Source organism: Rhinatrema bivittatum, chromosome 16 (genome assembly GCF_901001135.1).
Source record: "Rhinatrema bivittatum chromosome 16, aRhiBiv1.1, whole genome shotgun sequence".
Classification (NCBI taxonomy): Eukaryota; Metazoa; Chordata; class Amphibia; order Gymnophiona; family Rhinatrematidae; genus Rhinatrema; species Rhinatrema bivittatum.
The window spans coordinates 8,384,190-8,456,278 of NC_042630.1; the positions used below are offsets into that span (position 1 = coordinate 8,384,190).

At 38.8% G+C, this 72,089-nt stretch overlaps 4 protein-coding genes, 1 long non-coding RNA gene and 1 pseudogene across 6 annotated transcripts; all 6 read right to left on the reverse strand.

Moving 5' to 3' along the window:
* Nucleotides 1–4,219: 4,219 nt before the first annotated feature.
* On the reverse strand, nucleotides 4,220–5,176 carry LOC115078536 (annotated as a pseudogene).
* Nucleotides 5,177–12,199: 7,023 nt separating this feature from the next.
* On the reverse strand, nucleotides 12,200–13,129 carry LOC115078060 (olfactory receptor 4S2-like). Its single transcript, XM_029580661.1, has one exon. The coding sequence runs from the start codon at nucleotides 13,127–13,129 to the stop codon at nucleotides 12,200–12,202; it is 930 nt and encodes a 309-aa protein (XP_029436521.1).
* Nucleotides 13,130–19,104: 5,975 nt separating this feature from the next.
* Nucleotides 19,105–20,046, reverse strand: LOC115078537 (olfactory receptor 1509-like). The gene has a single exon (XM_029581458.1). It carries the CDS (start codon nucleotides 20,044–20,046, stop codon nucleotides 19,105–19,107), a length of 942 nt encoding a protein of 313 aa, XP_029437318.1.
* Nucleotides 20,047–35,251: 15,205 nt separating this feature from the next.
* LOC115078086 (olfactory receptor 1509-like) lies at nucleotides 35,252–37,082 on the reverse strand. 2 transcript variants are annotated; one of them, XM_029580720.1, is made up of 2 exons: nucleotides 37,064–37,082; nucleotides 35,252–36,159 (listed from the first exon to the last, which is right to left on the reverse strand). In XM_029580720.1, the coding sequence occupies exons 1-2, from the start codon at nucleotides 37,080–37,082 to the stop codon at nucleotides 35,252–35,254; spliced, it is 927 nt and encodes a 308-aa protein (XP_029436580.1). The 2 variants fall into 2 exon arrangements, with proteins under 2 accessions (XP_029436580.1, XP_029436579.1); XM_029580719.1 differs by lacking the exon at nucleotides 37,064–37,082 and having other exon boundaries at nucleotides 35,252–36,184.
* Nucleotides 37,083–41,292: 4,210 nt separating this feature from the next.
* LOC115078762 lies at nucleotides 41,293–48,635 on the reverse strand. The gene is made up of 2 exons (XR_003853143.1): nucleotides 48,567–48,635; nucleotides 41,293–41,612 (listed from the first exon to the last, which is right to left on the reverse strand). It is a non-coding gene; the product is annotated as an uncharacterized LOC115078762 (long non-coding RNA).
* A 3,717-nt stretch (nucleotides 48,636–52,352) lies between these two features.
* Nucleotides 52,353–53,285, reverse strand: LOC115078761 (olfactory receptor 1509-like). The gene has a single exon (XM_029581779.1). It carries the CDS (start codon nucleotides 53,283–53,285, stop codon nucleotides 52,353–52,355), a length of 933 nt encoding a protein of 310 aa, XP_029437639.1.
* Nucleotides 53,286–72,089: the final 18,804 nt, after the last annotated feature.

A 72,089-nucleotide genomic window follows, 5' to 3' on the forward strand; every position in this document is an offset into this window, starting at 1 on the left:
ATATAAATGTTACAAATTTTGAAATATTATACAATTATTAATAAAGAAAATAAATATGTGAAAGGGATGGGAAAACCTAGGGACTAAAGTATTTACATAAAAAAGGAAACACGGACCTTGGGTTGCCAGGTTCTGAAAGGTACAGGCAGCTGGTGGCACCAGTGGTGGCCTCATGGCCAACAGCTCAAGAGCAGCTGTATAGTCTTCTTAAGCCTCAAGCAGCCTTCTAGCCTGCAGTAGGTGCTCCAGCCACTGAGGCTGCATCTGTAGCTAAGGGGTGCTGTGCACATTCTGCCGGAGATGTTGAAATGGCTCATTGGCTCCCTCACCCAGCAATGGCTGGGCATCCTCAAGAACATAGGTGCCAGTTCTGTGGATATAATGATTGCAAATATTAATTGAACTACTTTACTGTGTTCAGGGAGAAGTAACTTGTGTTTAGTTTAGCACCCCAATCATTTCCAACCGTTAGTAGTTTCTATGTTAGTGGTCATTAAGAGGAAGGCAAATAAAGCACTAAGGAACTTAAGGTAGCTATGGTTCCCAAGCTTTATAAAACTCCATACTACTACCATAAAGTCTTGGAAAGAATCATTGACTTTTTTAAAAACTCATCAACACAGGTTATATCTTTAAATCTGCAGAGACTCTTAATGGTCAACATCAACATTTGGTGAGCCAGTACCTTTCTTCAGTATTTCTTTAACACATATGCAGTATATTCCAAGCCAAGGCACTGAAATACTTTTTATAGGGAAGTATGCAGAAAACCCTTTTGATCCATGTCTTTAATAATGCAAGTCAGCATCCTTATTCTTCAAGTCAGGGTGCACTACAGGACTCCCAGCATCTCCAGCTCTAACTCAAATATTACCAATTCATAATATTTTCAATTTACCAAGCTGTAACCAGGCAGTTCAAATACTTATTTATTTAAAAAGATTTGTTCTCACTCTATTCAATGTTCAGAGTGGGAAAAATAAAAAACATACATAATATGAAAAACATAAAAACTACAATCATTATCAACATACACTCAGCTTGTACATCAATAACAAAGAAAATGAGAATCATGATATATGAGTCTAGTGGTTTTCCCTCTTAGGTTTCAGAACATTGAACTGTGTCGTTCTAGTTATCAATACAACAGATGCATAACTGAAAAAGTAAGATGTTCTTGTTATATTGACCCATCCTCCTCATAACCCCATCTTTCTTATTTATTTATTTATTTATTTAGAGCTTTTTTATACCGACATTCATAAACATATCATATCGGTTTACAGATGAATGGGGATAAACCAAAAGATGAGAAATTGATTTATAAAGTTACAATTAACAAGGGGTCAAACGGAACAAGTAGGGAGTATTAGAAGATCGAGTGGACCTAGGTAATGAAGATAGCAGATAGTATAACCAATATATAGAGGTAGATCGTTTAACTAATCTTTTCCCTAATACACTGGTCTATCCAGTAAAGTGCGGCCTCGTTTACCCCGCTCCTATCCTGCGTTCTGCTCACTTTCCGGCCACGTTAGCCCTTCCTGCGATCCACAACCCCCTTTAACCTACCCTTACCGCATCCTAAAATCCCCGGGCAACCCCTTCCGCATGCGGCATGTACATTGCATGTAAACAGCGAATTAGCTATTCCCTAGCATCCCGTAACCCGCACCCCGACTATCGCTATTTTACCCTGCCGTTTTGCCGCGCGTTTAACCTGCTAACTTACCGCCTTACCCTTACCCCTGCGTTAGAGGCAGGGGTAAGGGTAGGCGGCAAGCTTTCCCCCAGCCCCCGCTCACCTGCCCTGGCCGCATCCATGGATGCCGGTCTCCGGGGCAGCCCCAGTCCTCTCCCCTCCTCCCGAAGCAAAAAAAAAGCGAAAAAAAAAGTTGCAATAGAGAGAGGGGAGAGGGCGGGCAATCCTATGCTCAGCGACTTACTTTTGAAGCCCCCCTCCAGACATCGTGGCTTCCCCTGTACCAGTCCCCTCTCCCCTCCTCCTGAAGCAGGGCGTGAAAAGCAGCCTTGCTCCGGGAGGAGGGAAGAAGGGACTGGCAGTGTAAAGCGGCGAAGCGACTTACTTTTTGCACCCCCCTCAGGACATCGGATGACCTCTCCTGCCTCCAGCTGCTCGCGAAGATGGACGCCTGCACGGCCGCTGAAGACGTGACATCACATGCCGTGACGCCAAATGTCGTGACATCACGTCTTCAGTGGCCGTGCAGGCGTCCATCTTCGCGAGCAGCTGGAGGCAGGAGAGGTCATCCGATGTCCGGAGGGGGCTGCAAAAAGTAAGTCGCTTCGCCGCTTCGTTGCTTTACACTGCCAGTCCCTTCTTCCCTCCTCCCAGAGCAAGGCTGCTTTTCGAGCCCTGCTTTGGGAGGAGGGAAGAAGGGACTGGCAGTGTAAAGTGACCTCTCCTGCCTCCAGCTGCTTGCGAAGATGGACGCCTGCATGGCCGCTGAAGACGTGGCGTCATGACGTTTGGCGTCACAGCATGTGACGTCACGTCTTCAGCGGCCGTGCAGGCGTCCATCTTCGCGAGCAGCTGGAGGCAGGAGAGGTCGTCCGATGTCCGGAGGGGGGTGCAAAAAGTAAGTCGCTTCGCCGTTTTGTACTGCCAGTCCCTTCTTCCCTCCTCCCGGAGCAAGGCTGCTTTTTGCGCCCTGCTTCGGGAGGAGGGGAGGGGGGACTGGCAGTCCCGACTTCCTGGTATCTGTCATTTCAAATGACATTTGAAATGACAGATACCAGCGTGACCGTGAAGCGTTAGGCCCGCGCACCCAGGATACTGTATAGGCGCTCTATCCAGTAAAATGGGTTGCGCGGGCCTAACGCTTCACGGACGCTTCTTAGACGCAGCTTGCATTTGCAAGATATTTACATACAGGATCGAGCGGTAGGTCAGCTGCACTGTGCATGCGGCAACCGCGGGTGAGCCGGGCACTAACGCAGCTCTTCCTACCGCTCATTACTGGATAGACCTGACAGTGCCTGGAAAAATGTCTTTCTGCTTATGAGATCGGGGAGCCTGCCTTTTAGGGAATCAGGTGTTTAGGGATTACTTTTAGCTGAAAGTAAAGAATGGAGATAATGTTTCAAATTAAAACTGTAATTTAGTCTGTATTCAACATATCTGAATTTTTTTTTTAATTTTTCAAGATTTTCACAGATGCATAGGTTTGAGAGACGTGATGCTTATATCCTACAAAAGGTTATTTTCTCTGATCTGATGATACCTGTCATATTATCATTTATAATCACCTTTAGAAAGTTCCTGTAAAATGAAAAGCTCATCATTCACAATTTCGAAGAAAGCACAAACACAGAAAGAAACAAATTCAAATCTTCACAGAGAAAAAAAAAAGATTTATTTATTGAGATAAAATTAGCAGTCATTTGCCAAGCACAAGTCTGTGCTATTAGGTATTCTTTACAGATCACTGAGCATACTGAATGACACTAAAACAGAATATTCTAGTTTATAGGTAGGACGCAATCAAGAAATATTTCTATGTTGATAATACAATCGGGTTCAAAGGATCATATTAAGGATCAAACACAAGCAACAAACACAATAAGTCAACTTTAGAAAGACATGAATAGGAGGCAATAAGGCCGATTTCACGAAGCTATCAAAGAAGTGAGAAAGTGGTAGGAGGAGGATTCACATAAGGTTGGGGAGTAATCATGGTACAGTCATAGTAAAGGTCAATTCTCACATCCAGAGAATGCAATTAAAGGCATCTTTGTTTAAGTGTTAGTAATCTGCGATGACCATGCCGTATTTATACTGTAAGCCATCACATAACCGCACACTACTTAAATACTGGAAAACGACAAAAGTGAACATGTAATTACAAAAGCTTATTTGCTCTATAGATATTTAATTTATCTTAGGATAAAACCTGCTCCTCAATCTCAAAAACTGATTTTAAGGAATCAAAAAAAGAAACATTATAACAATCGTAAGCAATACGAGGATAATAAGCACATATTTGCATAAATCAGATTTCGTGCATTTTGTGGTGCATGTGGCAGGACATATTGCTCTCACTCAAGTAAAATATATCATTCAGTGGATATCCTATTTAAAAAAAATAATCGGAGGAAAAATCATCAGAACTTTACAAAGTTGATTCAAGAAGGAACATTAATCAACCAGTCAAAGAAGATGGGTTACAAGATTTATTTTTATTTGCAAAACAACAAATTACTTTATGCATACCCCTGGAACTGAGACTTTTTTACCTCTCAGTTTCCTCATGGCTTTCTTCACCTCCTCGTTTCTCAGAGTGTATATGATGGGATTTAACAAAGGGGTGAGCAGTGTGTAAAACACAGAGACCGTTTTGTCAGCGGAAAATGTAACCGAAGGTCTCATGTAAATGAAGATACAAGGTCCATAAAATAAAGTGACTACCATTAGGTGGGAGGCACAGGTAGAGAAAGCTTTCTGCCTTCCCTCTGCCGAACGAATTTTTAAGATAGTGGAAATGATATATATGTAAGATATGACTACCACCAAGAAACAAAACAGGACAATCGATCCGTTGTTGGCCACAGCCACGGTTTCATTGATAAGGAAACTGGAGCAAGCCAACAGAGATAATGGGTGGACATCGCAAAAGAAATTATCTATCTCATTGGGACCACAGAAGGGTAACTGAATTGTAAGTAATACCTGCGTGAGGGAATGAATGAAACCACCTACCCATGTACAGACTACCAAATGGAGACAGGTTCTTCTGTTCATTATGGTGGTATAACGCAGAGGATTGCAGATGGCAACGTAGCGGTCATAAGCCATTAAGGTCAAGTGAAAGCATTCTGCTCCCCCAAAGAAATGCAGGAAGAACAACTGAGCAATGCAATCCTGGAAAGAGATGGTTTTAGTCTGTGAAAGAAAGTTAATAATGGCTTTGGGGACAGTGACTGTTGAATGGCATAAGTCTAAAAAAGACAGATGGCTGAGGAAGAAATACATTGGAGAGTGCAGATTTGAGTTCACATGTATGGTGACCATGATGAGAGCGTTCCCAGCTATGGTGAACAGGTAGACAATTAGAAACCCCACAAAGAATACTATCTGTAACTCTGGAGTGTTGGAAAGTCCTCTAAGGATGAATTGCGTGACTCCACTTTCATTCCTGACTTCCATTTATTTCATTTAATCAAATTATATCTAAAGAGAAACAGGAGTCAGAAGAATACATGAAATAAGGTCAATGCAAACAGAAGAGCAATAACATTAATATTCTGTAGTCGGGACTATGGCTTCAGATAAGCTCGTCTGTCATTCTCAGCCTTCTTCTGTGTGAGCAAGACACATTCATTGGCCAATCTGTTGCTCGTTGAATGGATTCTGTTGCCCATAGTCTTACAAACTCACAGTCCTACCTCAGTAACCTCTAAGAGACCATCTTGCATGAGGTGAATTACTGTGTCATAAGGTACTTTCTTTAATTTTAAATTTACATTTATAACATAGTTTGCTTGATAAATGAGATCTATCTATTCCATTTTAATAAATTATTCCCTTATCGACTCCGACTCCAGGGCAAATTGTTCATAATGATCTTGAGATTTGTGAATAAAGATCTTTCCATCTATAGCCAAATAAAAAATAATAATCCTTCCGTTTTCATATATTCAAATTTCCACACTTTGATTATTCCACATAAAATCTATTCATGTTTTACTAGAATCCGATCCACTTTCTCTTTATTAAAATAAAGTTTTCAGTTTCCTTTGGATGCTAATTAATATTTCGTTGTATGACCATAACCATCTGTAAAATCTTTTATAATCTCACCTCACTTCCAACGAAGAATTTTTTTCTTCTGAAGATAATGAAGTATTTCACCTCTTCCTAGGTCTAAAAGTAAAGAAGCAAATGAGTTATTTAATAATCAGGGCACGGAGGTCAAGGTACTAAATCTGGATCCGGCACTTAGGAAAATGTAGGCATCCATTTTATACTGATACTTTGTACACAAAATGAGGGGAAAACACTCAGGGAATGATAAAGACAACAGAGGAATGTATTTAGAACTAGCGACTTAGAACACTCTCATACTGCAGTTTAGTATATATTTCCTTTATTGTTTCCCAGGAATTCCCTATAAGTCATTTATGTTTACAAAATGACACTGACACTAATATTAAATAATTGGAAATTGCAAGATAGGTAAACAATAGGCATATAGATAGATACAACATATTTGAAGAGACTAGTCTGAATGGTTTATTTTTGCTTTCCTCATTCCTGAAAATTACCAAAATGTATAATTATTAGATACAGTACATTCAGAAATTCTGGAGACTAGGTAGTATCTTCCTCACTAGATCTGTCAAAAGCTATAGGCTGAGGTTTGAAAGACTGAAGATCTTTCTTCGCTTTCTCTGGTAGGCAGCAATGCGAAACACTTAAACTGTTTGGGACTCTTGGGATACAAATCCTTGGAGGATCTTAAAAAAATATGCAGGTTAATAAATGTCATTTACTCTTTTCCTCAGTAGCCAGGATGAGTTTCTTTCTAAGAAATGGCTTATTGCCTGTGGAGACAAGCAAATTGTATTCTTTTATTTTGTGCCAGTATTTAAAGCCAAAATCTATTCTTTATCACATGCTGGTGATATTAATTTATTACATGTTGTATATTGCTCCTTACTATATTGTTCCTTTGGAGAAACTCTTTTGCTTTTCAAGCATCATAAATGAAGTGCCAGTTCATTCACCCTAGAGTTGGCTGCATGAATATTTCTACCATATTCCTTTGCTCTAAATCTACTACATATCCTTTGTCAGGCCAGTAAACCAGAGCTGAGAGCAATTTACGTTTGCCCTGACTCTTAGTCTCTAAACAAAGATTGATGACCCACCTCCAGCAAAGATATTCAGAGCAGTCCATAGAAAGGGGATGAATAGGGGTGACACTCTAGTAATCTTAGCATTCCAGGGCCTCCGCACTCCTAAAGTCAGCCCTGCAGATATGTATGAAATCGTGTAGAGGAGTGTAACCCAAGGCTTCCAGCATACCTGCCAAATTCAAGCCAGATCAGTGCAAGGCAATGATTACCCTTATCAGTTCAACCAGAAGGTAACAGGAAAACTAAAACTCATCTGCTGTTTGTTTCTAGAAGTATACACTTCTTCCACTTCAAGTCTGAAAAGTATCGAGCAATTATAAATTATTGTTATAGCCTATGTTAGGTAATTATATAATATAATATTTTACCATTGTTTTAAAACAAAAAGTTTTTCCTGGTAAAAAAAAAAAGCAGTACAATCTTCCTTTAGACAATCCTCCTCAGCAATCAACTACAGAGAAAGGGTCATTTCAAGGTGTGCTGTGTTCAAATTGTATGCTTTCCAAATTTCACTCTGCTGTTTGTATAGGGTTCTACAGGGATATGGGCATCAATATGAGCCTTGGAGCTCAGTAATACACAGCAGCATCCTGAAGAGAAGCAGAAGAAATCCTCAGGGGAAGAGTTTTATTCTCGAAATGTAAAACGGTAGAAACTGATCTTCAAAATATTTGACCTTGTCAGGCATGAGCTTGAGAATGTAGAGAATGAACTGTGGAGACTGGTTCAAATCTTTCATATATCTAAAAAGGTAGGGGTTGCTACCAGTTGTGCTAAAATAAAATTACAGTTTGTTTTTTTTTGCTTTCACCTTCTGTAATTATCTCAAACTCCTGACACCTTCATAAACTTTTCCCTTGGGCCACACAAGTAGCTAAAATATAAAAATGGTGGATAAGTCTCCATAGTATAAAGACATTTTCAATTGTAACTTCATCTTTAAAAGTAATTTTACACACTTATGTACAAAGCATTTTTCCTATAAAGACCAAATGGGAAAAACTATCTTGCACATTAGCCCAGAATATAGTTCTTATGAAATGAGACATCGGTGTGAGTTCAACCCGCTTTAAAACACCCTGTACATGTATTTGTAGTTATCCGTTTCAGAGAGAGGCAAACACACTATACAACTTAGGGTCATTCATCAAAATGCATTATGGCATTAACGTATGCGATAATGCATGTGATAAGGCAATAACGCATGCGATAATCATGTTACTGCATGGTGTGAAAGCAAATTTTTTGAAGGGGTGGGATTGGGGAGGGGTTTAGGTGGGATTAATTAAAATGAGGGGCAATATCACACTGTGCAATAGCATAAGGCATGCTATCGCATGTTTTTAACACTGGAAATAACTACACTTTTATTTTCCTGGTGTTAAGCTGAGGGATATGCCTGAAACGGCCATAAGGCAATTTTTGATAAATATTGTAAATAGCATTTCAGTTGAGATGCTAAGGTGAGATAATATTGTAGAAACCTTATCTTTGTGAGACTTTTCTCACTCCATATGATGTCAAATCTTCACCATGGTGTACTGTGCTGTTTGTACATCTCACTCTGCATGTAAAACTGGCCCCCAAACCCTAAACCACCACCAAGACCTCACCTCAATCTATTAGCTGACCCTCCTATACAGAAGTATCATGGGGTGTGAAAACTTTTCTGTGCCCCCTTTTTCTTACTGTGGGTGTTATCCATGTAATATTATAGCATTTTGATGAATCTAGGTGCAAGGTAGATATAATTTCCAAGTTTTTTTTTAATCCTTCTTGAAACCAAAAAAAGCTTTGGCATAAACCACTGAACTTTAAGACTCAGTGACTGACAAACATTTATTATATATTTAAATCTTCTTATACCCTTAATGGTCAACACCAATATTACGTGTCAATAGTTTTATGCATATATTTTTTTTTCAGCCTACCAAACTGTAACTACACAACATATAGGCACAAATAATATGATGTGTATGCCCAACCTTTCCCCCTCTTGAGTATCAGTTAGTTGAGTATCTTGCTAGTTATCCATGCAACAAAAACATTGTATTCTGCACAAGTAGGATGTGCTTATCTTTCTGAAACTTTCTGCTAATGCAACCTGAGGAGACATTTCTTGCTGGTCATGAGAAGGGCAGGACCATGCTTTAGAGAAGAGATTGAGAAATGCACTGAGAAAACCAAACATTAGTTATATAGTAGTAATCATAAGATAATGCAAGGCACGTGAGGATCCTTCAAGTTCAGATAAAGGATTCAGTCGATACGATAGGTGCCAAGCAATGCCATCTTTGAAACTCATCTAGGGTATTAAATAAGTCATAAATACTTTAAATACATATTTAATGCATATTTATTTTAAAGCATTTACAGCCATTGATCTGAATGGCTTGTTTTTGGAGGGGTAGTATTTTGCAAATATAAATACAAATTATTTTAATATGCTATTATGTTAGATAATTATGCTATAAATAATTATATTATACCAGTGTTCCAGCCCCAGATTTGCAAGCTCCTCTTACATACACCACATGAGTATGCCACTACTCCAAGGGAGGGGTGCATCTCTAGGTAAACATGCAACCTGTTTAATGTGCATGCCGTCTGAATTTCAATAATTTTTTTAAATCATGTACCATGGAATTGTATCTTAATGGGGGATTCAGGGCACAGTAATACATAGCAGAGGTCTAAAGAGAAGCAGCTGAAATTCACAGAGTAGGTGCATTGTTCTGGACCTGTAAATACGGAACCTTGTCAAGAATATAAAGGGAGTGCATAAAGAGTGTAGTGAGCTGAGGTTTCAATCAGCTGTACTAAAATTACAGTCCATTTCTGTGATTTCTTCTTCTGTAGAGCCATGAGACCAGAGCCATAGCTGGCCCAGTGGCTGAAACCTCATCCCCGGATGCCCCCAATTTGTGTCTACGGATTCCCGCAGAGTTCCAACATCAGCTGTTTGATCATACGGAGCTGTTGTTTGAATTGCTTGGGGCAATTTAGCAATTGGGTAGGTAGGAGTGGAGGTGCATTAGATAGGCTGGGGAAGGTCTGAGTAAGGGTATATCTGACTTGGGGCACGAGAGTGTAAGAAGCAGTGGGCAGGGAGCCGGATATTGTGAAATTGAGAGAAGGTGGAATGGTGCTTGAGAGGTAGGGGGGAAGAGACAGAAGAAAGGGACTAGGCAGGAAATGAGCGGCAAGGAAAGAAGAAGATTGGAGAGAGTTTGAGTACAGAGGGTGGAAATGGGGGACTAGGGAGCTATTGAAAAACAGAGGAGGAATAGGAGGCTGAGGAAGCATGAAATAAAGGGAAGGTGTGAAAGTTGGGGATAAGAAACTGGTAGGTAGGTGCGAGGTGGAAAGAGTAAGACTGAGGATGGTTATGGTCATAGTTATTTTATTTATATACTACCTATGCAACAGCCCTAAAAGGCTTACAAAAAACATTCACAGTGAAACAATAAAAAAAACCTCTACATTTAACAATACCAAAACAAAGAAAATAATAATAAAGCAGCAAGTTAAAACAGAGAAAAGTACAACTCATTTACATTCAGACAACATCCAACAAAGCATGGATCTGTGCAGTCTGGGCAAACAAGCATGGGGGTAACTTGCTGGATGCTGCGATTACTACCCTTAATCATAAGCCTTATGCTAACCTTTGATGCAACTCCAACATTGCTCTCTGCATCAATGAAAGGGGATGGCAGGAAATTTGAATCAAACAGTTACCAACAAGTTTGATGAAACAGATAAGTATGGGAAAATAAGTGTGGAAGCTTGCTGGGCAGACTAGATGGGCCGATTGGTCTTTTTCTGCCGTCATTTTCTATGTTTCTATTTTAATTCAGAATTAACAATATAGAACAAAAAAATTGTTAGGGTGGGAGGTATCTAAGCTCGTTCAAAAAGAATGGTCTTTAATTGTTTCTTGAATGTCTTAATACAATGTATTAATGTAAAGAGCACATTTCAGATGGAAGGCTGTTCCACAAATCCCACTGAAAAGGAATGCTGGTGAGCTGAGTTACAGACAATTTTGCTTGGCACACTGAAGGCACCTCCAGCAGTGCTTTTTGAGATGATCCTTGTTGGAATATAAGGCTTAAAAAGGGTGTTAATCCATGCAGTGACCGGTGGAGCAAGCAGTTTGTGTACCAGAAAGATGGCTTTCTATCTGATCCTTGACTGGACAGGGAGCCAGTGACGATCAGATAGCTCTAGTGTTACTTGCTTGCGAATTGAAAGCCCTGATATTAGGCAAGCCTCAGCATTTTGTAGGAGCTGCATCAACCTAAGAATGGCAAGAGGTAACTCTATATACAGCACATTGCAATAGTCAGAAGCGGCAGTATCAATAACGGGACAGTCATTCAAAAATCATATGATTGTAATGGGATTTTGAGAGGATGTAAGAAACGTACTTTATTAAAAAAAACCCAAAAAAAAAAACAACCCAGCTCTAATCACAGCCCTGATTTGTGGAATAAATATTAAATTAGCGTCAGTGATGATACCAGGACTTCTAGCCCGGGAAACTATTTTTACCTCATTTCTATTAATGATTACATGAGTTTGGGACCAAAATTGACTCACAATGTCAAAGAAAAACAATTTCAGTTTTTGTTAAATTAGGTGCAAGTCTATTCATAGTTAACCAAGATGAAATGATTGTCATACAAATAGAATTGTTTGCATAAGTTTCAGGCCAGCATTTTTCCACAAGCTAATAAAAGACGTTATCCATCTAACTCCAGGTTATATAAATTATAAATCTAAGTCCAATTTATCAGTCTATCTCCTCCATTTCAAAGTTCAGTTTGATTATTGACCACACTATATTTATACTGTAAGGCATCACATAACTGGAGGTTTTTAAAAGACTGGAAAATAACAAAAGTTAATATAGAATAACAATACTGCTTACTATTCTCATATGGGTTATGACTTAACTTTTCTTTACTTATTCCTTAAAATCAAATTTTGAGATTGAGGAGCAGATTTTTAAAACTTAAGCGACATTAAATATCTACTGAGCAAATAAGCATATTTGCATAAATCAAAATTTGTGGATTCCGTGACGCATATAGAAAGAGATATAGTTCCTACTGGGGGCCAAAAGTGACCTAATTAATTCAGGTCTACTATATCTTTCAATGGAAATCCTATTTAAAAAATAGTAATAGAGGGGGAAAATTATTAGCGCTTTACCCAGTGGATTCAAGAATGGACATCAATCAATCAGTGACATAAGATGGTTTACACAATGATGTTTTTATTTCTAAGACAAGAAATTAGTTTATGTGCATCTTTAGAAAAAAGATTTTCCTACTCTTAGTTTCGTCATGGCTTTTTTCACCTCCTCATTTCTCAGGGTGTATATGAGGGGATTTAACAAAGGGGTGACAAGCGTGTAAAACATAGAGACTGATTTGTCAGCTGAAAACGTCACCGAGGGTCTCATGTAAATGAAGACACAGGGAACAAAAAATAGAGTGACTACTAGAAGGTGGGAGGCACAGGTAGAGAAAGCTTTGCGTCTTCCCTCTGCTGAGCGAATTTGTAAGATAGTGGAGATGATATATATGTAAGATATGAGTAACACCAAGAAACAACCCAGGGTTATCGATCCGTTGTTGGCCACAGCTACGGTTTCATTGATGAGGAAACTGGAGCAAGCCAACAGAGATAATGGGTGGACATCGCAAAAGAAATGATCTATCTCATTGGGACCACAGAAGGGTAACTGAATTGTAAGCAATACCTGCGTGAAGGAATGAATGAAACCACCTACCCATGTGAAGACTACCAGTTGGAGACAGGTTCTTCTGCTCATAATGGTGGTATAACGCAGAGGATTGCAGATGGCAACGTAGCGGTCATAAGCCATTAAGGTCAGGTGAAGACATTCTGCTCCCCCAAAGAAATGCAGGAAGAACAACTGAGCCATGCAATTGTTGAAAGAGATGGTTTTGGTTTGCGAGAGGGAGTTAGCAAGGGATTTGGGGACAGTGACTGTTGAATAGCATAAGTCTAAAAAGGACAGGTTGCTGAGGAAGAAGTACATTGGAGAGTGCAGATTAGAGCTCACGTGTATGGTTACTATGATGAGAACATTCCCAGCTATGGTGAAAAGGTAGACAATTAGAAATATCACAAAACATACTATTTCTAATTCTGGAGTCTTGGAAAGTCCTAAAAGGATGAATTGTGTGACTCCACTTTCATTCTTGATTGCCATTTATTCGACTTCATCAAATTATACCTAAACAGAAACACAAGAGGCAGGAGAATAAATGAGATGAGGTAGATGCAAACAGAACAGCAATAACATTTGTATTCATTACTAGGTACAATATACCAGATAACCTCGGACTGTCGTGTTCAGTCATCTTCTGTGTTAGCAAGATACATCATTAGCCCATCTGAACTCGCTGAAAGGATTTTGTTGCCCTGCGAATAATCTTACAGTCAACTCACAGTCCTGCCTCAGTAACCTCTGAGAGCCCATCCTCCACAAGTTGGATTATTGTCTCTTAAGATACTTTCTTTAATTTTAAAGATTTATCCAGTCTATTATATAACTGATCCTTCTACTCCCCAGGACAAAGTGGTCCTGAGAATTATGAATAAATATCTCCTTCTCTGTAGCCAAATACAACAAAACATCCTTCCCACATGAAGTCTCTTCACATTGGGCTACCCACCGATCCATGTTCTCCTTATTAAAACAATGTCTTCAATTTCCTTTGGATGCTAATTAGTTTTTAGTTTTATGGCCATAACCATCTGTAAAATGTTTTCTAATTTCACCTCACTTCTAATGAAGAATTTCTTCTGAAGGCGATGGAATCCATGTGTACAATGTAGCAGAATAAAATGAGGAGTCAAACAATTTTCTACATCTAGCTGGAGTGTTGCATTGTCCTTTTATTTGAGGAATCGCCTGTTAGTTGTTGCTGACCTTGACGTTATTGCTTATGATTTCAGATGATTAATGTTGATCAGCTCCTTTGTACAGGTTTATTTATAAAGATTCGTTTTTGTATGGGGGATCTTCAATTACTTATTAACACTGCCATTGTAAAAAGCAGATACTTCACTAAACTACTCTAAAGCACTAGGTATCATCAAAAAAACAAAGGTTTCCAATAAGGAGGCATCTTTCATCCAACATATTCAAGATTTTGAAATATAGATATAGATTATTTAATTGTGCTTAGTTTTTGGATGTCATTTTATGCAGATAATATATGAACATGGATTACATCTTCCTTAAAACTAGACATTTATTCACAGAATATACATGCCTCACAATGTGTAGAAAATGCACATAAAATATGGACAAATGTTAGGATATGGATAATATATGTTTACAAGGCAAATGACCAAGCCTAATGGAAGTATTTTGTTTTATTTTTAAAAATCCTTTTTTGAGAGAGAAAATCTCTTTATTCTTTCCCTTTGACTCCCACTATTTTCTTCTATTTCTATCGCGTTTTCTGACCACTTTCTTTTTTTCTGACACCCATTTGCTTCATTCCTCACCTTAGGGAAACTACATCTACCATTCCTGATTTCAGTTAATATAGTTCTTTATTCCATCCATTCAGATTGCAAATGTAATTACAGTAGACATCCGCCTTCTAACCTTTCTCCAAGTTTAGTCAACTATGATTTCTCATTGGCATATATATTAAAGATGGAGCTGGGGAGAGACACTAAGAGAGACAGCAAGTGAGGTGGGACAAGGAGGCAGGAATAGACAGAAAAGAAATGCAAATTTATTTATTTATTTATAACTTTTATATACCAAGGTTCAATTAACAAGATTAATTATCACTAATTTATAGCAGGAAGGGCAGCTTCTCTCTTATCCTGCAGCTGTTTCCCAGTATTTCTTTGCACCTGAAGTATGTTTACAAAATGACACTGACACTAATGTTTAATTATTGGAAATTACCAGATAGGTAAACAGTAGGCATATAGATAAATACTTACAACCTATTTGAAGAGATTATCTCTCGAATGGTGATTCTTTTACTTCTTCCCTGAGGGCGATGGCAAGGCTCTTCACTTCCAAATTATAACTGCATTCCGGAAAATTACCAAGATGTATAATTTTCAGATACAGTACATTCAGAAATTCTGGAGAATAGATAGTATCTACCTGCTTGGATCTGCTAAAAGCTACAGGCTGAACATTTGAAACTCTGATGCTTTCTTCACTTTCTCCCGTAGGCAGCAAAGTTAAATACTTAAACAGTTTGTACTCTTGGGATAAAAATCCTTGGAGGATCTTAAAAGAAAGTGTGGATGAAATAACTGTCATTTCCACTTTTCACTTGGAGCCTGGCTGAGTTTTTAATCTGTGGAAAAACAAAAAGTTTGGACTCTATATAGTCTGACTGGATACATTTAAATGCATTATAATGCAAGTCGCTTATCCAGTGAATTAGTCATACCATCAAAATTCAAAACATATCTTTTTGTTCAAAATAAGAAATGGTTTAATTCTTATGGAGACAAGTGGTGTGTGTTATTTCATAGTGTGCAGGCATAAGAACATAAGAACCTAAGAAATTGCCATACTGGGTCAGACCAAGGGTCCTTAAAGCCCAGCATTCTGTTTCCAACAGTGGCCAATCCAGACCATAAGTACCTGGCAAGTACCCAAAAACCATAATCAATTCTTCATCAACCCATAATATCAATTTAGCATATGCTGTAAAAAATATTTTTTTGAACAAGTCACCTATCTATTAATTTAATTAAGTTTTACATCAATTTGTTTATTTTGGTATATTTTGGTTTATTTTGCGCAAAATGGCGCCAGCCGTATGGCAACACGATTCGACTGCAGGAGGTCGTTCCGGTCCCCCGCTGGACTTTTGGCAAGTCTTGTGGGGGTCAGGAGGCCCCCCCAAACTGGCCAAAAGTCCCTGGGGGTCCAGCGGGGGTCCGGGAGCAATCTCCTGCCGCGAATCGTTTTTCCGTACGCACCGGAGGTCCGAGAGTAAAAGATCACACCGGGATCCTTCCTCTGGACCCCAGGTAATTTAAGGCATTTTGGGGGAGGGGGTTCGGGAGGGTGGGGGATTTATTTTAAAGGGTCGGGGTGGGTTTTAGGGATGTTTTAGTGTGCCGGTTTTCGATTTACACGATTTACACGATATTTACACGATATTTACACGATATTTAAAAAACCCAAACTGCGACGATCCGATTCCCTCCCCCTCCCAGCCGAAATCGATCGTTAAGACGATCGATCACACGATTCACATCTCTAGACTGTAGAGGTTTTGTGTGTAATAGAGTGTATATGTTAATTATTTATTTATTTATTTTTTATTTATTATTTTTATTATACCGAGTTTCATGATATGAATCACATCAACCCGGTTTACAATTAACAATGTGAATAACTGCAGAGAGTAACATGGTAGAAACATTTCCCAATTCGACATCAAATATAATAAGAAACTTAACAAATAAAAACATTGTAACAATATTTAGGATGTGAGGAAGTTACAAAAAACAAGGAAAAATAACTAGGATCTGAAAGGGGAGGAAATTAAAGAAAGAATATTAACATTTTAGCCAACTGTATCAATTAATAAATATGTATAAAATTATAAAATATAGATGGGTAGGAAAGATTGACCAAATATGAATTGTAGTGAAGTATAATATGTTGTTGTCACTGCGTGTGAAGTTAGTGGGTTTTTGTTACAGTTCACTAACTTTTGTGTTTATGCTGATGGGTGGAGAATTTAATCCAGATCTGGGAATGCTTTTTTAAAAAGCCAAGTTTTTAGTCTTTTCCTAAAAGTTAGAGCGCATGGTTCTTGTCTTAAGTCCGGGGGGATGGAGTTCCAAAGGATTGGACCTGCAGATGAGAGAGCTCTTGAACTGTAGGATTTGTGGTGGTAGGTTTTGGCATGTGGAACCTGTAGTGATTCTTTGTAGTGTTCCCTGATGGGTCTGGCAGATGTGTGTTTTTTAAAAGGGATTTGTAGGTCGAGTTGAGTGTGTTGATGGATGTTTTTGTAGATAATCATGATGGTTTTGTACATAATTCTGAAGTGGATCGGTAACCAATGAAGGTCTTTGAGGATGGGGGAGATGTGGTCAATTCTCCTGGAGTTTGTGAGGATTCTGGCTGCAGTGTTCTGTACCATTTGTAGAGGTTTGGTGTAGGAAGCTGGGAGGCCTAGTAGTAAAGAATTGCAATAATCTAGTTTGGAGAAGATTATTGCTTGTAGGATTGATCTAAAGTCATGCGCGTGGAAAAGTGGCTTTATTCTTTTCAGAATATGTAATTTGTGGAAGCAGTCTTTGGTAGTTTTGTTAATGAATGGTTTGAGGCTAAGACGGTTGTCTAAGATGGCTCCTAGATCTCTTACATGTGTGGTTTGTAGAATGGTTGGAGGCTTTGAAAGTGTGTTGTTGTTTTCAGGTGCTATAAGGAGATATTCCGTTTTCGACGCATTAAGGATTAGGTTAAGGCTGTTAAGGAGGTGTTTGATTTCTAATAGGCAATTAGTCGATGACAATCTTTGTCAGTGTCCCATCACTTAAAAATGATGATTATGTTGTTGAGTCTGTCTTAAGTTTCATTTTTTTGTTCTATTATGTATATGATTATGTATATTGCTTAGGACCTAGGCATAAGCAATTCAAATTTAATAAAATACAAAAATACAAATATGTGACATGGAAGGACCTGATGTTGGACTTGGAGTTGTGTTGTATTGTAAACCAGAGTGAGTATTGGAGTCCCTCAGTGTGAGGCAGGGGTTTATAGAAGGCACATAAGAATAGGATGAAGACATATCTAATGAAATGCTGATAAGTGTTTCGCTGGCATATTCTGGATATAGTGTGAGAAGCTTGGGTTGTGTGTGTGGCTGTAGAGGTGGAGCTGGTATATGCAGGTTATAGATATGCATGAATGAGTTGCACTGTATAAGTGAGTTTAGAAGAGTTCATGTAAATGTGGGTAGCTGGGAGAGCATGAACTATGCATGTGTGTGTTCAGCATTTGAGGTTGATGTTGCTGAAGCTGTGAGTTGTGCAAAGGTCAGGTAGGCACATAGCAGATATGAGAGTGATGATATGTGTGCTAAGTTTCTGAAAGGTCACTGGTAATGGGAAGTTCAGGGTATCACTGAAATTGTTGCATATAAATAGTGCATTATGTGTCAGTGTGAATGGGAGAGGTGAAGGGTAAAAGCTAGTGTACCTGCATTAAGTACACTTAATGTGGGTAAAACCTATTGACAATTCAATAGCATACACTATAGCAATTTTTAAAAGAGATAAAAATCATAAAGGAATAAGTATAAGATGCACATAACAGTGGAAATCTGTCAATGGAATGGAGAGTCAGGCATCAAGAGACATCACATAAAGACAGGGTAAGACTGATTCTTTCTGGTACAGTAGTACTGTGGTACACAGATTGCATCACTTACCATATTTAGAAAAATTCTTCAGTACAATAGTTTTTATCATGTAGTGTTATATTACAAGGCTTCTGTACAATTGTTTTAAATAGTCCATGAGGAAAACCTTGCAAATAAAGTTGAGGGAGATAACAAAATTAGCAAACTGGAGCTGAACTTCATTAAACTAATAAGCAACTTAACCCAGATGCAAACTGCTTGTTTGGATTATTGTAGGATCTTGTGGTGGGAAATTGGAGGGGAGGGAGGGGTGCTGGGTGTAAAGTAGGTGCATGTTCAGCTACCCAGGAAGCTGAAAACACTGGAGGAAGATAATAAAAACTGTATTGGCTAAGGCTTGGTATCTTACAGGTGGTCAAGCACTATGGCAGGCATCTGTGACATATCCTTGGAAGTGTGGACAGAAATAACTGGGCAAACTGGATGGATCAGTTGGTCTTTTTCTGTTGTCATCTACTATGTTACTATGCTACTCATTGACAATTAATTGTGAGATACAATAATAAATAAAATTGAATACTGAATGTACTAAGAATATATTTGAAAATATGAAAGCTCGGGATTCATTAATGCTCATGACAAAAACTGTGACATCAGCTCTGAAAAATAATCAGCAAAATTGATTCACATTTACTGTCTCATTAAAAGGCAATTTTAAGTAAAAATAATACACAAAATATACATCCAGAATCCAATTAAACAGTTACATTCAAACTCAGTTTTGCACTTGTTTCTTCTGAAATCAGGGCTAATGCATCCCCTGAGAAAATACTTTCCTACTGTTCAGTCTCCTCATGGCCGTTTTCACTTCCTGGTTTCTCAGAGTGTATATGATGGGATTTAACAAGGGGGTGAGAACGGTGTAAAAAATGGAGACCATCTTGTCAGCTGAAAATGTCACTGAGGGTCTCAAGTAGATGAAGACACAGGGGCCAAAGAATAATGTGACCACCATGAGGTGGGAGGCACAAGTAGAGAAAGCTTTGTGCCTTCCCTCAGCTGATGGAATCTTTAAGATGGTGGAGATAATGCCTACATAAGATACAAGGAGCACAAGGAAGCAACTCAGGGAAATCATTCCACTGTTGGCAACAATCACTGTTTCAATGGTAAAGATACTAGAGCAAGCCAACACTGATAATGGGTGGACATCACAAAAGAAATGGTTTATTTCATTGGGACCACAGAAAGGCAGTTGGTATGTTAAAAATGCCTGAGTGAATGAATGTACAAAGCCAGCCACCCATGTAGAGGCTACCAACTGGAAACATGCAGTCCTGTTCATTATGGTGGTGTAACGCAGAGGATTACAAATGGCAACATAGCGGTCATAGGCCATCAGTGTCAACAGAAAACACTCTGTGCCCCCAAAGAAGTGCAGAAAAAATAATTGAGCAATGCATTCATTGAAAGAGATGGCTTTGTTCTCTGAGATGAGGTTGATTAGAGTTTTGGGAATAGTAACTGTTGAATAGCATAAATCTAAGAAGGACAAGTTGCTGAGGAAGAAGTACATGGGGGAATGCAGTCGAGGGTCCACCTGAATGGTTATCATGATGAGAAGATTCCCGACAATAGTGAGCAGGTAAAGAGACAGGAACACCAGAAAGAAGATGATCTGCAACTCTGGGGTATCAGAAAGCCCCAGAAGGGTGAATTCCATGACCTTAGTTTCATTCCCATCTGCCATTTATTCCACTTTATTGAATTCTGACTGGAAAGAAGCAGTTGGAAAGATGAGAATCAGAACAGCATAAATATTAACATTCTGCAGTAGTAATATAAACTGATATTATTAAGCTGCATACTGTTCTGTCATCCCTTTGGCCATCTGAACCTATTGAATTTATTCTGCTGCCTATATGCCCATATTCTTATAGACATCTGTTGCCCATGCTTCAGTAGCACCTATTTTTATTTTATTAAAATATTAAAAGTTCACTCTTCAGAGGATTTCTGTACAGAGTGGATTACAGTATAAAAAATTACATAATAAAATTATAAATAAATCATCCATACTTCAGCATATCAAAATGTCAGTAAACACGTTTTAAAAAAACATATACAGTCTTATTTAAACAAGCGCCATCTTTTTCTTTACATACCCAGAACTAATCAATATACCTCATTCATGCTATCTCCCCAGTTCACTTGCACAACCTACCTACACAACTGTTAAAAATTCAGCCCTCCCAATGATCCTACTGGGGTTCTCCAACCCCTAAGAAGTCGACAGGCAGAAAAGAGATTGTCTGCTTGTGCAGTCCAAGATTTCTTTTTTTTGTATGCTCTTGGGTACTTCAACAAAGATCAGGAAAGATCCACATTTTTTGGTCTATGAAATAGTAACTGACAATTCTAAAATAAATAAACTCAGGCCAATACAGTAAACTGCGCGGGAGAGCCAGCTCTCTGAGCCAAGCGCCCACTCTCCCAACCTGCGCCCAGGCCCCACTCCTGGGCACATGATTCAGTATTTAAATTAGGGCCCACGCTAATAATTAGCACGTCCCTAGCACCTCCTTATTGGCGGAAGTTTTTTTTTCTGCTTTTCTGTTCACATGCATTTGCATGTGATGAGCGCTATTAGTTTCAGGGGGGTTGGCCACACATTTTCCACGTGCTATTACCCCTTACTGTATAAGGGGTAAAGCTAGTGCATCAAAAACGCGTGGCCACACCCGGGCTAACAGTGCGCTTTGTAGTGTATCGGCCGATAGATAGATAGCTGTTCTAATCTTTGTATTTATCTATCTAAGAGATCAACTACCCTATTTGTTAAGAACACATCCTTTAATTGTACATATTTTTAGCAGTGTGGAAAGAAATAACTGGGCAGACTGGATGAACCAACTGGGCTTTTCCTGCCATCATCTACTATATTACATTAAAAAGGCTTGATGGAGGAAGTCTAATCAGTCTCATAGATCTGAGATTGCTTTAGGGCAAATCTCTACATGATGGTGCAGAGGAGGGCAAATACAAGTTGCTGGTCTGTAGTGATTTCAATAGCTCAGTTTGATAGATAGATAGATAGATAGATAGACACAAAAAGCATAAAACATCCTTGTCACTTAAAAAACGGGGTGAAAAAAAAGCAGCTCATACCCTCATGGTAGCATTATGATAGCATTACAATCACAATATATCCCACCGGGGGTAACCTTTTGGATTTTAAGCATATAACTGCTTAAACTGGCTCCAAAGTTATACACACAGGTTCAACAAGCCCCATTTTCACTACCTCCCAGCGGCTGATCTGCAGCTGCCATCTATGTATGTAGCTATGGTATTTATCCCCCAGTACCCAGGCTCCTCTTTCCCTCTGAAGGACTGCTCCACTCTGAAGCTGACACTATGCACTGCAATGCTCCTATCTGCAAAATGTCTGAGAACCTCTTCCCACTTACAGTAAAGAATTCCTTCAGGGAAGCTACCGCAATATTTTGGACTTTATGTTTCTAGGTTTCTGTGCTGAGGGAGTGAATGAGTACCTAGTTGTGGACAGACAGACAAGATAGGCCATGAGGTCTCTTTTTCTGCCATCCTGTTTTTATCTTTCCATTCACTGGATGCTAATGGAAAAGGCGAATTGAGCAAAACTGGTGGTCTCGGGGTTATTAGATTTTACACCCGAGAGAAACAACTTAGGACCTCTTGCAAAGGTTGAAAAAAAAAGGGTAGGAAGTCATTTAGTCAAAGGACTGGTCCTCAATTGCTGCATCTCCCTCTGCTTCTCAGGACTGGCGCAATGAATATGCTCTGCCTCCCTTGGAAGCAGAGCGATCCCCTGCATATTCAGCGTGGAGATTCCCAAATCCTGACGTCTTAAAGGTTTGTGCCAGTTTCCCTCGCTGCATTACTTGCACCAGATTTATAGCCATCATCCCAATATTCTCACTGGTTTAAAACTGCTGCAAGCTTTTGTTCTGTACCTTTAAGTGCACTGATTTATGAGTTTATGGTTTCTACCACATTTTTATAATTTTCTGTGGGTTGTTTTTTTTTTGTCAGGAAATTAATCAACTCCGTGTCTCCTTTATGAAGTAGACGTCAGCTGCTGCTAAAAGACCAATCTCTAAATGATTTCTCACTTTTCCCCTTTCCAACTGATTGTAATGTTTTCCTAGTCTTAAAAAAATATTTTTATTAATTTATAACACTAATGCCGTTGATTTCTTTCTGCGTATTGCATGGTTACTGTTTTCTCACATTTATTTATTTTTAGCATAAAATAAAAAAATCGAGTTAGCCTTTTATTAAAACTATTTTGTTAAATATTTTTCATATTTTTTATTTCTTCACATTTTCAAGATTGAGGCTTATATGCTAGAAAAGTATCATTTTCTCTGATCCTACGATGCCAAACTCACCCTCTGTCAAGTTATGTTTTAATCATCTGCTGTTTCCAGCAACCGTCCAACAAATTAATTACAGCTGTAATCTGCGTTCCTATTCTTTCCTCACTCTTCTTTCCTCAGTCCACTAGTCCCGATTGGAATAAACCCAACTCTTTACACTATTCAACAGAGCGGAGCTCACTCCTGGCTTTTTTACAAATTCCCAAAGCGGTGCCAGTAGATATCTTCATTTCCAACTACATTTGCTCAGGTAAGACTCTCTCTTCCGGTTAGAATGAAAAGGAAACGGTAGCAAATTAAGCTAAAAATAAAAAAAGACAAAAGAAAGGGAGAAGAGAGCAGAGCGGAAGGAAGATAGAGAACGAACTGGATTGGAAATGTGAGTTTCACTCTCTCAGCACCAGAGCACAAATTCTTTCAGTTTTCTTCCCATTTCCCTGTAAGTGAAACATAACATGCACAATTACTTCATGGCATGAATATTATTTTATTTATTTTATTTATTTATTAATTTCTATACCGGCTTTCACGACCAAAGGTTGCATCAAGTCGGTTTACATTTAACAAGTCGTTTAATAAACATAGAACTAGGGTAATTGAACTGGTGCAGAAAATAATAGTTACAATGAACAAGGAAATTACCAACTGGGATAGGAGGAGAAAAGAGAAAAGGGACAGGAATATTTACATAGTAAAACGCATTTACAGTGAATATTTACATAGTATGCAATAAAGGATCTGTGTCAAGAGGATGTCAAGAGCTAAGTGGCTATTATTATTATAAGTAATTAAACGCTAAGCAGACAGAAGCACAGATAAAAGACAGAAACCTTTTTGAGAGCCCGACCTTTGAATAAATGATGTTTGCTCATCCTCCCTCTCTCTGCTCTGTACAGGGGATGCAATTATTCTTCACATCCACAAACTATAGGCCGACCTGAAACGAAGCGTAAAATGTGCACCGTTCAGATATTCTGAAGAAAATGTAATCTGCTGCTCTCTACTTTTGCCAGGATCTAGCGCCTAACTTCTGCCAAGCTGATCTTCTTTCTTCACTGATCTCATAAACTAGCAAAGAGAATTATTTAAACTCTCTCCCTTGCGCCGTTGGGAATAAACTCCCGATGGATCTCAGATCAAAGAACAGAATAAACAGCCTTAGAAGAATAACCGCCCTTGCTATCTCCTCTTTTGTCTGGTAGAAGGAAAAAAAACACCTCGCCTCTGGAGAGAATGATGAAAACCAAAGGGTTTGAAATCGGTGTATTCTGGGTTGGAATTCGGGATGGGTAAATTGGCCCAAATAATCTACTGGCTGTGCCCGGAATTTTAAAAGCCGACCTGCGCGGAAGCCAGGAGATGTGCGCAGACGTCGGGCCTATGATAAAAGGCGCCCTTGTACACTCCCTATCTCCTGGTACAGCCTCGCATCTTTCTTTCTGAGAAAGAGGCCGGGTGTGCTCTGCCTGGGGCATTTCAGGATTTGTGAATGAAATCGGTCCATAAATACTTATGCGCATAAGCACATGAGGGGGGGGAGGGGGGTCCCCTACCCGGAAACTTTACTTCTGCTATGAATGGCATGTAAGTCCTAAAACAAAACCTGGGCTAGTCAGTGGGGTTTTAAGGATAGGGGCTAACAGGGTAAAAGCGATGTTATTTATTTATTTATTTATTTAGCCGTTGTAATGAACATGTTTCCAAATGAAGATCACAATGGTTTACAGCATGATATACATATTATAACTTGACAAGGGCATAGGCTTGATGTGGTCTAGGAAGTTCCATTCTTTACCTGGGTGAACTGGGAACAAACTGGGGAAATGGGTAATTGCCTTGGCATACATGTCTGCTACAATCCCCCAACTGACACTGTAGAGGCCGCATTTGCCTTCACATGTGGGTGTCCATATAACACTGTTTGCAAATGTACATGCATACAGTCTATTTTATACAATGTGCATGTTCTAATACGGTCCTGTCCTTTGCCATGAGCCGGGATATGTGCATAGGTGTGCTCTGAGTGGCTGTTTCGAAATTACATTCCCTGTGTATTATCACAGTTGAAAACGTGTTTTTAAACAAGCAAGAAATGTTGCAAACTGCATGTTGAATAAAGTTTTTAATCAATTTTCACAGTATCAGCCTTAGATGCCAAAGGCTGCTACTTATGTACACTGCTCTCAATCTTCTGTCTTTCCCTATTGATCATTTCACCTCTCTGTGCCGAAATTCAGAGTGTAAAGTTTGAGGTGATTAACCCTATAACCACTGGGATTTGTCTTGTGTATCATTATTGAACCTGAGGTTGCTAAAAAAAAAAAAACAACCAAAAAAACAAAATCCATGCTATTAGTATTAACATTTTCATTGGTAAAGGCAATCAACCTAAAATGAGAACATAATAGGATCTTTTTCAAAAGAAAAACAAAATTTATAAACCTAAAAAACAAGCAGTAGGAAGAAATCGGAAAATAGTTGTGAATCTTCTAATAATGTATAGGTGAAGACCAGGAAATTATGATTGTGTAGTGGCAGAATAACTTCATGTACTGAGTATTTATCGGTTTTGTCTCAGCGTGGGCCTCAGAGCAGAGTAATACACAGCAGCGTCGGGAGAGACATTGTGGAAACCCTCAGGGGAACAGTTTTATTGTTGAAATGTAAAATTGCTGAAAATCTGTAACAATTCATATTATACTGTTAAGACAGCTAGTTAAAATCATGTTGTACTGTTAAGATAAGTAGTTACCTGTTCTACAATGTTTCAATGTAAAAGGATAAGATGACCTGTTGTCAAATTATCCCTCAAGTTACCATGTAAACCGATGTGATACTCGTTTCCAATGTCGGTATATAAAAACAAATAAATAAATAAATAATACTCCCAGAATATGTGTCCTTGTCAGACATGAACCGGTGTGCATGAAGAATGGACTGTGGAGGCTGATTCGGGTTCTGTCGGTACCAAAAGAGATCCGGGTTGCTACTAGTTTGTATTAAACTTGCAATCCAGGTTTGTGCTTTCTCCTTCTGCAACTCTCAAAGCAGTCGGGGCTTGAATGACTCTGTCACCTTGGCTAACACAATTACCTACAATTTTAAATTTAAAAAAAAAAATTAAGCAGGGGACTCAGTCTACATAGCTTTAACATTCTCTTAAATTTTAACAATCTTCCTAATCATTAAAAATACTCTTTCATGGTTCCATGGTTCAAAAGACGTCAAATAGCGCACTGCAAAATATCCTCATTTAGTACAAGAATTCAGGAAAAATGCTTAAAAAAATACCCTAAAACAATTATGGTCTGCAAGTTTAAAAAAATATGTTTCCAGACCATAGGAAGTTGTTAAAGCAAAGCATTGGATTATCCCAAAATAGTGTTTTGTAGAAGCAGAATGTGCTTTCTGAAGCCATTCTCGAAATTTCTGCTTCCACAGCTAGAGGAAGCATCTTCTGCACCTTGTAAGGACAGGAGCGCCCTCTAGAGGACAGTATGCTATCGGAAGAAAATTTGTTTCTGAATAATGTATATATTTCTGCACAAGTGCATTTTGACGCCACCAGGGAATGATTAAATGCCATCGTTTTCAGTAAGGAAAATGGTAATAAAATCGAATAATTTTTGCAATGGAATAAAAATAGTGAAACATAATCTTGATTTTCACCCAAAGAAAAAGTTCCCGAAAAATACCTTCAATACTAGGAAATCATGAGACAGGAAAACTAAAGAAACAAGGAGCGATGAAGATTACGGCAGTTAGAAATGCTGAATGCTTATCTTTGCAAGGAGATCCGTGATCTGCAGAAAACTTATTAGTCTACTAGATACGTTTAAGGAAAACTAGATCATTTTAGGCGCATTCAGAGAATTACTAGACATCTTCATGTAATGGATCGCTGAGTAGGATCGGTTATTAAAAAGCAAAGCAAGCAGAAGAGGATGAATTTAACCTATGCAAATCTTTTACATTTGGAACGCAACTTAAATGTTAAAAAGTTGGAAGAGGAAACCATCAGGATCCGGTCAAAAGAAATTCTAATCAGAATTCCTTCATTTATAAATTTTCCAAATATTTTCCATAGATATACAAGCGAGTAATCCTTTTGGAATATTGTAACCTTGATGCATAGAGATGTCAGTTTTGCCTCTAACAACTAAACAATAAAATCATGATCCTATTACAAAATTGTGGGGACTTATGTGCAAATGGAGCTGGAGCTTCTCAGTTTCTTTTTGGATAAGATCAACTACAGTGTTAGGCGGTTTATAAATCTAAATAAATGTAAATGTAATCCCCTTCTTGGTCTTTTGACTGAGCCTGAGAAGCTGTACTATAGGAAGTTAAGGTCCTGCCACCGGACTCCACTGGGGGAATGGAACTATTTGGACCCTTGCCAAAAGGATTAAATGTCCCATAAAAACTGAGACAGTTGACAGAGGAAACCCTAGGGTTTTTGTTAGCCTGAGTCTACATTTATGTCACTGTGGGCCTCAGAGCACAGTAGTATACCCCAGAGTCCGATATTCTTGCATCGGAGATCGCTAAATGGATAACTCCCTCCTCTTTATTCAAAGTCGCAGAAAATCGAGACTTGAGACCTGAATCGTTTTCCTTAGTGCTCGGATCTCTGCGTAAGATGTACTCCGGGACTTTGTTGGGGTATTGGACGTACCAAAAGAGATAGGGAAAGGAGTCAGCAGTTTTAAAGCTGCATAATAATCGTGCCACCTGCCCCTCGGAAATATGCTCTTCATTTGAAGTCTGATTTACAGAGTCTCCTTGAATGTGCCCTGCAACAAAACCCAGAAAAACTCGTACTTAGTAAATATGAAACTATTAATAAACCTTGTTTTTACAGAAAAAAACAAAGAAAACTGAAACTCACGTTTTCCAGTGAAGCACTATAGGAAACAGTTACCATGACAATATTAAAAAGGAAACTTTCCTGAAACAATAACAATGTATTGACTTTGCTTTGAATAATATGTTCCATGAATTAATCTGCATGAATTCATCAGCTTCTATTTAATTGTTTAAAAATATATCTTGAGAAAATTCGTTGGCACATCCTGGAGACAATAATTAAACATAAATTAGTAGCGGCTAACTTCCAGGGCCTATTGGTGATCACTCTCTGTATCAGGTCTTAGACTGGAGTATGTCAAGCCTTGCAGCTTTGAAAACCCAAGGCGGAATATAACAGGCAAAAGCCAAGCCGTTTTTTCCTTAACCAATAACCAGGAAAAGTATATGGTACAGAAAGAGATCCAAGAAATAAGGTAAAAAAAAAACCAACAAAAAAAACAAGCTCAAAGATTTGGGAAAAGTTCATCAGAATTTAGGATACATTTGCGTTTCCTAACCATTTTCAGTAAAGAACTATAAAAAGTGATTTTGTCGCCTCCCGTGTATTTTTCAACTGGCAAACTTTAAATCAGGAAGAGAAAATCTCACCCAAAAACTCCCAGAGAAAGACAATCGCCAGCACAGGATGGTGGGGCATTTTGAAAAGCAGCCTCCAAGCAGCGATGCCTGAAAGAGAATGACAATTCTGCTGCCAGATGAGAAAGTAGCGCACTCCTGGCCTCGTGTAAGCTCCCGCATTGCGTTTTCTTTAGTGACGGGCTTGTGGGTTCTTTGGTGAATGCAGGTTGAGTTCCGGTTGATGTTTTCTGCCTTGTGTTTGAATTAACACCACCTGATTCCGCTCAAAACCAACAGATCAACATCATTTATTGATGAATTACACAAAAAGCCTTTGACTACATAGAGACACGTGATCTCAGAGCGCAAAAGTACACGGCAGCGTCGGAAACCAGGCATCCAGAAATGGTTAAAGGAGCTGCTTCTTTATCCTTGTCCAATCGCATTTCCATCCTAGCTTCAATCTCATTGGCTTTATATACGTAACCAAGATAATCTGCTTGCAGTAAATACTGCAGGGACTGTCCTGGGAACTTTCGGTACCAGTAAATGTAAGGGTTCAGACTGGTTTTGTAGTTGCATTGCAATGTGACATTCCGCCCTTCAGCTACCATTTCCATAGTGGAAAGCTGTGTCACTGAGTTCTAAGAACATAAGAACATGCCATACTGGGTCAGACCAAGAGTCCATCAAGCCCAGCATCCTGTTTCCAACAGTGGCCAATCCAGGCCATAAGACCTGGCAAGTACCCAAAAACTAAGTCTATTCCATGTTACCGTTGTTAATGGCAGTGGCTATTCTCTAAGAGAACTTATTAGCAGGTAATGAACTTCTCCTCCAAGAACTTATCCAATCCTTTTTTAAACACAGCTATACTAACTGCACTAATCACATCCTCTGGCAACAAATTCCAGAGTTTAATTGTGCATTGAGTAAAAAAGAACTTTCTCCGATTAGTTTTAAATGTGCCCCATGCTAACTTCATGGAGTGCCCCCTAGTCTTTCTATTACCCAAAAGAGTAAATAACCGATTCACATCTACCTGTTCTAGACCTCTCATGATTTTAAACATCTCTATCATATCCTCCCTCAGCCATCTCTTCTCCAAGCTGAAAAGTCCTAACCTCTTTAGTCTTTCCTCATAGGGGAGCTGTTCCATTCCCCTTATCATTTTGGTAGCCCTTCTCTGTACCTTCTCCATGGCAATTACATCTTTTTTTAGATGCGGGGACCAGAATTGTACACAATATTCAAGGTGCGGTCTCACCATGGAGTGATACAGAGGCATTATGACATTTTCCGTTTTATTCACCATTCCCTTCCTAATAATTCCCAACATTCTGTTTGCTTTTTTGTCTGCCACAGCACACTGCACCGACGATTTCAATGTGTTATCCACTATGACACCTAGATCTCTTTCTTGGGTGGTAGCACCGAATATGGAACCTAACATTCAGGCAGATACAGTACAGTGCGCTCCGGTGGAGCGCACTATTAACCCGCGTTTGGACACGCGTTTTCAATGTGCTAGCTTTACCCCTTATTCAGTAAGGGGTAATAGCATGTTGAAAACATGCGTCCAACCCTCTTAAAACTAATAGCGCCCGCAACATGCAAATTCATGTTGATGGCCCTATTAGTTATTCCCGCGCACATTTTACTTTCAGAAATTTACTTTCATTAACTGCTTTTCTGTACACCCTCTCACTTAATATCATTGCGATATTAAGTCGGAGGTCCCAAAGTAAAAAATAATTTAAAATAAAAATAAAAAAATTTAAAATCGGCTGCGACTTGCAGGTTGAAAACTGGATGCTCAATTTTGCCGGCTTCCGGCTTCCGAACCCATGGCTGTCAGCAGGTTTGAGAACCGACACCGGCAAAATTGAGCGTCAGCTGTCAAACTCACTGACGGTCACCACACCTGTTAAAAAAGAAGCGCTAGGGATGCGCTAGTGTCCCTAGCGCCTCTTTTTACCGTGGGCCCTCATTTAAATACTGAATCGCATGCACAGGAGAGTGGCCTGTGAACTCGCCCGCTCTCCCACGACTTTTACTGAATCAGACTGATTGTGTAGCATGGGTTAATTTTCCCTATATGCATCACCTTGCACTTATCCACATTAAATTTCATCTGCCATTTTGATGCCCAATTTTCCAGTCTCACAAGGTCTTCCTGCAATTTATCACAATCTGCTTGTGATTTAACTACTCTGAACAATTTTGTATCATCTGCGAATTTGATTACCTCACTCTTCGTATTTCTTTCCAGATCATTTATAAATATATTGAAAAGTAAGGATCCCAATACAGATCCCTGAGGCACTCCACTGCCCACTCCCTTCCACTGAGAAAATTGTCCATTTAATCCTACTCTCTGTTTCCTGTCTTTTAGCCAGTTTGTAATCCACCAAAGGACATTGCCACCTATCCCATGACTTTTTACTTTTCCTAGAAGCCTCTCATGAGGAACTTTATCAAATGCCTTCTGAAAATCCAAGTACACTACATCTACTGGTTCACCTTTATCCACATGTTTATTAACTTCTTAAAAAACATGAGGCAGATTTGTGAGGCAAGACTTGCCTTGGTAAAACCATGCTGACTTTGTTCCATTAAACCATGTATTTCTATATGTTCTGTGATTTTGATGCTTAGAACACTTTCCACTATTTTTCCTGGCACTGAAGTCAGGCTAACCGGTCTGTAGTTTCCTGGATCACCCCTGGAGCCATTTTTAAATATTGGGGTTACATTAGCTATCCTTCAGTCTTCAGGTACAATGGATGATTTTAATGATAGGTTACAAATTTTTACTAATAGGTCTGAAATTTCATTTTTTAGTTTCTTCAGAACCCTGGGTTGTATACCATCTGGTCCAGGTGATTTACTACTCTTCAGTTTATCAATCAGGCCTACCACATCTTCTAGGTTCACCGTGATTTGGTTCAGTCCATCTGAATCATTACCCATGAAAACCTTCTCCGGAACGAGTATCTCCCCAACATACTCTTTAGTAAACACCAAAGCAAAAAAATAATGTAATCTTTTCGTGATGGACTTATCTTCTCTAAGTGCACCTTTAACCCCCTCGATCATCTAACAGTCCAATTGACTCCCTCACAGGCTTTCTGCTTTGGATATATTTTTAAAAGTTTTTACTATGAGTTTTTGCCTCTACGGCCAACTTCTTTTCAAATTCTCTCTTAGCCTGTCTTATCAATGTCTTACATTTAACTTGCCAATGCTTATGCATTATCCTATTTTCTTCTGTAGGATCCTTCTTCCAATTTTTGAATGAAGATCTTTTGGCTAAAATAGCTTCTTTCACCTCCCCTTTTAACCATGCTGGTAATCGTTTTGCCTTTTTTCCAACTTTTTAAATATGTGGAATACATCTGGACTGTGCTTCTAGGATGGTATTGTTTTTAACAATGACCAAGCCTCTTGCTGACTTTTTACCTTTGTAGATGCTCCATTCAGTTTTTTTCTAACAATTTTTCTCATTTTATCAAAGTTTCCCTGACCAGGAGCCCCTGCAATTTAAGCAAAGAAGAATACAGGTTATATGTATTCAGGTTCCAAATGTTTGACTTGGGCAATTCTTAGATATTGACAAGTAAAATGCAGTACCGATTGTGCATCTGAGAACAGTTGTTCTCAATAATTACCTGTGAGAAGGCTCAGTGTCAGCACAGTTAGGTAAGGCTGCATATTCAGAGGGAGAACGATGGTTCTGTGACAGAATAAGGGAGGTGGTGAGTCTGACATTGCGGTAAGGAGACAAGATTCTGCGTCACATACCTTGTCAGTTTTGTAATATGTAGAAAGTTAAAAGGCGGATACCATCACCACAAATAAAATATGCAAAGCACAGCAAGTATGTACAGGGTTAAAAAAGAGGAAAGGGGATTATTGCTTTTTTCAGATACCTTTCTGTTTGTGTTAACACCGAAAAGCTAGTAAAAAAATGTATTGTTAGTCCAATAAAAAAAGGATTAAATTCTATTTTTTCTTGTTTGTTCGACGTTTCTTTCTAGCAGGGTAAAAAGGGAGTGTGGTGCTGCTGTGTCAAATCTAAAGTAACTTTAAGAAAATCTGCAGAGTAGGGAAGACTCTGTTAATTTTAAAATGGTAACTTTCTTCCAATTTAGCTTGCTTTCTTTCATTCTGTTCTAGACAGGAAACAGAGATTTCAATAGCCAGCGAGCAGTATTTGATCGCCCCCTGTGGACGATTTGTAACAAGACACAAGAAGAATTTTAGATCTAACGTTTTTGTATTAGAGAATATTTACATTATATCTACCTGATTTTGAATATATCTGTGTAATTGCGAGGGGAGGGGTGAATGTAACACTGAAACAGATCAAGTTAAGTTTGCTGTAAAATTAGGTTCAGTACGCATGAGCTATCCTGTAAAATTAAGGTTATCCAAAATTGATCCAAATTTACTCTCTCTAAATAGAATTGTCAAAGAAAGAAAAATCCACAGGAAGCAAAAGAAGTGAATATACTCTCTCAATAAAATCTATCCTTCAGTTTGCAATCTCAAAATATTGGAAACTAATTCTGTAATATTTACTAGTTCCAGCAGAGATTTCCTAATTGCACTCTTCATTTTCACAAATGATTTTCCAATAGGAAAGTTGAATATCATCAACTTGGAAGTCATACTTCTAGTACTGCATTATACCAATAGATATGCATAACAAACAGTAAGGTTAATAAAAGTAATCAGAGACACCTTCTCAGTTTCTGTACATAGTTATCCATTTATTAAAGAAAAAGTATATTTTCCAAGTCTCTTTCCAGCAATATCCCTTTCCACATCATTTGAAAATCACATTTTGATATTAACAATAATAGTTTAAAGGCCTTTCCAAATCCCTAGACGCAAGAAAAAGAATTAAACTGTCACATAACTGATGGCATTAGAATTGAGAATATGAAAAAAATATATGACAAGAAATCAAAATTAAAGAAACATTGAGGTAGAGATATAGAAAACATGGATGGATACAATATGTGCATTGAACAGATTCAAATGTATGACTTAATAAAGGCAAATTCTTACATTTAGGATTTCTTATAGTGCACTCTTGGGAAGTATGAAAAAGGTCATTACAAGATAAACTCAGATATATATATATACAATGAAGCAAAATGTACAAGCAAGTGAATGTTCATATATACTTCATGCTTTAAGTATTATACTCACAATTCATGTTTTCTGCATGAATCAAATTTAAAAAAAATCCTAGTTTTTAAAATGTAATCATCTAGTCAACTTTTCATCTGGTAGACTCCTTAAAATTCCTTGCTCTTTAATCTATCACATTTGTGTTTGTCTCTGTTTATTTTATTTTTGATTTTTCACCTTTCTCTTTGGGCTCAATTATATGCAAGAGCACAACTGGACATTTCACAACTGACACTTTATTCAACATCCCATTCCTCCTATCATGTCACTTATTCACATACATTTATTAAAGTAGAGGGGTACGGGTTAGGAAAATCTGGAAAGAATTGAGATCTACAGATATCCTTAGGGCACTTATTGAATTAAGAACTGAACCTCTCTCTTGGAAGAACAATATCATCTCCTCTTTATCACCTACAATATACTACAATAGGTGCCAGTGATGTTCTGGGTGCAGTAACTAAACATGACTTCTACAAAAGAAATGGTACATGTGCATATGTGAACACTTCATGTGCCATTAAACCCTTAATGTGAACCAGTAAGGGCGTTATCTGAAAAAGTTTAATAAAATGGTTTGCTATAGCTAGGTTTCCTAATTTGTTCCAAGCAAAAACAAATTTTAAAACTGTAAAAATCACCCTTATTGAAAGAAAGGATTGTGCCACAACTGCTGCAGAACTTGGAAATGGACTTGTTCCAGGCTGGAGCAGAAATAAAAATATTCAGGTCTGAGTGCAGCTGGAGGTGAGAAAAGGTAGATATCTAATCAGATGAATAAGTGTTTTTGTGTATGTATGTGGATAGGGTGAAGGGCATTAATAGTGGTGATTTCCCCCTGAATGTTCCAAATATCTTTATCAGCCTGTGAAATATTATCTTTCCTAGCTGAATCACTCTTGAACATCTGCTTTTATTGCAGCTTCTATTCCAGTTTTTATTGATGTTCATCTTCCATAGCACAAAAAGAATTTATATGATTAAATGGTTTATTAATAATGTATATTGATTTTTTTTTTTTTTTAGAAAATTATATTCTTTGGTTGCATGCAAACAAGATCGGTTCATCAAACTGAAGGCCCTTTAAATTCCATGCATTATGGGGCGGATTTTCAGAGCCCTGCTCGCGTAAATCCGCCCAAAACCGGGCGGATTTACGCAAGCAGGGCCCTGCGCGCCGGGAAGCCTATTTTACATAGGCCTCCCGGCGCGCGCAGAGCCCCGGGACTCGCGTAAGTCCCGGGGTTCTCGGAGGGGGGCGTGTCGGGGGGCGGGCCCGGTCGTCGCGGCGTTCCGGGGGCGTGTCGGCAGCGTTTTGGGGGCGGGTACGGGGGCGTGGCTACGGCCCGGGGGCGTGGCCGTGCCCTCCGTACCCGCCCCCAGGTCGCGGCCCGGCGCGCAGCAGGCCCGCTGGCGCGCGGGGATTTACGTCTCCCTCCGGGAGGCGTAAATCCCCCGACAAAGGTAAGGGGGGGGTGTAGACAGGGCCGGGTGGGTGGGTTAGGTAGGGGAAGGGAGGGTAAGGTGAGGGGAGGGCAAAGGAAAGTTCCCTCCGAGGCCGCTCCGATTTCGGAGCGGCCTTGGAGGGAACGGGGGGAGGCAGCGCGGCTCGGCGCGCGCAGGCTATACAAAATCGATAGCCTTGCGCGCGCCGATCCAGGATTTTAGTGGATACGCGCGGCTCCGCGCGTATCTACTAAAATCCAGCGTACTTTTGCTTGAGTCTGATGCGCAAGCAAAAGTAGGCTGATCGCGCTTCTTTTAAAATCTACCCCATAATGTTCATTATTCAATCTTTTTTCGCTAATATGCATTCTGATAGTAAATAGTGTTTGTTGGTGGTAAGTCTGATGACAAAGGAACATTAATTTCTGGAAATATGACTGGTAACAGGTTTTGTGCTCATTGGACAAATACTTTTCCACCCCTCAGTTTTCTCATAGCTGATTTCACCTCCTCATTTCTCAAAGTGTAGATGATTGGGTTTAACATAGGAGCCACCACTGTATAGAATACAGACACTATCATATCTGCAGAATAACGAGTGGAAGGCCTCGTGTAGATGAAACTACCAGGGAAGAAGAAGAAAATAACCACAGTGAGGTGGGAGGCACAGGTGGAGAATGCTTTGCGTCTTCCTTCAGCAGTGCGGATCTTCAGAATGGACGAGATGATATAGACATACGATACAAGCACACTTAGGAAGCAGCCCAGGGTGACAATCCCACTGTTAGCTATGATCATGGCATCAATCATAGTGGTGTCTGTACAAGCCAACAATATCAAGGGTGGGATGTCACAGAAGAAGCTATTAATTACATTAGGTCCACAAAAGGACAAACCGAGTGTCAATGTGGTCTGGATGTTCGAGTGCACAAATCCAATGACCCAGGTAGCAGCCGCCATGAAAATACAGACCCTCTTGTTCATAATGGTCATGTAATGCAGTGGCTTGCAGATGGCAGCATAGCGGTCATAGGCCATAGCAGTGAAGATAAAGCATTCTGCACAGGCAAAGAAATGGAAAAAGTAGAGTTGGGCAATGCAGCCATTGAATGATATTGTCTTCTTCTCAAACATGAAGTCCACCAGCATCTTGGGGACAGTGACAGAGGAATAGCACAGGTCAATGAAGGCAAGCTTGGCCAAAAAGAAGTACATGGGATAATGGAGACGAGGATCATGCCAGATTGTAAGCATGATAAAAATGTTGCCCACCAGAAGTGCCAGGTAGGCAAATAGAAACAGAACAAAAATTATGACTTGCAGACTTTCAGAAAACTGAAAGCCTACAAAAATGAATTCAGTCACTGTGCTCTGATTGCCCAGATCCATTTATTCAAAAGGCTACAATTTCCTGAAAGAGGTAAAAACATAAAAAAATAATATTAAGTGTGATGGAAAAGCATGTTTCAATAGACTTATGAACACCCTCTTTTATACACTTTCGAATAATAGAAGGACTAGGGGCCATTCCATGAAGTTAGCAAGTAGCACATTTAAGACTAATCGGAGAAAATTATTTTTCACTCAACGCACAATAAAGCTCTGGAATTTGATGCCAGAGGATGTGGTTAGTGTAGCTGGGTTCAAAAAAGGTTTGGATAAGTTCTTGGAAGAGAAGTCCATTAACTGCTATTAATCAAGTTTACTTACAGCTCGATCCAGTAAAGTCCGTGGGAGAGCGGACTAACGCCCGCTCTCCCGGCGCGCGCACCGGCCCCTCGCCGGTGCGCGCGATCCAGTATTTAAATTAGGCGACGCGGTGCAAACGAGGAAAAAGAGGCGCTAGGGACACTAGCGCGTCCCTAGCGCCTCCTTTTGGCCTGGAGCGGCGGCTGTCAGCGGGTTTGACAGCCGACGCTCAATTTTGCCGGCGTCGGTTCTCGAGCCCGCTGACAGCCACGGGCTCGGAAACCGGACGCCGGCAAAATTGAGCGTCCGGTTTTCGGCCCGACAGCCGCGGGCCGAATTCAAAATTTTTTTATTTTTTTTTTTACTTTTTTTTTACTTTTGGGGACCTCCAACTTAATATCGCTATGATATTAAGTCGGAGGGTGCACAGAAAAGCAGTTTTTACTGCTTTTCTGTGCACTTCCCTGGCGCCGGAAGAAATTAGCGCCGACCTTTGGGCGGCGCTAATTTCTTAGAGTAAAATGTGCGGCTTGGCTGCACATTTTACTTACTGGATCGCTCAGGAATACCTAATAGGGCCATCAACATGCATTTGCATGTTGAGGGCGCTATTAGGTGCCGCGGGTGGGCCGCGTGTTTTCCTCCCCTTACTGAATAAGGGGTAAGGGAAAACACGCGTCCAGAGCAGGGCGACAGTGCGCTCCGACGGAGCACACTTTACTGGATCGACCTGATAGGGAATAGCCTCTGCTATTAATTGCATCAGTAGCATAGGATCTTCTTAGTGTTTGGGTAATTGCCAGGTTCTTGTGGCCTGGTTTGGCCTCTGTTCGAAACAGGATGCTGGGCTTGATGGACCCTTGGTCTGACCCAGCATGGCAATTTCTTATGTTCTTATGATTAACATATAGTAAAATGGATTTTAGAAATGGAAGAGATTTATGGAGTTTTTTTTATATCCCTTTCTCCCAATAAAATGGACAGGTAAAAGCTGCTCATTCCCAAAGGCAGTTTATGGCTATCTGTAGCCAATCCACTGATCACAGATTCAAATAAATATAGGGAGGGAAATGGGGAGCAGAAGTCCATGATGCACTGCCGGATAGGTGATTTGTTTTTCAGCATTTCAATCCCTCTCTTCTTGTGTTACTCCATAATAAGACTGCATACAGCCGGGTTATGAGCTGGTTCTACCCTGTCCAATGCAATTCAGGCACTGAAAGAAGCTTGCGGAAAATGCTACATAACAACAAATCCCCAACCTGTCTTTGTATCTCAAGTGTACAGCAAAGAAAATACATTGTAAATTTCCTGGAGAGAAATGTATCTAAGCACAGATAAATATGCTTATGTCTGATCATAACATTAAATCTCTGATTCAGAGGCATAATTTGGGGGTATGGGAGGTGGTAACCCCAAAATACTCCAGGTGCTAGTGCTGAATCAGCCCCCTCCCTCCCCCCCCCCCCCCCCCACACGTACTCACACATACCACAGATCTGATCTCCCCATCCCTTACTCTCTTCCCAAACTAAGGGCTAGATTTTATAACCTACCTCAGCTTCCTGAATCCCGGCGCTAATGGGGGATGGGGGGGGGGTGAAGCGTTGGGTGGGCCTGCAAAAGCTGGCAGTGATCGCACCACCGCGGTGTTATCACTGCCGGCTTTCACACCCAATAGCGCCATTGTGAAAGGTGGTGCTACTGGGCACGCTACTGGCAGCGATAATGGTTCCTGCCTTTTCACCCCCAGTGATGTTACTGCCGCATCCGCAATGGTGCTGCCCCAACTCCTCCTCTTCCGGTGCTGACGCCACCCCAACTCCGCCTCTATGAAGCTATCGCATGCGAAAAGTCCCTTTTCAGGTGCGATATCAATAGAAAATGACCCCTGTAGTAGACAAACTAAGCCCATGCTTTGATTTTGCAAGTAAAGATGGAATCAAAGCTCTGTGTTAACTAAAAGCAAACAAAAAGAACTTACCACATTGTGCTTTCTTAAATATGTTAAAATATTGCTTCTCACCAAACTCTGGCATGTACTGGTGAAATGAAAAGGGTTCAGGAGGAAATAAAGTAGAACACATAGGCGAGGAGATGTGTGGCTTTCATTATTCCGCCTGATAACGCAGCTCCTTTTCCCTTAGCTGGGAAGGCTCCGTCACAGAATCCATTCTTTGCCTCTGGAATCCAGAAAGATTGATGGTCCTGGCTTCTAAGGATCACAGTCATCACGCTGACCTATTTATACTGCTTCTGGAGTCCTCGGGGACTAACCTCTGAGATCCACACCCACAGCTTCCTGCTTCAAGCATCCTCAGTCACAACACAGAAGCTTTCTTTACAGACTCTGTGCCAGGTAGAAATGTGCAGCAAATGCGTAAAAATTAATTTTAATGATCATTCTAAGGAGGTAATTTTAAAAGGAGTTACACATATCATACCAATTTTAAAAAGCCATTTATGCATGTAAACTGCACCTTTAAGTGTGAAAAAGCAGAATATATAATATCCTGTGGACAATTCAGTGGCATATATTGCAGCAATTTTCAAAAGCTCACTTACATGGGTAAACTGCATTTCCACATGTTAAACCCAGTTAGCATGTAAATGCTTTTTAAAATCAGGCCCTTAGTATTTGCCTTCATCTCCTCTTTTATTAATTTGTTCAGCATTATAAGAAAGGTCATTTGGGTTAAGAAGGTCAGTTTAAACCATTCTCCAGCAGAGAGTAGTCTCCTTCCCCTTTATGATAGGGGCAATTAAATAGAAAACAAATCTAAATCATTGCAGAATCTTATGAGACAAAGGTGAAAAGTGATAATGTCTCATAATTAAACATGAATTTTTTTCACCAGTACTGAGTAATTGCTACAGAAGACCTAAGTGAGTGAGTGATTGTGCATCAAGAAAGTAAAACATGGAAGATACTATAAAGATATGAGGACTGCAAAAGAGCCAGGAACTGGGTGATTCATGAACTCCATCCAGGAGAGAAAAACAATTGTCAGTGTTTCTCATTGATTGTACATTGGTTAAGAATTGTTTAATTTAATTCCATTACTTTCCATAAACCTAACTGAAAGGTTTTCTCTAAGGAAAGATTAAAGGGAGAGCAAGAAGAGAAGCAAGGCCTGGCTTCATTATATAAAAAACGTTCTAGGGCCATACATACAAAGGAGGCAGTGCATGCAAGTCTATCTCATGCATATTCATTGTGGATATCCTGAAAATCTGACCTGTTTGTGGCTCTCGAGGACCGGAATTGGCCACACCTGTTCTATGGCAATTCACATCAGATGCATCTGAGCATGATAAATAGAATAATTGTGTTTAACAAACACTTTAAGAGACTAGCATCCAACTACCTGTGGCATGGACAGGCCATCTTTTGCTCTGTTTATATTTTATTACATTTTACATCATATACCAATGAAGTTAACAAGCAAACATTAAAATTACCGATAAACTGAGTAATAAACATACAAAAATAATTAATCACAATGTTCCAATAAGTCAAGACCCCATTATTAATTTGGGAAGTATTTAAAGGAAAATGAAAAAAAAAAGAAGGCAGATGTGAATGGCCATCTATGTTTTTTTAACAATTCAAGGCTCCTATTGAAGTTTTACCTAAAGGAACTCTAAAGCAAACTAAAGTTTTAATATTCAGTCTGGGTTTCCCAAGATATTTACATTTCCCAAATAATTCCTTAGTTATCAGTCAGAATTCCCCGCCATTTCTCAGCCAAGCATGCGGTGAGCAGTGTCTCACTTCTGACAGATTTGTTTTCCAGTAGGTGCATGAATGGGCAGTGGCCAGTTGAAGTCTTGAAGATTGGTGCTGCCGCTTACAAGTTTCAAACTTTTGCTAATTCAACCCCTGTTTGTTTCAATATTTGACTCAGAAATTAAACTTTCAGACAATAAAGACTTGGTAAAGATTTAGCTTCTGTTTTTCACTCATAACACCTCCAGACCCCAGAAATCTTCAGTTTGTGGGGTTGGTGAATGCTCCCCTGAGGCTTTGGTTTACCATGTATGTCATCATCATACAATTAGTACACTGACCAGTTTCCTGCATTTGAAATTCTCCCTGTGCACCTAAATCTCAAAAGGCATCGTTAAAGGGAAACTCTTTTTCCTTCCACTTTTATACTCTTGGGAAATCCACTGTTCACAGGGGAAAAAATCCCAAGCCATCTGCGCTCTCTTCACATGTAATTGTTTTAGACTCAGGTGACAACACACTAAGGGCCAGGAAATTAATAGTTTGGAGGAGGGAAAACACAGAAGTGGTGGTCCCTACATTTTGAAACTTCTCAGGACTCTAATGAAAGTTTTGTCTTTCCTTTAATGAGTGTTATAGTCCAAATTGTTTACTCAAACAAATCCAGAATTGTCAGTCTTTCATCAAGGCAATAAGCATGTGCGTTTGCAGTCTATAATGTCCCGGAGTTCATTCCTTGCCTTTGTGGACTCCTTTAGTCAATGCTTCCAATTTTCATTTCACCAGAGAAATATGCAGCTTTCAAACAATTTTTGAATGCCAGAGAGAAAGCAAGAGTGTTTGTGTACATTTGTCTAAAGCCATTCCTCCAATATTCAATCATAAAAATTCAATACAAATCAGAAAAGAATAGATCTAGCCACCTCATTTCTTCGTTTCCCTGTCTATACAAGTCTTTTCAACTGAAGGTATTTTGTGGTCAACAAAAAATGGAGGTGTCCATCTAGCCATTGGTTAACAGAACTGGATACCATATTTTGAATTATTTCCAGCAAAAGATGATCAATAATAGATTCTGAGATATCACATTTATTTATTTATCTAAACATCGTACCATCTGTACATCAGAACAGTTTACAAACTGACATACATAGTTAGAGGGTCAGCAAAATCAAAAGCAGAATCAGAAACAAAATGATTGGTTACATTATTGGTAATCTTCTGTAGGTATTAATGTCCATCACTCAAAAGGCAGTTTGTTGGATCTTTGGAATTAGGCTAGCACAAAAGGCATTGTGTATGTGTAATTTCAGATAGTTTTCACATCTAAGTCTGTGGGTTGTTTGAGAATCTTTCGTTCTCTCAGTTGGTTTATTCTTTTGCTAGGAGCAATTAATTCTGCAAATAAATTTAGACAGTTATCACAGCAACTCAAATTTACAAATCAAATTTTCAAGGATATAACAGTCACTGCTTAAAAAGAAAGCAAGAAATTATGGAAAGTCTATTTTTTCTCTAATACTATTTATATTATTTCATAAATTGACTTTTGCACTGGACTTCAATTTATTTATTTATTTATTTATCGAGTTTTATATACCATCGTTTGGTTTCGCCATCACAACGATTTACAAAGTATCGATGTTTAACAGAGTGTACAGAAATTCACTGCTTGTTAACATTGTTATCGTAGTCTTTATAAGCATAGTTCTTTTGATAAACTGTACAGGTTAATTACGTTCATTGGATTGGTTCTTCATGCTTATATGTAGGATAGAGTCATTCGGTGTTTTGGTATGCTTTAGTAAACATCCAAGTTTTAGTTCTTTTTTGAAGTTTTTTAAGCTTCGCTGTGTTCTCAGTTCAGTAGGGAGGGTGTTCCAGAGTTCGGGGCTTCCTAGGGAAATGGCTCTCCTGTAAGCCTTGTTGAATTATGGAGCCATAGCAGCAAAATTACCCCTGTGGCTAATGTGTTTATAACATCAAAATACCCGGCCTGTGTCAGGTTTGGAAACCTAAGTTGGTGAACTTTATAAGCAAATGGCATCCATATAAAGATCTTACTGCAGGTCTCATGTGACATCTACTGTTTTCCTTTTAAGTTTCTTTTTGTTTATTTTGCTAAATGAGACTCGTTAGCCAATACGTTTACATTACTATGTTAATGTTGATCTAGTTTACCCTGTTCCAAGTTCCTTAACCTTGTTCTATGTAATGCCTCTAGGCAAAAATTTTATGTTCTGTTTCAATGTAAACCGATGTGATCTGTATTTCATACAGGAACACCGGTATAAAAAAAAATCTAAAAATAAATAAATAAATAAATAAAGATAAGTTCAAATTCTTATGTTTTCAAGCAGATGCATTTGAAGTATGCATCTTGAAGTGTCTTTGGGCTTTGATACTTTTAACATTGGATTTTTTCACGTTTAAAATGTTTATATGCAAGTTCCAAAAAAGAGTGATCCATGATTAAACTAGTGTGTGATACATACTATACAAAAGTTGTCACACATTTGTGAGATCTCTGTTGAAACTATTGAAATAACAGCTCGTATCACAGTTTGAGTTTGTAATAGGCAGTATTTGGTAGTGGCATTTGGTTTAAGAATGCCATCTCATGTGGCCACTATGGTGATTTCAGTCAAGTATTCCCTTGGAATATTTATAATACTGATTTATATAGTGCCAGTGGTCACAGCATTGTTCAAGATAACGCACATCCTTGCAATGCCCCTGCCCTGACAAAGGCCTGGATTTTCTAAAATCGCAAGCCTTCCTGAATCTCATGGTAATGGGGGGGTCAAAGTGGGGGTGGGCCTGCGAAAGCCGGCAGCGATCGCCCCACTGTGGTGTTATCGCTGCCGGCTTTTGCTCCTGGCGGTGATAAGGGGCCTTACCTTTTCGCCGCCAGCAAAGTTTCCACTGCCTCTGCCCCAACGATGCCCCGACTCCTCCTCTTCCAGTCCCAACTCCGCCTCTATCTAGCTATCGCACACGAAAAGGAACTTTTCGCGTGTGAAATGTCCCATTTCAAGTGCGATGGGATTAGAAAATGACCACTATACAGAAACAGTTAATAGAAATCGTGCAACGAACCACACTTATCTCACAAAACACGTTGCAAACAGATTTGAAATTTCGTGTGCTTAAGAATTTATCTCACGATGTGGACCATCATACCACCCTTGGTTAGTTTAGGCAGTAAGCCCCACTTTCAACCATAACGGGTCATGTTTAATCATCGGTCCTGAATAGTCTTTAAATGTTCTTTCTTCTTTATTAAATTCACTTTTTTTATCGTTTTTTGTTCATTTATAGTAAAATATTTTAACGGAGTAAAGAGCGGACTTGCCTTATTTGTGCGGAGCGCCTCCACGCTTCCAGGATAGTGCCTTCACTCACTTGTGCAGAGCGCCACCGCGCTTCTAGGACTTTATCTTCAATGCTGCCGTGCTTCACTTGTGCAGAGCGCCACCGCGCTTCTAGGACTTTATCTTCAATGCTGCCGTGCTTAGTGCTTAAAAGGCAACAGATTCCGATCGAGGGTGCTCGTATGACTTAGAGCTCCTATAGTCCGACGTACGTTTCGCAGTTGTGCTGCTTCAGGGACTCTGTCCTAATCGGAAGATTTAGGCTTAAGAAGAACACAAGGTTAGTTCCCGCCAAACTCTTTCAATATGTTAAATGCCTTCATATTTGCTTCCGTCTAAATTCATTATAATGCCGCGTTCAGTCGCCTAAAGAATGCCGGTAAGAGCTTTAGGCGACTGAACGCGGCATTATAATGAATTTAGACGGAAGCAAATATGAAGGCATTTAACATATTGAAAGAGTTTGGCGGGAACTAACCTTGTGTTCTTCTTAAGCCTAAATCTTCCGATTAGGACAGAGTCCCTGAAGCAGCACAACTGCGAAACGTACGTCGGACTATAGGAGCTCTAAGTCATACGAGCACCCTCGATCGGAATCTGTTGCCTTTTAAGCACTAAGCACGGCAGCATTGAAGATAAAGTCCTAGAAGCGCGGTGGCGCTCTGCACAAGTGAAGCACGGCAGCATTGAAGATAAAGTCCTAGAAGCGCGGTGGCGCTCTGCACAAGTGAGTGAAGGCACTATCCTGGAAGCGTGGAGGCGCTCCGCACAAATAAGGCAAGTCCGCTCTTTACTCCGTTAAAAATATTTTACTATAAATGAACAAAAAACGATAAAAAAAGTGAATTTAATAAAGAAGAAAGAACATTTAAAGACTATTCAGGACCGATGATTAAACATGACCCGTTATGGTTGAAAGTGGGGCTTACTGCCTAAACTAACCAAGGGTGGTATGATGGTCCACATCGTGAGATAAATTCTTAAGCACACGAAATTTCAAATCTGTTTGCAACGTGTTTTGTGAGATTAGAAAATGACCCCCATAATTTGCAATCCATATTTCAACATTCACAGAGAAAGATTGATTCACTAAGGCTTTTTTCATCATTTTGTATCTAGGGGTATAAAGCTTAGTGAATCAGGCCCTGAGCAACATGTTCAAGGCAATGATGTGAATGGTGGATAAAGGACCTCCCTTCTTGGTCTGCAGATCAAGCGGGTCTGTGTCCTAAGCACTATGCTACAAAGCCAGTTCCCATTTATTTAACAGAAATGTCTATTTAAACAGTTAGGAACTTGCACTTATTTCTGCAAACAAAATTATATTCCCTGTGTATTATCACAGTTGGAAACGTGTTTTTTAACAAGCAAGAAATGTTGCAAACTGCATGCTGAATATAGTTTTTAATCAATTTGTGGCTTTCACAGTGTCACCCTTAGATTTATTTATTTATTATTTATTTATTTAACTTTTTTTATATACCGAAGTTCTAGCAACAATGTTGCTAATCACTTCGGTTTACATATAACATTGGAGTGACTTAACATGTGTGTCTTACATGGAACAGGAAAATGAACTTGGAGAAAATTGAATAAATACTAATAACAAATAACATTAAAACAACAACAGTAGTAATAGAAATGTTATATACAGGCGATTAAAATGAATCAATTATGAATAAGATGCCAAAGGGTGCTACTTATGTACACTGCTCTCAATCTTTCCCTATTGATCATGTCGCCTCTCTGTGCAGAAATTCAGAATGTAAAGTTTGAGGTGATTAACCCTATAACCACTGGGATTTGTCTTTTGTATCATTATTGAACCTGAGGTTGCTTAAAAAAAAAAAAATCCATGCTATTAGTATTAACATTTTCATTGGTAAAGGCAATCAACACAAGATGAGAACATAATAGATCTTTTTCAAAAGAAAAACAAAATGGGGCAGATTTTAAACCTGCGCACAGGTGCAGATTTGTTCACGCAACCTGGTGCAAACAAATCTATGCCCGATTTTTATAACATGCATGAGCAGCCGCGTGCATGTTATAAAATCCAGGGTTGGCATGCGCAAGGGGGTGCACAATTATGCAACTTGCGCACGTCGAGCCACGCAGCCTGCCTCCATTCCCTCCGAGGCCACTCCAAAATCAGAGCGGCCTAGGAGGGAACTTTCCTTCCAGTCCCCCCGCACCTTCCCCTCCCTTCCCATACCTAACCCACCCCCCAGCCCTACCTAGAACCCCCCTTACCTTTGTTGAAAAAGTTACGTGCGCCGGCTGATGGTCGGCCCGTGATCCTGGGCACAGCGGCAAATGGCTGCTGTGGAACGCCCACACCCTGTCCCTTTTTGCAAGCCCTGGCACATGCGTGCGCCGCCGAGCCTATGCAAGATAGGCTCGGCACACGAAGGGGGAGGCAGGAGTAGGTTTTTGGGGGTTGCGCGTGTATCTTACCTCGGGCAGGCATAATGTTTTTGACAAAGGTGGGGGTGGTTTAGTTAGAGATGGGGTGGGTTAGATAGGGGAAGGGAGGAGAAACCGGGGGGGGGGGGGGGGGCCCAGAAAAAAAGTTCCCTTCAACGCCTTGAAGGGAACGGGGAAAGCCATCGAGGCTCCCCTCAGACTCGGCGCGTGCAAGGTGCACATGTGTGCACCCCCTTGCATGCGCCGACCCTGGATTTTATAACATGCATGTGGCAGCGCACGCATGTTATAAAATCGGGCATAGATTTGTTCGCACCAGCTTGCGCAAACAAATCTACGCCCATGCGTATGTTTTAAGATCTGCCCCTATGTGTGTACAAGAATTCAGAAAAAAATGCTTTAAAAAGATACCCTAAAATAATTATGGTCTGCAAGTTTAAAAAAAATGTTTCCAGACCATAGGAAGTTGTTAAAGCAAAGCATTGGATTATCCCAAAATAGTGTTTTGTAGAAGCAGAATGTGCTTTCTGAAGCCGTTCTCGAAATTTCTGCTTCTACAGCTAGAGGAAGCATCTTCTGCATCTTGTAAGGACAGGAGCGCCCTCTAGAGGACAGAATGCTAGTGGAAGAAAATTTATTTCTGAATAATGTATATATTTCTGCACGAACATTTTGACGCCACCAGAAAATGATTAAATGCCATCGTTTTCAGTAGACAAAACCGTGATAAAATCGAATAATTTTTGCAATGGAATAAAACTAGTGAAACATAATCTTGACTTTCACCCAAAGAAAAAGTTCCCGAAAAATACCTTCAATACTAGCAAATCATGAGACAGGAAAACTAAAGAAACAAGGAGCGATGGAGATTATGGCAATTAGAAATGCTGAATGCTTATCTTTGAAAGGAGATCAGTGATCTGCAGAAAACGTATTAGTCTACTAGATACTTTTAAGGAAAACTAGATTATTTTAGGCGCATTCAGAGAATTACTAGATATCTTCATGTAATGGATCGGTTATTAAAAAGCAAGCAGAAGAGGATGAATTTAACCTATGCAAATCTTTTACATTTGGAACGCAACCTAAATGTTAAAAAGTTGGAAGAGGAAACCATCAGGATCCGGTCAATAGAAATTCTAATCAGAATTCCTTCCTTTATAAATTTTCCAAATATTTTCCATAGATATACAAGCGAGTAATCCTTTTGGAATATTGTAACCTTGATGCATAGAGATGTCAGTTTTGCCTCTAACAACTAAACAATAAAATCATGATCCTATTACAAAATTGTGGGGACTTATGTGCAAATGGAGCTGGAGCTTCTCAGTTTCTTTTTGGATAAGATCAACTACAGTGTTAGGCGGTTTATAAATCCAAATAAATGTAAATGTAATCCCCTTCTTGGTCTTTTGACTGAGCCTGAGAAGCTGTACTATAGGAAGTTAAGGTCCTGCCACCGGACTCCACTGGGGGAATGGAACTATTTGGACCCTGGCCAAAAGGATTAAATGTCCCATAAAAACTGAGACAGTTGACAGAGGAAACCCTAGGGTTTTTGTTAGCCTGAGTCTACATTTATGTCACTGTGGGACTCAGAGCACAGTAGTATACCCCAGAGTCCGATATTCTTGCATCGGAGATCGCTAAATGGATAACTCCCTCCTCTTTATTCAAAGTCGCAGAAAATCGAGACTTGAGACCTGAATCGTTTTCCTTAGTGCTCGGATCCCTGCGTAAGATGTACTCCGGGACTTTGTTGGGGTATTGGACGTACCAAAAGAGATAGGGAAAGGAGGCAACAGTTTTAAAGCTGCATAATAATCGTGCCACCTGCCCCTCGGAAATATGCTCTTCATTTGAAGTCTGATTTACAGAGTCTCCTTGAATATGCCCTGCAACAAAACCCAGAAAAACTCATGCTTAGTAAATATTAAACTATTAATAAACCTTGTTTTTACAGAAAAAAACCAAAGAAAACTGAAACTCACGTTTTCCAGTGAAGTACTATAGGAAAAAGTTACCATGACAATACCAAAAAGGAAACTTTCCTGAAACAATAACAATGTATTGACTTTGCTTTGAATAATATGTTGCATGAATTAATCTGCATGAATTCATCAGCTTCTATTTAATTGTTTAAAAATATATCTTGAGAAAATTCGTTGGCACATCCTGGAGACAATAATTAAACATAAATTAGTAGCGGCTAACTTCCAGGGCCTATTGGTGATCACTCTCTGTATCAGGTCTTAGACTGGAGTATGTCAAGCCTTGCAGCTTTGAAAACCCCAAGGCAGAAAAGGAATATAACAGACAAAAGCGAAGCCGTTTTCTTTTAACCGATAACCAGGAAAAGTATATGGTACAGAAAAAGATCCAAGAAACAAAGTAAAAATAAATATCCCAAAGTTATGGGAAAAGTTGGTTAGAATTTAGGACAAATTTACGTTTCCTAACCACTTTCAGTAAAGAACTATAAAAAGTGATTTTGTCTCCTCCCATGTATTTTTCAACTGGAAAACTTTAAATCAGGAAGAGAAAATCTCACCCAAAAACTCCCAGAGAAAGAGAATCGCCAGCACAGGATGGTGGGGCATTTTGAAAAGCAGCCTCCAAGCAGCGATGCCTGAAAGAGAATGACAAGTCTGGTGCCAGGTGAGAAAGTAGCGCACTCCTGGCCTCGTGTAAGCTCCCGCATTGCGTTTTCTTTAGTGACGGGCTTGGGGTTCTTTGGTGAATGCAGGTTGAGTTCCGGTTGATGGTTTTTTTTGTTTTGTGTTTTTTTTTACAATGTTTGCTGTCACATTTTCAGTTCGATCACATCAATTACCTGCATTGTATTTGCAGTACATCTGTTTGTACATTTGGAAGTAAAATCTGTGGAGAGATGAAACTGTTCAGTATAAATATAGATACAACCAAAAGAAGTTAGATTATCATTCAAAATATATTTGCTATCAATAGGTTAGGGAAAAGCATATATAGCATATCAAGCAGGACTGAAGACGACTTTTTAATTTTTTGAAATTGTTTTCATAAAATATTGCAATGGACTTAAATTAATTATATCATGTGCTTTTGGTTTTACGCAATTTCATAACAGGACGATTTTGTAGGGACTTCTCTTGAGGCTGTTTAGCTGTGGGCCTCAGAGCGCAAAAGTACACGGCAGCGTCGGAAACCAGGCATCCAGAAATGGTTAAAGGAGCTGCTTCTTTATCCTTGTCCAATCGCATTCCCATCCTAGCTTCAATCTCATTGGCTTTATATACGTAACCAAGATAATCTGCTTGCAGTAAATACTGCAGGGACTGTCCTGGGAGCTTTCGGTACCAGTAAATGTAAGGGTTCAGACTGGTTTTGTAGCTGCATTGCAATGTGACATTCCGCCCTTCAGCTACCGTTTCCATAGTGGAAAGCTGTGTCACTGAGTTCTGACCACGAGCCCCTGCAATGTAAGCAAAGAAGTATACAGGGGGTATGTATTCAGGGTCCAAATGTTTGAATTGGGCAAGTACAATGCAGTTCTGATTGTGCATCTGAGACCAGTTGCTCTCAATAATTACCTGTGAGAAGGCTCAGTGTCAGCACAGTTAGGTAAGGCTGCATATTCAGAGGGAGAACGATGGATCTGTGACAGAATAAGGGAGGTGGTGAGTCTGACATTGCGGTAAGGAAACAAGATTCTGCGTCACGTGCCTCCTCAGTTTTGTGATATGTAGAAAGTTAAAAGGCGGATACCATCCCCACAAATAAAATATGCAAAGCACAGCAAGTATGTACAGGGTTAAAAAAGAGGAAAGGGGGTTATTGCTTTTTTCAGATACCTTTCTGTTTGTGTTAATACCTAAAAGCCAGTCAAAAATGTATTGTTAGTCCAATAAAAAAAAGCATTAACTTCTATTTTTCCTTGTTTGTTCGACGTTTCTTTCTAGCAGGGTAAAAAGGGAGTGCGGTGCTGCTGTGTCAAATCTAAAGTAACTTTAAGAAAATCTGCAGAGTAGTGAAGACGCTGCTAATTTTGAAACGGTCACCTTCTTCCAATTTAGCTTGCTTTCTTTCATTCTCTTCTAGACAGAAAACTGAGAGATTTCAATAGCCAGCGAGCAGTATTTGATCGCCCCCTGTGGACGATTTGTAAAAAAACACAAGAAGAATTTTAGATCTAACGTTTTTGTATTAGAGAATATTTACATTGTATCTACCTGATTTTGAATATATCTGTGTAATTGCGAGGGGAGGGGTGAATGTATCACTGAAACAGATCAAGTTAAGTTTGCTGTAAAATTAGGTTCAGTACGCATGAGCTATCCTGTAAAATTAAGGTTATCCAAAATTGATCCAAATTTACTCTCTCTAAATAGAATTGTCAAAGAAAGAAAAATCCACAGGAAGCAAAAGAAGTGAATATACTCTCTCAATAAAATCTATCCTTCAGTTTGCAATCTCAAAATATTGGAAACTAATTCTGTAATATTTACTAGTTCCAGCAGAGATTTCCTAATTGCACTCTTCATTTTCACAAATGATTTTCCAATAGGAAAGTTGAATATCATCAACTTGGAAGTCATACTTCTGGTACCGCATTATACCAATAGATATGCATAACAAACAGTAAGGTTAATAAAAGTAATCAGAGACACCTTCTCAGTTTCTCTACATGGTTATCCATTTATTAAAGAAAAAGTATATTTTCCAAGTCTCTTTCCAGCAATATCCCTTTCCACATCATTTGAAAATCACATTTTGATATTAACAATAACAGTTTAAAGGCCTTTCCAAATCCCTAGACTCAAGAAAAAGGATTAAACTGTCACATAACTGATGGCATTAGAATTGAGAATATGAAAAAAAATATATGACAAGAAATCAAAATTAAAGAAACATTGAGGTAGAGATATAGAAAACATGGATGGATACAATATGTGCATTGAAGAGATTCAAATGTATGACTTAATAAAGGCAAATTCTTATATTTAGGATTTCTTATAGTGCGCTCTTGGGAAGTATGAGAAAGGTCATTACAAGATAAACTCAGATATATATATACAATGAAGCAAAATGTACAAGCAAGTGAATGTTTATATATACTTCATGCTTTAAGTATTATACTCACAATTCATGTTTTCTGCATGAATCAAATTTTTAAAAAAATCCTAGTTTTTAAAATGTAATCATCTAGTCAACATTTCATCTGGTAGACTCCTTAAAATTCCTTGCTCTTTAATCTATCACATTTGTGTTTGTCTCTGTTTATTTTAGTTTTGATTTTTCACCTTTCTCTTTGGGCTCAATTATATGCAAGAGCACAACTGGACATTTCACAACTGACACTTTATTCAACATCCCATTCCTCCTATCGTGTCACTTATTCACATACATTTATTGAAGTAGAGGGGTATGGGTTAGGAAAATCTGGAAAGAATTGAGATCTACAGATATCCTTAGGGCACTTATTGAATTAAGAACTGAACCTCTCTCTTGGAAGAACAATTTCACCTCTTCTTTATCACCTACAGTATACTACAATAGGTGCCAGTGATGTTCTGGGTGCAGTAACTAAACATGACTTCTACAAAAGAAATGGTACATGTGCATACTTGAACACTTTATGTGCCATTAAATCCTTAATGTGAACCAGTAAGGGCGTTATCTGAAAAAGTTTAATAAAATGGTTTGCTATAGTTAGGTTTCCTAATTTGTTCCAAGCAAAAACAAATTTTAAAACTGTAAACAATCACCCTTATTGAAAGAAAGGATTGTGCCACAACTGCTGCAGAACTTTGAAATGGACTTATTCCAGGCTGGAGCAGAAATAAAAATATTCAGGTCTGAGAGCAGCTGGAGGTCAGAAAAGGTAGATATCTAATCAGATGAATAAGCGTTTTTGTGTATGTATGTGGATAGGGTGAAGGGCATTAATGGTGGTGATTTCTCCCTGAATGTTCCAAATATCTTTGCCAGCCTGTGAAATATTATCTTTCCTAGCTGAATCGCTCTTGAACATCTGCTTTTATTGCAGCTTCTATTCCAGTTTTTATTGATGTTCATCTTCCATAGCACAAAAAGAATTTATATGATTAAACCCCCATGGTTTATTAATAATGTATATTGATTTTTATTTTTTTTTTTAGAAAATTATATTCTTTGGTTGCATGCAAACAAGATCAGTTCATCGAACTGAATGCCCTTTAAATTCCATGCATTTAGAAAGCATTATTCAATCTTTTTTTTGCTAATAATGATTCTGATAGTAAATAGTGTTTGCTGGTGGTAAGTCTGATGAGAAAGAAACATTAATTTCTGGAAATATGACTGGTAACAGGTTTTGTGTTCATTGGACAAATATTTTTCCACCCCTCAGTTTTCTCATAGCTGATTTCACCTCCTCATTTCTCAAAGTGTAGATGATTGGGTTTAACATAGGAGCCACCACTGTGTAGAATACAGACACTACCCTATCTGCAGAATAACGAGTGGAAGGCCTCATGTAGATGAAGACACAGGGGAAGAAGAAGAAAGTAACCACAGTGAGGTGGGAGGCACAAGTGGAGAATGCTTTGCGTCTTCCTTCAGCAGTGCGGATCTTCAGAATGGCCGAGATAATGTAGACATACGATACAAGCACACTTAGGAAGCAGCCCAGGGAGACAATCCCACTGTTAGCTATGATCATGGCATCGATCATAGTGGTGTCTGTACAAGCCAACAATATCAAGGGTGGGATGTCACAGAAGAAGCTATTAATTACATTAGGTCCACAAAAGGGCAAACCGAGTGTCAATGTGGTCTGGATGTTCGAGTGCACAAATCCAATGACCCAGGTAGCAGCCACCATGAAAATACAGACCCTCTTGTTCATAATGGTCATGTAATGCAGTGGCTTGCAGATGGCAGCATAGCGGTCATAGGCCATAGCAGTGAAGAGAAAGCATTCTGCACAGGCAAAGAAATGGAAAAAGTAGAGCTGGGCAATGCAACCATTGAATGATATTGTCTTCTTCTCAAACATGAAGTCCACCAGCATCTTGGGGACAGTGACAGAGGAATAGCACAGGTCAATGAAGGAGAGCTTGGCCAAAAAGAAGTACATGGGATAATGGAGACGGGGATCATGCCAGATTGTAAGCATGATAAAAATGTTGCCCACCAAAAGTGCCAGGTAGACAAATAGAAACAGAACAAAGATTATGACTTGCAGACTTTCAGAAAACTGAAAGCCTACAAAAATGAATTCAGTCACTGTGCTCTGATTGCCCAGATCCATGTGTTCAAAAGGCTACAATTTCCTGAAAGAGGAAAAACATAAAAAAATAATATTAAGTGTGATGAAAAAGCATGTTTCAATAGACTTATGAACACCCTCTTTTGTGCTAATGAAGTCCTTATTTCTACTAAACATCCCCATAAGCACATTCTGTGTGATAAATCAATTCTTTATTTCTGCTACTTTGAGTCCTGTCTATTACCTCAAAGACACTCTCCTTTTGGGAGAGTGTCTTTGAGGTAGTAGACAGTTATTTGATCTGGGGAAGGGTGTAAATTAACGTGGTTTTCTGTATTTCAAAACAGCAGCATATTATGGGACAAGTGAAAAGTAACTCTGGTCCTTCAGCATTGCAAACCAGTCTGGTTTACAGAGTATTTACTGCAGTACCTGGGATCATTTGTACATCTTGATTACCATGGAATTTAGATTTAGTTGCAGGCTTCTGTGGATGAACTGCCTGCCTCCACTGGTTTATGAAACAGCACTTTATAGCTTCTTATTTTTCCTTGATTTTAATTCATAATCATGTATGTGGCACAGCCATATTTCTTCAGCACTGAAATAAACATCAAAACAAAAAATATATACACAGGTAATTGTACTTGTTTCAACTGCTAGCTGAATTATTATAAAATGTTCTGTTAGGACTATTTCTTTAAATATAAAGCAAAATAGCCAAAAGTTTAGTGGATTCACTGCCTGGGCTTACAATTTCACTCTGCAGTAGGATATCCAAGTTATGCAAAGCAAGTTCTGTAAAGTATCACAATTTTTAAAATTGTTTATCTATACTCCGCATGGTGAAAATAATGATATTATCATCTTGGAAATATTAATAAAATTGTACCATCAAATTGTGATGCTAAATGATGGAATAAACTGTTGTAATATCATAGACTGTTTATCACTTGGTTTTCACAGAATCAGGCAAGGTTGCATGGCATCACTGATTACTGGGGGAAAAGCTTTTTTCAAGGGTGGGGCTTTCTGATACAATTCTTTTGTCTTCAAAGCTTTTCAACAATATGATTTCCTGTAGTTATAAATGATATAACCACAAAAAAAATAATCATCAAAAGTAAAAGGGCATATGAATCCAGAGATAATTATAAACTAAGTAGATAAAATCTTAACTTCAGGAAAAAACCCACAGAGATTAACCAGACTCTACTCAGACTACCTTACTGCCTGGATATTTAGCCTCCAGAAAGATTTAACTGACTTGGTTAATAGAATATAGATGCATTAGATTCATATTTGATAATTCAGAGCAAGAAATGACTCCCCAATGAGGTGACTGTCTAAACATAAAAACTGCCTTACATCAGCTCATTGCAGTGTAATATGTTTATTCCTTATCTAAAGGCATGATTAGTAGAATGCTGTTATGCCCTATTCTTCTTTGTTTAAGTATTTACTTGAATGTGTTTTAAAAACCATAAGAGGAGGGGGAAGTAAAAATAACAGGTCCATTTTAAAAACATTGCTTGTGCAAAAATGCCACTTACACACATATGTGAGCCACGCACAAACAAGGAGGATTTTTAAAAGCTGCAAAACACGGGCTTATATTACTGTGTGTGCAAGAGGTATAAGGGTGTTCCAGGGCACGGCCAAGACTTACATGTGAAACTCCGAATTTTAAAAATGAAATCCACAGCACCCATATGCTAGAAATCCATGTAACTTTACTGCTGGTCCTGACGAGGAGCAGGTCTGTAGGTTTCAAGTTTAGAGCTTATAGAAAAGCGTGAGGGGTCTGGATCAACTATGCAGCACGCAGGATGGAGATCCAGAGGGATCTGAACGTTCTCGCTATTAATTGGACAAACTGATGGACTTTGGAAAACTGGGAATGTGCGTCGCGTGAGCATGTTTTAAAATTCACTGACAGATGTGCGTAAAAGATGACATGGTCCTATTAAATTCTGCTATGATGTAAAGCTCTTGTCCATTCTCGTAATGAAAGTATCATGCGACCAGCGCATATGCTGACCACCCAAGAGAAACCCCGTAAGTCTCCTTTCCCAATCAATGGCCACGTATTGAATCGAAAGCTGAAGGGCATTATCAAAGGGCTTTCTTTTCACTCTTTTTGATACAGAACTCATAGGCAGCAGAATTCCCCTGAAGCTCCCCGAGGAAGGAATTTCATTCTCCGAAACACCGCAGTGTCGGAGGATGGACTTCAGGATTGAGTAAGAGACTGCCATCCGTGGTTCTCAGAGATAAGTGCACGTTACATTTTCAGAAGCAGTTCACCTCTCTGATGTATTTATAACTCCTGCTAGGAAAATACACGAAGCTCAGTATAAAGCGACCTATGATTAGAAAGTCCTGGTGCCCTACAGGCTTCACACATAAGCCGTCAGCACAGAGTGACACTATATGATGGTCACATTATACTTTCATTAAGAGAATGGACAAGAGCTATACATTATAGCAGAATTTATATTTACTTGTTGAGTTCACTTTTTTTTTTTGCTGTTTTTGGGTCTTCATTTTCACGGTCCTATTAAAGGCACACATGCCAGTTGTGCTCGAGTAACCTCTTAAAATTAAGAGCATACTTATGTGTGGTTGTTGCATTTTAAAACATAAGCATGTAAGTGCGCTCACGATTACAAATTCTAGCGTATCCTCACTCATGCGCCAGTACATGCATGTTTGCATGCACACATGCTCATTTTAAAATCAACCTGTTCACTCTTTATGGGGAAAAAGCTTTAGAAAACAGTAATAGATACAGCAGTTTTACAGTGAATGATGAAAGGACTAGGGCACTGAATGAGGCACAAGGTTTAAAAATTAATAAGCTGGGCAAACATATTGCAAATAAACCTTCAAGTCTGTTTGATTGCACAAATTTGCAATAGCATTTTTTTTTTTTGCCCCTAGCTTTATTTCTTGTTCTTTCCAAGGAATAAAACTCAACTGGAAAGAAAAAGTTGCAAAAGCAAAAACTTGTGGAAAAAGCACAGTGCCGCTTTTGGCAAAAAGGTCTACATTGAAATATTTAGCCCTAAATGTTAAAAGAACTGTTTGGATATAGGGAAAATGTTATCTCTCATTGAGACAGGGAGTCACCCTGTGCCTGGCTCGATCTGACTCGCTGTGCATCAGATCTAATCCCTGACAATGACTTTTTTATGTCACTTTATCACCCTATACCTCATTCACAATGATGATAACATTCATCCTTTGGAAGGTTTCATGAAAATCAGGAAGCCATAAATGAACTGCCAGGCCATGCACTCTGGAAATATCTGCATATAGAATTGTGAAAAACACTCTAAACCATCTTGGGACTGATTCAAAACTCTACACAAATCCAAGTTATCATGGATCATGAAGCATTTGGTACTTAGATTATAGGATAATTTTATCTGTTAGTTATTGATATTTTTGTTTGATTAGTTTTATTTCTATGGTTTTGTTGTATTTGCATATTTTTATATATCTGGTATATTGATGATAATTATATGCTATTCTTTTTTGTACTTGTTTTTATTGTAAACCACTTTGATGTTTTATGTGAAAAATAGTCAAGTAAATAAACTAAATTAAACTAAAAACTAGGCAATCATCAATGTAAAATGCAACTGCACTCCCTGTCTTGAGGGATGTACCCTTGGACATTCACATCAACCACTCATCTTCTCTTTTCTAATCCTCATCTATTTATTTATTTCTAGTAATTTCTATTCCATCCAATTACCAGAATCTCTGTTCTGGGTGGATTACAAAGTAATAATATCAATAATAAAATACTTAAAACCATACAATAAAAATATTCAGCACACAGCTCTTTCCCTCATTGAAGACTTCTGGTTCTCATTTTAGAGGTAAAGCTTATTGAATCATTTTCTCCATTTATTCCTATGATTTCAATCATGTTGAGATACATTCATAAGAGACATAAGATGCAACTTTACATGTATTGAGGATGATGATGTAGTAACTAATGATGACCATATGCCTTGCTTTCCCTACTCTCATGCTTGAGGAAAAGTGAGTAGGCAAACAGAATGTGTGCCTAGACAATGACTGAGAAATCTACTGACAGCTGCTATATCTGTCAGCACCACATAATATCAAAGACACTGCAGACACATATTCATCCTATCTAGTTTAAAAAGACTGTGATCATCTATCAAAACTGAGACACCCAAACCATTTGGAGCATCTCAAGAGAGAAGTTAAGTGTCTCCAGCACCTCAATTTCACTAGACAAAAATAAGTGTCAAAGGTCAGCTCAGTATTTATTCCTATCCACATCAAAAGAGAGAGAGAGAGAGAAGGATTGCAAATGTTTTTCTAGTTAGTAGCATATCTATATTTATATTATGTCATCCAGCAGATGAATTAGCCTTCTCAATACTTCCATTCTAATCTTGCAATCAAAATCCATTTTGGTAAAGTTAAAAATTGTGCTGAGACCAAAGGGACATAAACCACACAGATTAGAGAGATTCAAATCATTATTTATTTATTTATTTATTTATTTAAGGTTTTTATATACCGGCATTCGAGATCGCAGTCCCATCATGCTGGTTCAGGGGAAACCGTTGTTTTGTATTGAGTATGATTCAGTTGTGGAATATGCCGATATCATTTAAGTCACTTTAGTCAATACCTTTTTAACTAAATTGGGTGAGAAGCTTGTTGTTTGCGGTATCACAGGATTTAATATTGTATTTGATATGAGCTGCTCCAGGAGTTGTTTTGTTGGGTTTTTTTTTATAAAAACAAAAACAAAAAACAAACAAAAAAGCATTTTAGCTGTGAAGCATAATTTTGTCCCCTCTGTATCATAGCTGAAATTGTAAATATATGCAATGAACAATTTTACTCTGAATATTGCCTTTTTTGCTGTTAAGTCATAAAAAATTACACTGGCAGCAAAAACATTACATCCAAGAGCAAACTAATTTTTAAAAAGATGTCATTTGCAAATACTATACATTATCTACAGCATGCAAACTAATGATTGTATGGAATGAAAAAAAATGTAATGCTTCAGATCTGAGTACTAAAGTACTTTAAACACAGAAAATAGGCAAATAATGCACCTGTGACATCACAACAATAAGCTGCTTAATCATTTTTGCTACATCTCTGCAGAAGGGCTAAGACCTTAATACTTCATACAAACTAATTAAGCTGAATGTATTTAAGTAACAGAAACAGGGCATAGTAACATAACATAGTAACACAGTGGATGAAGAGGATAAAGACCAATTGGTCTATCCAGTCTGCTAATTTTCCTGAACCGCACTACTGAAGACTTTCCCAGCTTCCAGATGCAGGAGTTTGATGATGGTGGGATATTGTTTCTTCTCCAAGTTCATTTTCATTGTCTTCCTCATAGGTCCTCTACCATCCTGGCTAAATGAGCATACAGAATCCCATATTTAATCCAATGCCCTGCCTTCCCATCCAATGTTTTAGCACCAAACTTTCTAATAATCTAAACAGCTATTAAAACTAATGAGGCTGTTGCCTAGAGATCCAGCTACCTAAGTCCTGATGGTCTGGCCACCACAAACCCACCGGCATCAACTCAATTTTGTTTTACTATTTGGAGTTATAGCCTGTTGGTTCCATCTCTGCTACCCCCATAGCCTATGGTGTCACTCAGTCATGCTTTCTTTTTCTGTCTCTTACTTTCACATCAAGGTCTGGCCTCTGCTCTCCATGGCATGAAAAACAGATGGTTTACAAAACTGGAATCTCCCAACCATGTTCCTTCCACTGCCCTTTATCTGTCCCCAGCATGTTTGAATTCTGTCACTATACTGGTTTCCATCAGCTCCACTGGTAGATTATTTCAGGTATTGTCCACCGTCTCATAGATATGCTGATTAACATATAGTAAAATGGATATTAGAAATGGAAGAGATTGATGGGGGGGGGGGGTTATATCCCTTTCTCCCAATAAAATGGACAGGTGGCACTGCTAACCCCTCCTTTCCCTTATACCACACAGGTAAAAGCTGCTCGTTCCCAAAGGCAGTTTATGGCTATCTGTAGCCAATCCACTGATCACAGATTCAAACAAATATAGGGAGGGAAATGGGGAGCAGAAGTCCACGATGCACTGCCAGATAGGTGATTTGTTTCTCAGCATTTCAATCCCTCTCTTCTTGTGTTACTCCATAATAAGACTGCATACAGCCGGGTTATGAGCTGGTTCTACCCTGTCCATGCAATTCAGGCACTGAAAGAAGCTTGCGGAAAATGCTACATAACAACAAATCCCCAACCTGTCTTTGTATCTCAAGTGTACAACAAAGAAAATACATTGTAAATTTCCTGGAAAGAAATGTATCTAAGCACAGATAAATATGCTTATGTCTGATCATAACATTAAATCTCTGATTCAGAGGCATAATTTGGGGGTATTGGAGGTGGTAACCCCTAAATACTCCAGGTGCTACCCCCCCCCCCCCCACACACACACCACAGATCGGATCTCCCTACCCCTTACTCTTTTCCCAAACTATAGTAGGCAACTAAGCCTATGCTTTGATTTTGCAAGTAAAGGTGGAATCAAAGCTCTGTGTTAACTAAAAGCAAACAAAAAGAACTTACCATGTTGTGCTTTCTTAAATATGTTAAATTATTGCTTCCCAAGTAGCTCGGACATGTATTGATGATGGTTTGGCTTGCATCATTCAGGCCGATAACGCAGCTCCTTTTCCCTTAGCTGTGAAGGCTCCGTCACAGAATCCATTCTTTGCCTCTGGAACCTAGAAAGATTGATGGTCCTGGGGTCTAAGGATCACAGTACTCAGCACGCTGACCTATTTATACTGGCTCTGGGGTCCTCGGGGACTAACCTCTGAGATCCACACACACAGCTTCCTGCTCCAAGCATCCTCAGTCACAACACAGAAGCTTTCTTTACAGACTCTGTGCCAGGTAGAAATGTGCAGCAAATGCGTAGAAATTAATTTTAATGATCATTCTAAGGAGGTAATTTTAAAAGGAGTTACACATATCATAGCAATTTTAAAAAGCCATTTATGCATGTAAACTGCACCTTTAAGTGTGAAAAAGCAGAATATATAATATCCTGTGGACAAGTCAGTGGCATATATTGCAGCAATTTTCAAAAGCTCACTTACATGGGTAAACTGCGTTTCCACATGTTAAACCCAGTTAGCATGTAAATGCTTTTTAAAATCAGGCCCTTAATATTTGTACTCTGCCTTCATCTCCTCTTCTATTAATTTGTTCAGCATTATAAGAAAGGTCATTCAGGTTAAGACGGTCAGTTTAAGCCATTCTCCAGCAGAGAGTAGTCACCTTCCCCTTTATGATAGGGGCAATAAAATAGAGAACAAATCTATATCATTGCAGAATCTTATGAGACAAAGGTGAAAAGTGATAATGTCTCATAATTAAACATTTACTTTTTCCCCAGTACTGAGTAATTTCTAGAGGAGACCTAAGTGAGTGAGTGATTGTGCATCAAGAAAGTAAATCATGGAAGATACTATAAAGATATGAGGACTGCAAAAGAGCCAGGAACTAGGTGATTCATGAACTCCATCCAGGAGAGAAAAACAATTGTCAGTGTTTCTCATTGATTATACATTGGTTAAGAATTGTTTCATTTAATTTCATTACTTTATATAAACCAAACTGAAAGGTTTTCTCTAAGGAAAGATTAAAGGGAGAGCAAGACGAGAAGCAAGGTCTGGCTTCATTATATAAAAAACGTTCCAGGGCCATACATACAAAGGAGGCAGTGCATGCAAATCTATCTCATGCATATTCATTGTGGATATCCTGAAAACCTGACCTGTTTGTGGCTCTCGAGGACCGGAATTGGCCACACCTGTTCTATGGCAATTCACCTCAGATGCATCTGAGCATGATAAATAGAATAATTGTGTTTAACAAACACCTTAAGAGACCTGTGGTGTGGACAGGGCATTTTTTCTCTGTTTATATTTTATTACATTTTACATCATATACCAATGAAGTTAACAAGCAAACATATTAAAATTACCGATAAACTGAGTAATAAACATTCAAAAATAATTAATCACAATGTTCCAATAAGTCAAGACCCCATTATTAATTTGGGAAGTATTTAAAGGAAAATGAAAAAAAAAAAAGAAGGCAGATGTGAATGGCCATCTATGTTTTTTAACAATAAAAGGCTCCTGTTGAAGTTTTACCCAAAGGAACTCTAAAGCAAACTAAAGTTTTAATATTCAGTCTGGGTTTCCCATGACATTTACATTTCCCAAATAATTCCTTAGTTATCAGTCAGAATTCCCCGCCATTTCTCAGCCAAGCATGCGGTGAGCAGTGTCTCACTTCTGACAGATTTGTTTGCCAGTAGGTGCATGAATGGGCAGTGGCCAGTTGAAGTCTTGAAGATTGGTGCTGCCGCTTACAAGTTTCAAACTTTTACTAATTGAACCCCTGTTTATTTCAATATTTGACTCAGAAATTAAACTTTCGGACAATAAAGACTTGGTAAAGTTTTAGCTTCTGTTTTTCAGTCCTAACACCTCCAGGCCCCAGAGATCTTCAGTTTGTGGGGTTGGTGATTGCTCCCCTGAGGCTTTGGTTTACCATGGATGTCATCATCATACAATTAGTACACTGACCAGTTTCCTGCATTTGAAATACTCCCTGTGCACCTAAATCTCAAAAGGCATCGTTAAAGGGAAACTCTTTTTCCATCCACTTTTATACTCTTGGGAAATCCACTGTTCACAGGGAAAAAAAATCCCAAGCCATCTGCGCTCTCTTTACATGTAATTGTTTTATACTCAGGTGACAACACACAAAGGGCCAGGAAATTAATAGTTTGGAGGAGAGAAAACACAGAAGTGGTGGTCCCTACATTTTGAAACTTCTCAGGACTCTGACAAACGTTTTGTCTTTCCTTTAATGAGTGTTATAGTCCAAATTGTTTACTCAAACAAATCCAAAATTGTCAGCCTTTCATCAAGGCAATAAGCATGTGCGTTTGCAGCCTATAATGTCCCAGAGTTCATTCCTTGGCCTTGTCAACTCCTTTAGTCAATCTTCCAATTTTCATTTCACCAGGGAAATATGCAGCTTTCAAACAATTTTTGAATGCCAGAGAGAAAGCAAGAGTGTTTGTGTACATTTGTCTAAAGCCATTCATCCAATATTCAATCATAAAAATTCAATACAAATCAGAAAAGAATAGATCTAGCCACCTCATTTCTTCGTTTCCCTGTCTATACAAGTCTTTTCAACTGAAGGTATTTTGTGGTCAACAAAAAAATGGAGATGTCCATCTAGCCATTGGTTAACAGAACTGGATACCATATTTTGAATTATTTCCAGCAAAAGATGATCAAGAATAGATTCTGAGATATCAATTTATTTATTTATTTATTTAAACATCATATCATGTGTAAATCAGAACAGTTTACAAATTGACATACATAGTTATAGGGTCAGCAAAATCAAAAGCAGAATCAGAAACAAAATGATTGGTTACAGTATTGATAATCTTCTGTAGGTATTAATGTCCATCTATCAAATGGCAGTTTGTTGGATCTTTGGAATTAGGCTTGCACAAAAGGCATTGTATATGTGTAATTTCAGATAGTTTTCACATCTAAGTCTGTGGGTTGTTTGAGAATCTTGCATTCTCTCAGTTGGTTTATTCTTTTGCTAGGAGCAATTAATTCTGCAAATAAATTTAGACAGTTATCACAGCAACTCAAATTTACAAATCAAATTTTCAAGGAAATAACAGTCACTGCATAAAAAGAAAGCAAGAAATTAGAGTAAATGTAATTTTTCTCTAATAATACTATTTATATTATTTCATAAATTGACTTTTGCACCAGACTTCAATGAAAATATTCTGTAAGCCTTGTTGAATTATGGAGCCGTAGCAGCAAAATTACCCCTGTGGCTAATGTGTTTATAACATCAAAACACCCTGCCTGTGTCAGGTTTGGAAACCTAAGTTGGTGAAGTTTATAAGCTAATGAGATCCATATAAAGATAAGTTCACATTCTTATGTTTTCGAGAAAATGCATTTGAAGTGTGCGTCTTGAAGTGTCTTTGGGCTTTGATACTTTTTACATTGGATTTTTTCACGTTTAAAATGTTTATATGCAAGTTCCAAAAAAGAGTGATCCATGATTGAACTAATGTGTGATACATACTATACAAATGTTGTCACACAGTTGTGAGGTCTCTGTTGAAACTATTGAAATAACAGCCAGCATCACAGTTGGAGTTTGTAATAGGCAGTATTTGGTAGTGGCATTTGGTTTAAGAATGCCATCTCATGTGGCCACTATGGTGATTTCAGTCAAGTATTCCCTTGGAATATTTATAATACTGATTTATATAGTGCCAATGGTCACAGCTTTGTTCAAGATATCACACATCCTTGCAATGCCCTTGCCCTGACATAATTTGCAATCCATTTTTCAACATTCAGAGAGAAAGTTTGATTCACTAAGGCTTTTTTCATCATTTTGTATCTAGGGGTATAAAGCTTAGTGAATCAGGCCCTGAGCAACATGTTCAAGGCAATGACGTGAATGGTGGATAAAGGACCTCCCTTCTTGGTCTGCAGATCAAGCGGGTCTGTGTCCTAAGCACTATGCTACAAAGCCAGTTCCCATTTATTTACCAGAAATGTCTATTTAAACAGTTAGGAACTTGCACTTATTTCTGCAAACAAACTTCTTTAGGTTCTAATCGTATTTCTGTCAGTCTTACTGTTGACCTTGAGCAAGCCATTTTTTTCAATTTCTCTCTCTTTTCTTACCCCTACCCATCTTTACTTTACAAACCCGCACTGTGACAACTCTCGGGCTGATACAGAAAACTTTGCGGGAGAGCAGGCAAGCACCCACCCTCCCGGCGCATGTCCAGACCACTCTCCTGGGCGCACGAGCCAGTAAATAAATTTATGTAAATGAGGGCCCGCAGTAAAAGGAGGTGCTAGGGACACTAGCGTGTCCCTAGCACCTCCTTTTTGACAGAAGTGGCGGCTGTCAGCGGGTTTGACAGCCGACGCTCAATTTTTCTGGCGTCGGTTCTCGAACCCGCTGACAGCCACGGGTTCGGAGAACGGACACCGGCAAAATTGAACATCCCTCTTCCAACCCACGGGCCGCAGGCAGATTTTATTTATTTATTTATTTATTGGCACAGGAATGACTAATAGGCCCATCAACATGCATTTCCATGTTGCCAGCGCTATTAGTTTCGGGGGGGTGGGGGGGGGGGGTTGGCTGCGCGTTTTCAACATGCTATTACCCCTTACTGTATAAGGGGTAAAAATAGCGCGTCGAAAACGCGCAGCCAAACGCGGGCTAACAGTGCGCTCCGCCAGAGCGCACTTTACTGTATCGGCCCACACACAAAGAGCTGTTATGGAGCTACAGCAGTGATGGCTGCACATTTATTGGGTGAAACTGATTAGATCTCTATTATCAGTTTTTTCTCTCACTGAAGAAATTGCTAAGAGAAGCTCCCCAATATAAGGGTTTTACTGAGTAGATGTTTACTGAGTAATAAGGTCTAAATATAAAATATTTGTAGGATCAGTTTTTTACATCCAAAGAGGAAGGGAATTCAAAGAGATGGATACATGCTCATATAGCTTCCACATAAGCAATTTTTTAAAATATAGTCTACATCTTTCATTTGGCATTGTGAAGACCTGAAATTGTAGGCAAAATAATTCAAAAGTAGATGTCCATGTTTGCAGCACTGTTTATGCAATGATGATAATTTAGAATCCAAGCAGAAACTGCTTCTGTTTTCTGTGCCAGTCATCAGGCTAATTTGTAATTTATTTCAATATAAACGTATCGCAGTAAGAAAATTAACATCTGGCACTAGCTTTCAACAAGACAGTATTGCCACCTGGTGGCCATTTCTAACGCAGCATCCAATCCGGCTGATTTTGTTTTGACCTGAAGAATGAGTGACTAACAGGAAAATCGAGTGCAATAATACATTGCTTGAGAAGTTTTGACTTTTTATTAAAATTGTTATTCTTCTTTAAATCTAAGGATTATTTCAAACTTCTATAGGACTGATCATGTTCTCCCTTCTTATTCTGTAACTATGGCCCTTGCACAAGCAAGGCAAAAAGCATGGCTGGGCTTAAAAAGGGATTGGACAAGTTTATGGAAGAAAATTCCATAATCAAGTGACTCAAGGAGATCCATCACTTCTCACAGTGAGTGAGCAGCAAGAAATTGAAACTACTTTTAGGGATTGGCCACTGTCAGAGGCAAGATGCTGGGCTTGATGGACCTTTAGTCTGATCTAGCATGGTACTTCTTTTATTCTTAAGTACAATGGTAATACAAGTTATTGAGAAATACAGAAAATAAATCTACTCAATGATTTTTTTTGTTGCACCTTATATTTTATTGTGTATGATAAATACTGGTAAAACTATTTTTAACTCCCTTCTCGTGAACAGGGGCACTGTATGCTTAGAAGAGAAGGGCACAGATATATCAGGTTGTTCTTGTGCAGTGGAAAATGATGCACGAGTCACTGTGTCTATCACAGTACAGTAATATATAGCAGCGTCTGTTACTTGTACCCTGTCCAGGTGAAGGGAAACCTTCTTCTCTGTGGTGTTCAGGAATGATTTGAAACGACCATCCTTCGACTTCCCTGGGCCAGACAGTACCTGATATATAATATGTTCCAAGGTTTTCCCTGGAAGTTGTCTGTACCACTGTATGCCATTGAAGCCCGAAGAAAGTTTGTATGTGCAGTTGAAATGGATAGGATCTTTTTTATTCACTACAACTACATCCTTATCTTGGGTCACTTCAATCTGACCGAAGACTCCTGCAGACAAGTAGAAAAGTTTATATTGTTAATTTGAACACAGACTTTCACAGCCTTTCTGGGAGCATCATGGAATCAATTAGAAGATTAGAAGAGATTTTTTCCAGACAAGTCACAGTCTAGCCCACATTTAAGACTGTCATTAATGCATTTATGAAATATGCCCCCAAAATACAAAGACATCTGTTACCCCAATAATAGTTTCAGTAAGAAGGCTTTATGATAACTTTGTGAAGGATTCTAACAGTTAAAACGTTTTCAGGTAGCTATACTCACACATTCAATATTATGTAAAATTCAAGGCACGACCTACTTTTTACAAGATCTCTACAGTTTTTAAACAAACATTTCTGCAGGAAGGAAAATTCTAAGCAAATGAAAAGGAGTTTGGTTTTATGGAAGTCGTGGTCTAGTTTACCTGATGTTACGCAGATGCTCCATATAATCCATAAGACGCTAACACCACTCATCTTCAGAGATGAATGGTGAATAGCTTCCTTGTTATGCAGAAAGTCTGAAACAGTTATACATTGTACCTCCCTCAGAGGATGTCTATTTATGACTCAGGAGAGGCGAGAGTGGATACAATTTTTTAGATTATCACATCAGGTTGTTGTATGACGGATGCCACTGAATGAAACCAAATTTGAAAAACTCAATGAGTGTTTATTTCCTGCTGTAGATAGGGGAAAAAAACGGAATCCTAATTGTTATTGCCATCTAATGGACATTTGTTAGTATGACATTGTTATTTTGATTAGCCCAGCTCTAAAGGTAACCTTTGCGCGTTGATCACTGTTGCAATTCGAAAGCCAAATTTGCACTGAATTTTCAGGACATTTACCAATTTATTAAATTTTCTTACCATCCATTCAAAGTATGTGGCCATGTACCATATGTTTAGCCGAAGAAGAAATACAATAGGTTAAGTAAGCTACATTGTGGTACAACACGTACTTTTACTCCTGTTGAGGGAGATATATTTTTAGACAAATGATGTAGCCATTTATGTGGGTTTGAAAATGGTCTTCACATTTGGCAAAAGAGAGTCAAGATGAAGTAGAGAATATAGGACCATAGAACACAGAAAGCAAGACAAGACAGAGAGAATGAAACAAACAGCTAAGAAGATAGATATGAAATGGAAAGACAAAGGGGTTGCATAGACAGTAGAAGACAATATGGAAGAAGACAATTACAGATTCAGTGATGATGATGATGATGGAGCAGCAGAGCCAGGCTTAAGATGATGGCGCCCATAGACAGAGGACTTTCCCTCCTATTGGAAAGCAGAGAGCAGCTGAGGGGAGCACCTTCCGAATTTGGCACTCAAGGCACGTGCCTATATTACCTGTGCCTATATCCATCCTTGTGAAACAGAGTTGTGAACAGATGAACACGGTGTTCCAATATTGCACAAAAAAATGTTCAAGTTCATTCATTATCACCAGCTGCATCATACAGGATGCTGTTTAAATGGTTTTTTTCTAGCATTTTGAATAAGTGCTTATACTCTTCCCAAATAAAAAAGATTTTACCTACAATACATGTTGTCCTTTACCTTTACATATCTTTAAAGTAAGCATGAACAGGTCTGACTGGATTTACTGTCTTCAAATGAAAGCATTCCCCAGGTAGTTCAGATGTTTTTTTCCTAGAGGAGGAGACTAAGGGAGACTGCCCCTCTGCCTTCCGATCCATCTCTGCCCAATCCATTGGGACACATAAAGGAGACTCTGAGGATCCTGTGGATTTGCCACATTGGTACAGACAGATAAGTCTTTTCTGTTTTTTTATACATTTCTGTCTAGGCAGAAACCATTAATAGAGTTCAAGCAGACCCATAGTATTAAGTTCACTCTCATCCACAGGCTCTCTCCTGTTTTTTAGCCCTGGTGATTATGAAACTAAACGTTTGGCAGCTATAATAAACATTTTTCTATGCTAAGTGACTACTTCATTCTGTATTCTGTGTTTTTAGTTTTTCTGCTTTTTCATTGTTCAACAGTAGTTTCAATCATTTTCTCTTTAATATATGGGTGTGTGGTATCCTCCTTTAGGTATGTTTTCAATTCTTTGCTTTGGAGAGAAAATAGATGTTTGCAGTACTGGGGCTTTTAGTGGTAACAATAACTAATTGTTTTGCTATGGAGTGTTTGGTTTCACTACAGAGTTATTCTCTGTAACCATTAAGCAAGTTACTTTTATATATTAGCTTTTTCAGTCTTGCCATGAAATGTAGTAATGCGAGGGCTATGCTTTACTACGTTTTTATTTGTGAGGGGTGCTGCATGTCCAAAAGAACAGGCACCAGTATCCCTGGCAGTTTTCGTACAGTAGAAGAGGATGCTTGAATCACTGTGTCACTCACGGCACAGTAATACTCAGCAGCATCTGCTACTGCTGTCCTCATGAGATGAAGAGTACTCTGCTTCCCTGTGGTGTTCAAGAATGACCTGAAACGTCCATCCTCGGATTCCTTTGATCCAGCCTGTACCTGATATAAAATTAATTCCAAGGTTTTTCCAGGGCACTGTTTGTACCAGAGCAGGCCATAAAAATTTGCAGCTCCATATTTGCATGAGAGCTGTGCAGGATATTCTTCCTTCACAGAAATAGCTTTCTCATTTTGGGTCACTTCTGTCTGGCCGAGGACATCTACAGAAAGATGCAAAATAAAAAAAAAATTACTGCATACTTGTAGACATGCTCGCTAAAAATTTCAAGGACTCTAAAAAACTTTTTATGCAATAGTAAAACTGTCCAAAATACCACCTCTCAATCCAGAATGCCAGGATACCAGCAACACATTTCTTATATACCAGTTTACCAAAACTTGTGCATATATATATAGATATATATATCACATATCTTTTGAAAAGACCACCAGTAAAGGAGACCATGAATGACATCCTGACGAGTTTCACTCTTACTGATTTACTACTCTGAACTCAAACAGATATATAAAACAAGAATCCAGTCTAGAAAAAATCATAATGTTAAATCCTGTTATTTTCAATAGATCAATACTTTTTTAAAATTATAAGTTCTTTTTTTAAATTCTAACTTGAAGAAAATGAATCAACAATTTATGTACCTAATATTCCATATATCTCCCACACCATCCATAGTCTGATTATTCCACCCATTTTATGAGATGAATAGTTTAGCTGTGCATTTGAAAAAACAACAATTAAGAATGTTAGACTTATGCTATGCCCCACCAGTGGGTGGAGATTTGGATGTATATATAACTCACAAAAGAAAGGGGTGGGTATAACTTTGTGATCACACCTCATACGTATATATGATGGGATCCATAAAATAGCAAGAAATAGTCTTTTCAGCCAAAGAACGTCATCCAATTTTTTAATGCTTTGTCTGCTAAAAAGAGCTCCAGATTTAATCCCAATTCATTTACATGTTGTTTTAATGTCCTTCTCTGTTTACAAGCAAAGGAGTTTTCTAGTTCTCATAATTCCTCTTTTCCTTGGATTAATTTTTGTAGATATGATGACCTGACCTTGATCTTCCTTTCTCACATATAGAGGCAAATAGCAGTGGGAAAAAGAGAGACAGAGAAAGAGAAGGGGGGAGGAAGAAAAGGGAAAGGAGAGGGAAATGTAGCCAGAGCTTGTCTTATAAGAGTACCTTGACTCCAAATCCAATGCAATCGTTTTTAGGTTGAACAGCCCTAACATGAATATTTTTATTAGAGGAAAGATATCAAATAGTAATACAGCCCTATAACAGGACTTTTTAAAAGCACAGCTCATTGTGAAATTCTATAAATAGTTTCTGCCAGTCACTAGTTGGCTAATGCAAGTTGAGTGTAAAATAGAATTGTTGCATCTTTATTGAAAGACTTTGCATGCCCTCTATAGGACAATCCAGTGAATGACAGTAACTCACTTTTCCATTGCATCTGACCAAGTGGACTCTGACCTCAAAGCTTATGCTTCAATAAACTGGTTGGGTCTATAAGGGGCCTCCCGACCACTTTCAGGAGTGCACCTGAGGAAATAGTGGTAGGTAAAAGCATCTAACTAAGGTAAAATAAGACCAAGATTTAAAAGATGTACAGCATTAACTCTCAAATTTCAACTTTCAGTTCAACTTTTCAGTAAGGAAGAATCACATCACTGCTGGATGCCTGCTTGACCTATAGGCAACTCTGGCCTGGAGAGCCACAAACAAATCTGGTTTTCAAGATATCCACAATGAATATGCATGAGGTAGATTTGCATGCACTGCCTCCATTGTTTGCAAATATTTTGCACGTTATTATATTTCGATGTGCTATTCCTGTGATGTGTCCTGAGGTGTTATTGAATACAATAGAATACAATTTTTTTTTCTATAAAAAAAATAAATGTTCTAACTTTTCTGGATTTCTTAATTCTGAATAGCAAGTTGAACAATCATAGAAAAAATAGTTTCATAATTTTTTTTCTTTTCTTGGTTTTGGGAAATAATTATAAAATATGTAATCTTTAACAAATTATGAGCTGTATATTTAATAACATCAGATAATCCCTTTTAGTATAGCTTTGTCACAACAATTAAGAATTTGTCCATTTACATCACACAAAGAACCCAATCTGCAGCATAACTTTGCAAGAGCTAAATAATAGGCAGGATAAGCAGGGAGGTTAGCTAGTGAAGAACCAACAATATTTAAACAACTAAAACACACCTTGGCTAGGGCATTGCCTCTCGGGCATCCGAAGGGAATGGGGTGAATAAGCTCTGAACTTTTTGTAGCAGGTGAGTAGAAGCCTGAACCTCTGTGGGGCTCAAAGCACAGAAGTACAAGGCGCTGTCTGAGATCAAGGAGACAGAGAGCGTTAAAGGCGAAGAACTGCTTTTCTTGTCCAGTCGGACGTCCATTCTACTTCCATGCTCCTTGGCTTTATTGACGTTATTCATATAATCAATTCGCAGTAGGTATTCCAGGGACTGGCCTGCCTTCTGTCGATACCAGTACATGAATGGGTTTGCTGCAGTTTCATAACTACAATCCAGAGTAACATTCTCCCCTTGGTAAATCGATTTCACTTCAGTTGGCTGTGCCACGGAGTCCTGCTGACCGCAGCTGTATTCAACTGGAAAACAGAAACCCAAACATCGTCACAGCGTATTGCAAAATATGTACACAAAATGAGAGCATTTATGTGCATAAATATGCTATTCCTTCTTTTTAATTATTATGCTTACAACTTTCGCATAAGTGACATAGGACGTGTTTGCTCTGAAATGAAATTAATATCTTATTATCGAGTCTGTAGTGGTTCGGACCAATGTCGCTTTCCATTCATTTTATTCTGCTGCACATTTACTGGTTTCAAAAGACGAGGGGCGATGACAGCTCAGCAGTGTCACCTTGGAAGTTTTACCTAAAACTGGCTTGCAAATGAGGATGCCACCACTTTCCAGATGTGTGGTTAATGTCATTCTCCTTACCGGTCAGAAAGATGCACAGAGCCGCAGGCAAGGAGCGCTTCATCTCGTCTGGGACCAGGCGGCCACAGGTCGATGTGACAGGGGGAGGAGGAGGATACGTAGTGCCCGGAAGGCCACCTGGCCAATTCTGTCACAGTTAAACGATAACAAGTGGCGCTATAAAAACGATACCTACGTAGCAGAGAGAGGAAAACACTCATAAAGGATAAGTGATCTATGCATATTTTTTAATACAGAGACAAGAGACAGATTATGTTCTGCCTGTGATTCCTCCTTTCTTGAATTTCTGCTCTAAAGTAACTCCTCATTTAGATCAAGCTAATTCATTCTTTACACAGACTCACAGAAATAACTGTAATAATATCCCAAAGACATTGATAGATGCGCGTCACCATGGTCGAATTTTCTGGAAAATGATTACGGATTACGGAACATTGATTTTCTTTCATTAGTCAGAGTGTGCGACAGTGCTGAACGTGCTCGCCGAAAAT

Excerpts from the sequence above, each read along its gene's own strand:
- LOC115078060 (XM_029580661.1), bottom strand. The coding sequence starts at position 13,129 with ATGGCAATCAAGAATGAAAGTGGAGTCACACAATTCATCCTTTTAGGA.
- LOC115078537 (XM_029581458.1), bottom strand. The coding sequence starts at position 20,046 with ATGGCAGATGGGAATGAAACTAAGGTCATGGAATTCACCCTTCTGGGG.
- LOC115078086 (XM_029580719.1), bottom strand. The coding sequence starts at position 36,184 with ATGGATCTGGGCAATCAGAGCACAGTGACTGAATTCATTTTTGTAGGC.
- LOC115078761 (XM_029581779.1), bottom strand. The coding sequence starts at position 53,285 with ATGGATCTGGGCAATCAGAGCACAGTGACTGAATTCATTTTTGTAGGC.